Source organism: Phragmites australis, chromosome 11 (genome assembly GCF_958298935.1).
Source record: "Phragmites australis chromosome 11, lpPhrAust1.1, whole genome shotgun sequence".
Classification (NCBI taxonomy): Eukaryota; Viridiplantae; Streptophyta; class Magnoliopsida; order Poales; family Poaceae; genus Phragmites; species Phragmites australis.
In genome coordinates, this window is record NC_084931.1 from 32,853,460 (window position 1) to 32,923,775 (window position 70,316).

Here is a 70,316-nt window from a genome sequence, read left to right on the forward strand (position 1 = left end):
AAGCAGACCCAAGTATGTCACTAGTAGCCATATGAGGATTTGACCGGATCCGAGCTAAGATTTCTGTATTGGAGCATCGATGGATGTGGTCATGTGGATGCTATTGCTGCGGCTTGTGTATGGGGAAGCCATCGACGAGCTCCACCGGGTATCGGTCAATGCAGTCCTCCCATGGGCTGTTGGGCGACGGCTTGACGTTGCGCAGAGCCTGCCAGACCGCGCTGTTGCACTTGAACCCGCTGCCGAACGCGATCTGCCAGATGCGGTGGCCGCGGCGGACGCGGCCCTTGGCCTCCATGTAGGCGAGCTCGTACCAAATGGAGCTGCTCGACGTGTTGCCGAACCGGTGGAGCGCCATCCGGGATGCCTCGACGTGCACCGGGCTCAGCTGCAGGTTCTTCTCGAGCTCGTCGATCACGGCGCGCCCGCCGGCGTGGATGCAGAAGTGCTCGAATGCGAGCTTGAAGTCCGGGATGTAAGGCTTGATCTTGGCGTTGAACAGCTTCTTGGCGACGAGCGTGGCGAAGAAGAGGAGCTGCTCGCTGACGGGCAGGACGAGCGGGCCCAGCGTGGTGATGTTCGTCTTGAGCGCGCCGCCGGCGATGGCCATGAGGTCCTTGGACAGCGACACGCCGGTCTTGCCCTCGTCGTCCTGCTCCTGGTACACGCAGTTGAACGCTTTGTCGTCCGCGCCCTTGTGCGTGCGCACCACGTGCTTGAGGCGGTACTTGGCGCGGCGGCGGTCGGCGTCGCGATTGGAGAGCAGCACCGCCGCGCCACCGACGCGGAAGAGGCAGTTGGGGATCAGCATCGCCTTGCGGTTCCCGAAGTACCAGTTCTGGGTGATGTTCTCCGTGCTGACGACCACGGCGTAGGTGTTGCGGTGCACCTGCAGCATGTCGCGCGCGAGGTCGACGGCGATGACCCCAGCGCTGCATCCCATCCCTCCGAGATTGAAACTCCGGATGTTCCCCCGGAGCTTGTACTTGTTCACGATCATGGCTGACAGGGACGGCGTGGGGTTGAAGAGGCTGCAGTTGACGACGAGGATGCCGACGTCTTTGGGCTTTATGCCGGTGGACTTGAATAGGTTGTCGAGCGCGCCGAACATAACGGCCTCGGCCTCGGCGCGGGCGTTGGCCATGGTGGGCTGGGGCGGGAGGGCGTGCATGGCCTCGGGGACGTAGGTCTCCTCGCTGAGGCCGGAGCGCTCGAGGATTTTGCGCTGGAACTCGAGCGCGTCGTCGGAGAAGCCGCAGAGCTTGGAGTGGTGCATGAACTCCTCGAAGTGGACCTGGAGGTGGGCGGGCGGCTTGTAGCAGGCGAAGTCAACAAGGTAGATGGGGCGGGGACGGGTGAGCACGTAGACGGTGGAGCCGAAGACGAGGACGGCGGAGAGGACGAGCACGGAGACGAGGTTGTACTGAAGGTGGAGCCAGAGCTGGCGCAGGTCGTTGGGATCGGTGCGCCCGGCCTCGAGGAGGATCACGGCCATGAGCGGGAGCAGCATCAGCGTGAGCAGATGGGTGATGAGGTAGTGGTACCCCAGCTTCACGTACTTGAGGTTCACGCTCTGGAGGAAGTCCGGAAGGCGCCGGTGGGGCGGCGTCGCGGCCGCCGCTGCAGCCGCCGGTGGAGCGGCGCCTCCGTTCATCGTCCCTCGGTCCGCTCGCCTAGATCTGGACGCGCAGTCCAAGTCAAAGATGGGGGTGCCCTGCCCCCGATGCGTGGAGCCGTGGACTGGTCGAAATGGATTCTTCCCGTTGGGGAGAGGCGTTACTGGTGTTGCGGTTGCTGCAATCGTGGTGCGGGAATGGAGGCGGCCGCCGGTAGCGGAAGCGAATCCGGCGGCGGCGGCGGCGTAGGAGGAGGCGGAGACGGTTGTTGTGGAGAGCGCGAGGGGATAAATAATGGCGAGGGTGTGTGCGGGGGGGGGGGGGGTGGCTCATGTTCTCCGTTTCTTTCCTGCCATTTTGCAGTGGAACCCTCCTCGAATCCGAGATTTCACTTGTGGGATTAATGAACTTCAAATATCTGGACCTTCGTTATAAAAAATTTTAGGGCGAAATCACAAGAGTTGCATGAAAGCAATAGGATTGCAGCTGACGACTCCGTTAATAACGAGACATTTATTATTGTATCTGTTGGTGTAATAAGATATCTTATACAAATAAGTACGGTAAGAGCTTATTTATAGGAGTAACTTAAGTTTGAAAAAGAAATAGAGAGAGAAAACGCTAAATATATTGATGATAAAAAAGATCGGTCAATTGGCCTGATAGCTATAGATATGTATTTATAGGGTCATTCAGGTACAAATGTACATGTATGTTCTTACAACGATATAAATAACGTAATACGTCAGGAGTCCAGAGCCGGTTGAATCACACAGTATAGGTCTATATGGGATATCTTTACCCCTAATTTAGAAGATATTATCTACTATGACGATACAGTTATGCAAACGACACTAAAGAAGTGGTATTCTGCCAGTCATCTATTGTGGCGCCGTACTACTAGGATGTCAGGACAACCTTTACTTGCGTCAGGGATGTCAGGATGACATCCATTTATATCGCATTAAATGTAGGTCACTTACTTGCAGGTGCATGACGGCTAATGGGGCCTCTCTAGTTGATCTTTCTCTAAAGTTTGATGACATCTCCCTTCGGGCTCTGAAGACAGGGGTTTCAGAGACTAGGGCTTCAGGAGGTTGTGGCTATGAAAGATTGGGGTTTCGGAAGGCCAGTAAGATCAGGAGCATAGGAGGTTTTTAGAGACGACACCCAACTTGCCTCGAAGGATGGTTTTTTTCTCGTATCTTGGGGCATAGTAGCTGGAGGAGCCTACGGCTTCCGAAAGCCGGACTTCTTGCTTTGGATTCGAAACCTCAGGACTTTAGAGAAGTTTTTGGTGATGACCTTTGTAACAGTATCAAGCCACTTGTTTAAAGCTTGACAGAGAGTATGACCCCTAGCATTAACATATGGAGTTATGATTTTGTGGTTTTATTTATCATTTTATGTAGGTAACTCGAGGAGTAACATCGTGATATCATGTACTCTATTGCCGAATGAATATCATTGTAGAACACCTCACCCCCTGACACAGCTAGCCCATTTACACCAAATTAATCAAGAAAATGCATTTAACTCTGGATCCTACGTATTAGCAGAATTTGCACATTTCGACCAATATATATGTTTTTTTACCAGGATGACCATTTCTGACAATATAGCCGTAACAAACTAAAAAAAGGTACAGGTAGGCGGTTGCACTCAGGTGAAGTTACTAGCAGCACAAGCTAAAAAAAAGTGGTAGAGAGGGACAGGTTGCAGAGCAGAAATCTATGTTCTCGTCAGGGCGTGACTGAAAAAGAACGTCACGAAAGTGAGAAAGATTCTCGAGTCAGAGGAAGGAACGCCCCTGGCATCCGGTTCCGCGCCCAGCCCAGCCTGGCCCTCGTGCTCGACGGCCAGCACACCCACCACCGCTCCAGCCGGAGGGGGAGCTCGCAGTTTCACACATCAGCACCGCGGAGAGCCCGACCCAACGCCGCACGGGTGGACCTCGCGGACGCCGCCGGGTCCAGCTCGTGCGCGGACCTGGAGGATGACAGGTGGGACCTGGCGTCCCTTCGCTAGCCTGTTTTTTTTACATTTTGCAATTAATCTGTCTACCGATACTGATCTATCGAATTTCATACTGTAAGGATTAAATTGGAGATTTATGTGATTATCTCCTTCGGTGAGCTCCTCCAATGAAGTCTTTTCTCTGGCCAAAGTGAGGTTAAGATTAGATTTCAAACTAGGTTTAGGTTTTTGAGATTTTTAGGGCTATCGATTTAGAGGGAGATACGGGGAGGTTGTTGGGCCAGCATTGGTGGCAGTGATGGGCGAGATGGCGAGACGGTGGTGGTGATTGTCAGTTGAACCAGCGATGGTGATGGGGGCGTCGAGGTTGGAGTAGTTAGTGATTGTGGCGGTCAAGGATAGTGGCTCTAACAATAGTGACGCCACAAGAGTTAGAAGGGGTAATGACGGAGGCAGAGGCGAGCGGCAACTGACTCCATGTAAGAAAGAGTGATGGATGACAGAGGAGGGTGGGCCGCTCTGGTACGGAAGATGGCGCCGACGAGGCGACGCGGAGGTGGCGGTAGGGTGAAAGCTCAGATCCAATTCGAAGGGAGAGGGCCGAATGGAGGCTGTGATGCGGAGAAGAAGCTGATAAAGAGATAAAGTAGAGGGTGAATTGATTCTCACCGTTCATTATTAAGCTAATGGTAAAAATATAATGGATTTTCTTCATCAAATTTGTCATCAGATAACTAGATGATTTTTTTTTTCGTTGAGGAACGGGATTCGACGGTACCGGCTGGTCGCGGGCGATCCAGCCAACGGAGGGGGCGGCCAAAGTGACCGCGCGACGATGACAACGGACGCGAGGAGGACGGGCAGCGCGATGTGGCGAACTGGCGAAAAGGAAAAGATCCTTTCTTACAGGCCATGTTTTTTCATGGCAAGAGAAAAAGAGAAAATTGCCACTTGTCACGGTCACCCTCACCAGGTCGTCTCGTTCGAGGGAGATAGGACAGGCGCGTCCGCTTCGGGGGCGTCTGCGATTTGGAAGTTTCCAAGAGATTATTCCTATAAAAGATATCATTTTTTTATACATGTTTATTTTCTATCTTTTCTTTTCAGATCAACCGTTAGATCAGAGGATGTGTGACTAGATCAGAATCTCACGAAGATCTTTTGTAGAAAGTTTCAATAAAATTTGCTTACGTCTTGTGGTTGACATGGTGGAATTTCTCCCAGGTGAGGCAAACTTCGGAGGAAACCATGGCCACTGCACGGAAAAACTCAGGGCCGATGCTAAGGGGTCGAGTGGGCGGCCGTCCTCAGCCCCCAAAACCGAGGGACTCTCCTCGTGTACCTATATATAATATTTATGTCTAACAGTCCGTACGATAATATATAGAATTGGGTTTAAAGTAGCAGTTATGACTAACAGTCCGCACGGTAGGATATAAGTGGTCTGGTTCCTTCGGTTCATAAAAAATCAAGTAACCAGACTGCCTAGCCTATTTTGTAGTTTACCTGTTTCGTATTTTCTTCCATCCAAACAGTCTAATTTTCTATGTTCTATGGGACCACAACTCCAATTTATCCCGCACGCTCGCATCTTCGATCGAGGACATACATCAGCCATTGTAATATAAGTTTTCATCGCTGATTTTTCTTTTTTATAGTTTTTATTTCACCTCAAATGGATTCGACCCTTGCTGAGCTCGCACGTTTAAAATATGAAAAGGTCCCGCTCGCTTCGATGATCATTGGGTCCAGCATTTGTACTGCGGTACTGACGTCTACGAGCAGATAGCTCTAAAGCTATTACAACTATAAGCCACCTGCTACATGTATCGATGAGTAACTAGAGCTGCACGTAACAAGTTGTACATTGGCACGCGAGTTTCTCTATTTAGCTAGCATGCATTAACGCAAGCATATGTATCTGTACTTCGATCTCTCACCATTTTATTCCCTCGAACATTTACAATAATTTTATTCTAGCTTACCGTAATAAACGTATTCCAAGTTATTCGAGTTTATCATAAATACTTGTAGACTCTACCTATAATATTATTTTTATAATTAATATATAAATATTTTAATATTTATATTTAATGAGGTATTTTTTTTAGTTCAGCTCCAGAGCACTAAAATCTCAGGGCCGTCGTAGAAAAACCTCCGCCCGGTTCCACTCCGCGGTTTCGTGGTCACGTTCTTTGGTTCGTTCCTTCCATCACGCTCTAGACGCACAAGTGGCAAATCGCATGAGAAGAACAGAGATGTCATCCATGGATCACCCGCGGTGATCTGCTGGCTCTTTCACAGAGAAATTCCCAGCCACGCCATGAACAAGACGATCGAGGGCCCCAAAACAGAAGTCCTTTTCGGCGAGAGTAGCTGTGGATTGTTGTAACTTATCTGGACCGACTCACGAGTCACGAGCTGCGCAAGAAAAATATTTCAAATTTCCACTGGTGGCTCGTGACAGTTTGCCAGCCGCAGGTTGAACAGATGACGAATTAACCAACTACTTTAACATAAACCAACAATCCGCCAAGCTAAATATTCTGTCATAGATGACGCAAGTCACGCAACTGGCTAGCGTTGGCAGCAGAAATCAATGGCGTCTTCCAAGCAACTGGCTGGAGTTGGCAGTAGAAATCAATGGCGTCTTCTTTCCGCTTCCTTCTTCTCCGGACAGCCGCCCGTGCGGTGAACAGTCGACAGGTACGGAGATGGCCGTACAGCACACGGCCCAGCCCTCACTCCAGCTGCTGTACAGCAAATCGTTCTGCTGATAAACAAGATAAGCAAAACAGTGGCCCGGATCTGCGTTGCATTGTTTGCAAGTTTTATGGTGAAAAGTTCGTCGGTTAGAGTATGTGATCTTGGAACTGCCCGGATAGCTACCGGCATCCATGCATGTGCGGAAAGATTGATGCCTTGTTCTTGGAGACAATGCTTCATCGATCTCGCAATGGCACCTCGCCCTGAAATAAAGTTACTTTCGGTCAGACGCAGCGTGTAGCATCAGCTGTTCCTCTCAAACTAAAAAAGAAAAAGAGAAAGCCCTGATCTGAAAGAGAGAAGCCCGTGCAATGTTCAATAAAATACTTCACCTCCATGTGGAGCCTTGAACAAGAGGATTACTTGCATGATTAGCCTCACCCTGACAATCTTGGCTCAAAAACAACTAGAGGCGTCTTTTGTAGCAGTAAAGTCGCTGTACTGCCTATACACTAGCACAAGCTTCAGATACAAGACTTACATTAGAGAATTGCTCACAGGTCATCTAGAATTTGTGCGCACAGTTGCACTGCATCATATCGTTAATCATTAGAGAATTGGGCTCATTCTGCAATCTTTTTCCTTGGGATGACAGGATCCCATTATTAGTTAATACGGAGTTGCTTGGGAATAGATGCCGAAATGGACGTCTCACCAAAACATTTACAAGTGACGGCAAACCAACGTGTGAGAGAACAATTAGTTAACCATGCAGGTACGGGAATTTGTCTACCGGAACGATGGTTTGGCTGACCAGATATCAGAAAGATTTGCATTTGACATCAGCTGAATGTGTTATCATATCCGATTTGACAATTTTGCAAGAGGATAGGTTTAGCTTCGAATCACGTAAATCAAAGCCAGATTCAGGTCAGCAATCCATTGTTTCCCGAACAGGTTGGGTGTCCAACTGACAACGTGTAATTAGTTTATATCAGTGACTAGAATTATTTAAATAATGATCAAATTCTTCAGTGAGCCTGAATGTCAATACAACACATCACCGATGTACGTGTCACTAGCTTGCTGACTATTCATTTTGACCAAATGAGAAGGTTTTTCCCTAGTACTGTCTCGAGGAGAATTATCTGCAGAAGACTTGTGGTTGGGTTTCTGAAAGGCCAACTTGGCCCCTTTTTTCTTGTCACTGTAGGTACGTCCCAAGCTCGTTATCGCTGTGTTTTGAGATCAAGTTTCTGACGATCTCCATTTCTTCTTTCAACAGTTCACAAGATCAACAACCCAACCCAACCACCAAAAATTCCCTTCGTTTTCCTCCGAGGATAGCTAAAGGACAGCAGCACTTAAGTTGATGTCAACATTTGAACGAAACCTGATGAGAAAGCAACCACACGGTGGTTGCTTCTAAGCACTATGCTGAAATTCATTACTTGCTTCCAATCAACCATGAACTTGGCCCAGGATTTATTTTGCTCACAGAACTTCGATGATGTTCTGTACTCGTGTGCGAGCTGTGCTTGTATCTTTAACTAGGCTGCCATGGTCCCAATGAGTGATTTGAAGCACACTTGAGTTCTCACGAGAAACACACCTGACGATTGCAAGTGCTGTGTATCTCTTCTTGCAGATCGTGCCTAGGAATCGAGTTCTGGAGAAAAAGAGGCCGGGACGAAATTTCATGAAGGATTCGGCTTCGATATGGAGGGCAGCGAACATGGATCGAGAAAGGAAACAGAGCCATCAGAAATTGGACCGGCTGTTTCTTTTCTTCTCGCCAGCTATCACTAGATTCCTCAGGTACAAGATGCGACACACCCTGTTTGGGGCTACACTCTGTAAGTGGTCGACTGAGAACTGTATTAGTGGGTGATGATAAGATTTAATATCTATTGTAGTTATTATAATGATGATCGGTTTAATATAATATTGTTAGAATTGATCGAATATGTAGGAGGTGACCTTCGAGTCAGTGACCACCGATCAATGCTCACCGACTAGCACCGACTAGTGACCATGACCAGCGACCACAATCGGAGACCACCGACCACGGTGATCTCCGAACATGGAATTTCGGCAGTTGGTCTCCAGACAGGTGAAAAAACTACATGGATTCAAGCACATGGGTACATCGAGCAATTAGTCTCTAGGCAGGTAGTCAAACTGAGAATGTAGTACGTGAGCAGATATTTGGATTAAGCATGTAGACAAATACAAGAAGGTTGAACTACAATAAAAGATACTCGGACAAATACATGAAAATTTACGTGGTTGACTAGAAAAGATATGTTAGTTATAAAAAGTTTAGAGATTAGAAGGTATGACCGAATCATATAAGTAAATCTTGTTCGGTTTGAATTATGAGTCTTGATCTTATATGGCTAAAACCTGTCACCCTTTAAATATGAAAGGATCATGATCGATTGAGAATAATCATCAAATAGATCAAGCACAAATTACTTTACCAATCACATCGTTTTTTTACCTAGCTCCTATACTCATGTCCTTTACTCTGCCTCTTGCTACTCTTTCTTGATCTCGACGATTAAGAACAAGCAATCGGCCATCTACACTATGACGGGGTCTCTCCCGAATATAGGTGACGATGAAGGTCTAATAGCATGACGCCGCGACTAGGGTTTCCTAGACGCTGCCCGGAGGATAGTTATCGTCGGAACTTCCGATTCACATCGAAGTTTCTGATTATCCTAGTCAGAGCTTCCGATACAAGATTGCACACGAGGTGCTCAATTTTTGACACGCGAGATCTTTCCACATCAACATTACCACATTGATCTTTTTTTTTTTCTCGAGAGAGGAGCATAATGCTCAACATTTTTGTTTGTGTGTTTTCAGACGAAGCATAGTGATCATTGTGAATAATCTTCGCTTCAAAATTAAACAAGCTAAATGCATGTGGGTTACAATGAAAATATAAATATTAGATACGGTAATATTAAGTGTAAACTTAAGGTATGAAAAGATGTATATGCGTTATAGGAGCGCCGCCGAATAAATATGTTGAGAGCGATACTGTAGTTTAATTTCACATGAGATCCGAAAAAGGAGTAGAATATTATCCACTAATTTCCCTCCTAATTTCTTTATTTATTTGCATCAGTAAAGTATGTCTCATATACATAGTCGATAACGAGGTGGGGAGACTGGAGGACGAGGGTTGATAACAAAAGTAGATAGATTATTCGAATTTTAGGGTTTATCAATTAAATGTGACCAGAGCGGAGGAATAGGAGACGCGGGAACCAACTCGTGTTTTATATACTCTTTTCGTTCAAAAATAGTATGCGTATTTCTTTTTTAAAAAGTCAAACTTTATATACTTTGACTAACATTTAGTCAAATTATAACAATATCTAGTATATAAAAATTATACAACTAGGTTCGCAATTCAAAATGATTTCACATTATATATGTTTTGTAGCTATAGATGATATATTTTGTGAGAAAACATTAGTCAAATTTAACTTCGAAGACTGAGATAAAAAGAAATACACATACTATTTCTGAACGAAGGAGTAGTAGAGAAGAGATTGCGGCTGTAAAATGAATATCACCCTTCAAATTACGACCCAGAATAGAATAGCATCTGGGCCCAAATCGAGCCCCATCAAATAGTTTTTTTATTTTTTTACATTATAACATTAATATCTAAATAAATAGGTCTCTGATAAAAAGATTTGCAAGAATAGACTCTTATCATCATCTCATGAGCGGTTAGACCTTTACCATCTTTTGAGAGAGCGGTAAACACCTATAGTACTGTGGTAGCACCTAACCGACCCTTGCCGCCTCACCAGAGGGTGGTAAGCTCTGTGTGAACAGTACTATGATAAAAGTACTATTTATATCTCTATTTCCTCCTCATATCTTCTTTGTACAAAACAGTAGTCTCCTGTTGCTCCAAAAATTATAGATTTTTTTATGTGTTTCATAATCTATGTGTAACTAATTTTAATTGGATTTTTTCAAAATGTCTATGTAGAATTTAAAATAATATTCTCAAAAGGGCTACTTTTATAACTTTTAACAATTGTTAGGGCTTGAAATAAATTTTCAAAAATCTGAGAAATTCACTAATATTTTTCTTATGTGATGGACTAATTTCTAAAATTATTTTCAGCCTAAGGTTATATGGTAAAAAAGTGAGTTCCTTTGTAATACTCTATTTATATGCATTACAAAGAAACTCATTTTTTCACCATATAGCTGAGGGCTGAAAATAATTTTAGAAATACTCCATCACATAAGAAGAATATTAGTGATTTTTCTAGATTTTTGAAAATTTATTTGAGGCCCTAAAAATTGTTAAAATTAATATAAAGTAGTCTTTTTTTTAATAATTTTAGTTTAAATTTAAAAAGGTTTTTTTAATGTGAATCCAATTATAATGGATTACACATGAATTATAAAACACATAAAAAAATTCTATAATTTTTAGAGTAATAAAAAACCACTATTTTATACATAAAAGATAGACAAGAAAAAATTAGCTATAAACATTACCTCTGATATAGTAATATTCGTATAAGCCTTATCGCCCTCTGATGAGACGGCAAGTGCATAACTGCCCCATCAAGAAATGGTAAGACACTGTCACGATATTAGAAGGGCTTACTATCCTTTCAAAGAGTGGTAGGATCTAACCATATCTTGAGAGTGGTAAGGTCTAACCATACCGTGAGAGTATGATAGATGTTTATTGTTACATCAGAAGTTTATTTATTTAATTATTAATATTAAAAAATATAAAAATAAAAAACTACGTGGCAAAAGCCCATCTAAGAAGGCCGAGGCGCCTCACGCTCTGCAGTCTCCACGTATCAACCAGCTCGCACCTAGCCCACCCATCACGGTCCGCCACGTACCCACCACCTCACTCACGCGTTGCCTCTAGAGTCCATATCCCTCGCCTCCGTGGGCCCCACGTGCCACCCCCTGGTATAAATGCCAGGCCCAACCATTGCACATTCGCACGCCTCTCTCTCTCTCTTCCTCCTTTGCGTCCGTGACACGAAGGAGCCCAACGCCCGACGGAACAGAGAGGGCGAGAGGGGAATCCTGAGACGCCTCATCCGAGCTCCAACCTTATCGGAGATGATGCTGCGCGCGGCGGGCAAGCGGCTCCTCGGCGCGGCGGCCGGCCGCCAGGCGTCGCCCGCGGGGGCGGCGAGGAGGGGGTACCACGAGCGGGTGGTGGACCACTACAACAACCCGCGCAACGTGGGGGCCTTCGACAAGGACGACCCGGATGTGGGCACGGGGCTCGTCGGTGCGCCGGCGTGCGGGGACGTCATGAAGCTGCAGATCCGCGTCGACGAAGGGTCCGGGAGGATCGTCGACGCACGCTTCAAGACCTTCGGCTGTGGCTCCGCCATCGCGTCCTCCTCCGTCGGTGAGCAAACACAGCTCCCCGTTCCCTCTATTATGAGCAGATTGCTCTATCCCTTTAGGATCAGGTTTTGAGGTTTCCCCTCGTGTGAATTTGATGAATGGGTGGTCTATAATCTGGTCGATGGATAACTGATAACTGAATTAGCAAATTATGGTGGGTTACTGTTGATTTTGATGGTGTGATGCGGCCCTGAGGTTATCGGTAACATGCTGTTGCTGGAAAAATATTATGCTAGCCAGTAGTTACCAGTTCAATCTCGATTAGATGTATATATCTGCATAGTTTCCCCTAGATGAGCGGATTTATGTATACCTTCAAAAGTACAGTAGTTGTGTTTATGGGGATTATGAGCTATCCAGAAATGAGTTCCGGAATCAAGCTTTAGTGGTTAACAGGTGATCGCTGATGTGGTTTCAGTCTCTGAATCATAAAACTGACTAACTGAGTCCATGCTATTCCCGCTGAACTGATTGCCTATCTTACTTAAGCATGCAGACCGCCTTGTTCATGTAGTGTGAACAATGAGAATAGGTACCAGGAATCGCCTAGCTTTGTTTAAAGGAGAGCGGGGATTTGAACCCAATGCCAACCTTGTTCCTATGGTTGATCAGGTTGAGGGTGCTGGACTGCTGGGCGGTTGGATCCATTTTGAGGCAAAACAGTAGGGAATTATATATATATCTTCCTGCTACTGTAAACAAGACTTAAAAAAGAAAATAATGGCGCTATAGGGAGGGCTTGAAAAAAAAAGAAAATAATGGCGCTAGAGGGAGGGCTTGAACCTCCGACCTTGTGGTTAACAGCCACACGCTCTAACCAACTGAGCTACTCCAGCTAAGCATACTGCCTGTGGTGATATTTTTTATTTGACAGTTATACCGTTCTATTCCCTGCCACTCTTTGAGCAGATCGGTTTGCAGTTTGCAGGTGTAATCTATCTGATATTCAAACAGAGCTGCTTTTGTTACCATGGAACTCAAGACTTTTGGTGATTTGCCTTAGAATATGGCAGTTTTACAATAAACGATGTTGTTAGCATAGACCAAAGGAGGTCACATGGATACGGCTTTTAGAAAAAGCAAATATGTTGAAAAAACTACAGGTTCTGAAGTCAGATATAGTTTTAGCTTAAAGTATTGTGTGATATTTGTTTACTTGCCAAGTTTGTCTGGTATATATATGTATCAAATTCTTCATGTATGGAGGAGCAATTTTGTTGCCCATGTTTATGCTCTAACAATGTGTTTTGAGTTAGGCCGTTTAAAATTAGTTTGTGTTCAGGGCATATCGAGCATCTGAAACCTCTATGTTAGTACGGAATATTCAGGGGGTAGAGTGCCATTAGTTAAACAATCTCGAGATACAAGCATTTTTGTGTTTGAAAGAGGCCAGGAGCGAAAGGTTTCATTAAAATATGATATATGAGTTTGTATTAGTAACAGATCTAATCAGCTGACCACAGTGCGCTTCTGGGCTGGCTGCTTTGGTTTTGTAGATTATTAGTGTATTTCTGCTTAGTGTTTTGTGTAGCTGACTAATCATTTGTAACTAATGGTATTGATGCTTAGTTGCCATACCGTTTATTAATCACTTAGTTTGATTTACTGACATGTTGCCATCACTGGGTTTATGTATTGCCTCCTAAAATGTTTGCCTGATATCAGGGGCATATAAATTTTGCAATTTAAGTTGAGATGGTTTGTTTCATCGAATAATATGCTTAGAGTTGGTTCCTGATACATCTCTGCACTTGCAGCCACTGAATGGGTGAAGGGGAAGCAAATGGAGGAAGTAGTAGCAATCAAGAACACGTAAGTTACTAAGTTATGACTCTGCTTGGATATCATTGTTCCATATTGATTGCTCTTATTTGGCTAGACTCATCTTTCTTTTCTTTATCATTCACTTTAACATTATATGGCTAGACTTATATTGATCGCTTGTGTTGATATCAACCTCTAACCTGCTGGGTCCATAACTCCATATCATTTAGATGCATTGGTATGTGTTTTATAATGATTAGCACTAAACATATTTTCTAGCTCTGCATATGTATGTCTGCTTGTTGCCCATCCTGTGCATCACCTTTACTGTTAATTGTTGGAATCTAACAGATAATCTGCTCTCCCTTGTTATCCCATCAGCTTAGCCTGTAGTCATTCGTAATGGTACGGTTCATTTTGACCTATTCTGTCTTTCTAGCATGAAAATTTTCGTTAGGAGTTTGTGTGTAACTTCCGTATTGTCAGTAAGCTGGTCAGGCAGATTTTTTCAGAATCGTTTTGTTTTACAATTCTGTTGTCACATTATGGGCAAAAGGTTCTCCTTTTTGACCTTGAGATCTCCACTGCATCTTCAATTCGTTAAGTTCTCATGACTTCTTTGTCCTGTAATTTTTTCAGTGAAATTGCGAAGCACCTATCTCTTCCACCAGTAAAGCTCCACTGCAGCATGCTTGCCGAGGATGCGATCAAAGCTGCTGTTGAGGATTATGAAGCAAAGAAGGCGAAGCTGGAAAAGGCAGATGAGGATGGGACGCCCGCAGGGGCAATTCGTACCACCTGAAGTTGGCAACGTGCAGCATACTAGATGGAGGACTCCTACAGTCAGACTCAGACCTAGTGTCTAGTGTTCTCCAGTTCTAGTAACACATCATGTACTATAAATAAGATGATGTCGTTTCATCAAATAACCACACGGGTATAGTGTGCAACTGCTGTTGATAGCAGCAGTGTGGTGCTATGCGCTGCATCTACTGATGAGCTTCTTGTATGTTGCAATTATTTTTCCATGCTTCTTAATGATCAGGTGTCTAAGAAACGAGATCGATATCTCAGGTAATGAAGAACTTTGACCGTTGATGGGTAGGGGAGGGGTTGATTGGGGAGGGGGTTTTCCTTGGTCGCTAGATTTAGAAAAGATCATGTGGACCCGACGGAGGAGATAGACGTAGGGGCGGAGCAACAAGGCGGGAGGGGGAGGGGCCCCACTGGCCGCGGGTGGTGGAGGACTGACGGATGGTCCAGTGCTGGGGCAGGGAGCTTCAAAATTAAGAGGTTAGCGCAGCGACAGGGCTGTAGGTGCGGATCTATCAGAGATGGCGAGAGGAGGGGCGGGGGTGCGACGACAGCGACGGCAGGGGTGAACGCGGTCGTGGAGAAGCCGAGGCGCTCCTGCAGGTGGTCCACCAGGCCACGCGCCTCCTCGAGGGTGAGCCTCGTGATGGCGTCCCCGAGCTCGAGGACCTTCAGGGAGGCAGTCGAGGTGCATGCGACGGTGAAATGTCCGTGGGCATGGGTGGGGAAGGGGAGCGCTTTGGGTAGGGTGAAGGCGGTGGGGGACGGAGAGGAGGGACAAGGCGGAGGGCAAGGCGGTGGAAGCCATGGCGCGTGGGTTCTTGGATTCCACCCTATTGTGGTGTGGAAGGAGAAAAGAGGCGAGAGCTAGGGCGGCGATAAGACAAAGAAGAAGATGATGCGAGGATGGGTTTTTTGTACTATGTGCTGTGGGGAAAATGGATTTGCCATGTCACTTGCGCATTTGCCTTTGTTAGATCTTCAATGGATGACCGAGTAGCTAACAGGGATGGTCATAGGAGCGGAACGAGATCCTCTTATTGGAAAAAAGTCATAGGGCAACAGTACTGTGACTTTGAGCCATTCTCAGTGGTGCGATCTGTGCGATCTGAAACAGTAGGTCGGGGCAACAGTACTATGACTTTGAGCCATTCTTAGTGGTGTGATCTGAAACAGTAGGTCCCGATCAACTCGACAGTTGCTACAACACTTTGCTACAGTATTTTACTGCAAGCTTTTCAGCTACAAATCTCTGTTCAAGTAGACACAAGTCAATGTTCCTCTCCGGCTTTGCCCTTGCAAAGTTAGATAGAAGAAATGTTGTTAACTCTAAAATTCCTATGGTCAGTAGCTAAACATGCATAGTTGCCATCTGGCGCATTCTATGCGCATTAGCCCCCCTTGCGATGACAAGGCATATGCCTCTCTCCACTGCTCAAGATTCATTAAAAAAAATCACCAACTATTGGGGAATAGTCTCGCATGCCCCCTTCGAATGGTGAGTCAAAGACCTCTGGTAAATACTATTTACTGACAGAATATAGTTGTGTTATTTCAGGAAATGTTTGATGATAAATGGACCCTCGGGCAAGCGACTCGGGCCTTCGAAGGTCGACCGAAGGCCTCTCCGCGTCACCCTGAGGAAATCCCCCAACAAGAGCGCCGATTATCATCACATGCGAAGCCTTTGGTAGTCCTTCAGAGGTCAACCGAAGGCCAATTCGTGATGCCACGATGAAGCTAGCTGAAGGTACTCCGAAGGGGCGACGTTTGCTGGAATCCGAGGATGGTGAGGGTACAATTGTAAATACGCTAATGTACTTAGGATAGTACCAGAATACCCTCGAATATGTCGGGAATGTTGCAGTTAGGGGTGTAAAGTTGTAAATTATAATCGAGAGTGGTTGAGTACGGACTATAAATAGGCTGGTACTGTAATTGAAAAGATGAATGACATTAATGATACTACATAGTTTCCCATAAGCGTGTGTCACATTAAAAAGCCTTCGGTTCTCTCTAAGAAGCCGAAGGCCCCTCCCTGTGTTCGGTAACCCAAGTTCCCAATGGTTGGTGCCGTCGGTGGGGATTTAACATTCCGAAGTCATGCCACCCAAAAAGAAGCCGAAGCCACTTGGTACATCAACAACATTGCCGGATCAACTGATTCCAGTGGGGGCTTCGGTCGAAGCACACCCTTTAGCGGTGTCGGAGCCGATCAACACTTTGATCGGTGGAGCTGATGGCGACCAGTAGGGACAGGATGGGGTGAATGTGGTGGTCACAGGTGATGGCGAAGCTCATCACAAAGAAGCTATCCACGAAGATGCAAATGCAGCAACACGGAGGGTAGAAGCTAACCCACGCACACGCTTCGAGGCTTCGGTAGAGGAAAGGGGAAAAGCACATCTTGTTGAAGAGCTTGATGACTTCGATAGCTTTGGAGAGTACAAAGTCGAAGAAGAAAGGGCCGCCATGCCAGAAGTCGAAGAATTGGAGAGGCAAATTGTGCAGAAAAAGCATACACTAAATGGCTTGGCAATGAGTCAGAAGGCCGCTGAGTATCGACGTCGATCTGATGAAGCCAGAAGAACTCTGGACATAATACAAGAAGAAATCAACAGGTTGCAGCCAGGGGGGGGGGGGCGAGCAGACCCACGTGATCACTCCTTCGTCAGCATTTACAGTATGACCAGTGCAGGACCTTCGGCATAGGTCAGGCGCTGGCGATCCAAAATCACCACTCTCTATCGGCTTACAAAACCAGCCATGGTCTTCAGGCTTCAAGATGCCAATGGTGGTGATGTTTGACGGGGAATCAAATCCAAAGAAATTTGTTATGGGTTTTGAGGCAGCAGTTGAATCCACTGGGGAGACAACACAATGCTGGCGAAGGACTTTGTGTTGGTGGTCAAGGGGATAGCAAGGTCGTGGTACTCCGCTTTGACTCCAGGATCTGTTTACTCATGAGAGCAGTTACGTAATGCCCTTTATAGTAATTTCTAAGGCAATCAGGCAGAGAAGGTCACCGCTGGCGACCTCTTCACAGTCAAGCAACAATCAACAGAGACACTGCAGAACTATATGCATTGATTTGTGCATGTTTGCTGCCAGGCGAAGGGTTTGAGCGAAGATACTATCATCGATGCCGCTATCTAGGGTATCAGAGGAGGACTTTTGGCATGAAAGCTTACACTCAAGAGGCCAGAGAGTGTCCAAGAGCTCTTCAACAAGATGGAGGAGTATGTGAGGTCTGAAATGGACCATCTTCAGAGGAAAAGTGAGCTTGCAATGTTGAAGACAATTAAATCCAAATTCATCAAGCTGGGACATAAACGCTGGCAAATCGAGAGACAGATCGAAGCACACAAAAAAAATGAAGCATTCAAGTACACATCAATGCAAAAAGAAATCAATCAGATAGACTCTAGACAGGTCGAGGTCGTGCAAGAGGTCATCGAAACACAAGGTGGGGGTGCTCGAGGCGGCCGAAGTGATAGAGACTATGGAGGTCGAGGCGGTTGAGGAGGACGGGCTTCGTGGGATCTAGCCATATTATACTATGAGTTGCATGGCAAAAGTGCTGGTCATAAGACTAAGCAGTGCCCGCAAGTCATAGCCATGAAAGAAAGCTTAGGGAAGCAATCCTTTGATCCTGCAAGAGTTGTGCATCATGCCGCACATTTCAGGTAGGGCGACGCATGGGAATCCAATCAGACTCGTGACCCAAATCCCTCAGCATTCGCTAATCAGTGACGACCAATGACTATGGTTGTGCCGCAGCCATATGTTCCTGCACCTTCGGCTCCACCAGACCAGACCTTTGGTTAGTTGACAACTTTTCAAACAGCACTCCCACCCCTCCACTAAGACCAGCAATTGAAGCCCCCCTCCCCCCGTAGAAAATAGTAGATCGGTGAACATAGTAAACCGTCGATTCAATGTTGTGTTGGAAATCACTGGAGGATCCAATAAGGAAACTGAATCAAAAAGATAACGAAAAGAATATGTGTGAAGGGTTAACCATGTTGGGTAGGCCCTCTTTATGTCCATTCAAAGTGGTCTTATGTACCCATTACCTTTTCATAGGAGGACATGAGGGTCCTAGATTATTCGCATACAGATGCCTTCATCATGATGGCAAACATTTCAGGGAACGAAATGTACAAAATCCTCATAGATGGTGAAAGTTCGGCAGACATTATCTTTGTCGACACTTTTGATAAGATGGTCATGCAACGAAATGACCTTTGGAAGGCTGGATCCCCATTGCTAGGCTTCGGGGGAAAAGAAATTAATGCTTTGGGAAAAATATAGATCCTAGTTTCATTTGGTAAAGGGTCAAACTTTCGGGCGGAGGATATTATCTTTGATGTGGTTGATATCACCTATCCTTACAGTGCAATTTTTGGACGGGGAGTCTTGAATAAATTCGGAGCAATACCCCAAGATGGGTATTTGTGCATGATAGCCGGTCTCGGAGGTGTCATAGTGGTGTTGGGAGATCAACAAGTGGCCCGTAGAATTTAAGTGGGAAATACTCTGGGCAGGTGAAATGTTCATGTAGTAGCAGAACCTCCGATGAAACCTGAGGAATATGAAGAACATCCACGGACATAGCAGGTGATGCAGGCTAGACACAAAGCCAGACCAAGAAGGTGTTGCCATGTCAAGACAGGCCAGACAAAGCAGTTGTCATTGGAGCCGAGACCACAGAGGAAACTGAGCGAAGGATGATACAGTTCCTTCGTAACAACAAAGATGCCTTTGCTTGGTCGCCGAAGGATTTGCAAGGAGTCAATAGAGAAATCATTCAACATACTCTAAATGTTGACCCGAATGTAAAGCCAAAGAAGCAAAAGCTTCAAAAGGCTTCAAAAGAGAGAGAAGATGCAGCGAAGGCTGAGGTGCAGAAGCTGCTGGATGCTAGAGTAGCACACAAAGCGTTGCATTCTGAGTGGCTGTCCAACCCAGTGCTAGCCAAGAAAAGTATTGACAAATGGAGGATACGTGTAGATTTCACAGACCTTAATAGAGCATGTCCGAAGAATGACTTTCCTTTGCCACACATTGATCAATTAGTTGCTGGCTGTGAGATGTTAAGCTTTCTGGATGCATATTCTATGTACCATCAGGTTTAGATGGCGAAGGAGTATGAGGAAAAAACAAGTTTCAGAACCTCTTTCGGTATATATGGTTTTGTAAGGATGGCCTTCGGCCTTCGAAATGCTTGAGCCACCTTCGCTCTATTGGTCCAAATAGTGCTGAAGTCACAGTTGGGGCAAAATATCTCCACATATGTTGACGACATATTGGTCAAAAGCATCACAAAGGACAAACACCTCGATGACCTTTGAGAAACTTTCAAAATTTTGCGAATTGCATGACTAGAGCTAAATCCAGAAAAATGTGCATTTGGTATACGATTTGGAAGAATGTTGGCCTTCTTGGTCTCAAAAAGGGGTATCGAAGTAGGTCCTCGAAAAATACAAGCAATATTTAACATGAGACCTCTCCAGAGTAGGAAACAAACACAACGTCTAACAGGAAGATTGGCAGCTCTAAGCCGATTCATTGCCAGATCCGCCGAGCAAAGCCTTCCTTTCTTCAAAACCCTTAAAGGCTCTGACCCTTTCAAATGAGGCGTGGAGCAACAGAATGTATTTGATGAATTAAAGAAATGTCTGACGAAGCTCACGGCTCTGACTATCCTAGATCTGAAGGCTGAGTTGTTGCTGTACATAGCGCATATCCTTCGGCAATAAGTGTTGTACTTGTGCAAGAGATGCAAGTAAATGATAAGTTGCAGCAGTTTCCGATATACTATGTTTCGAAAGCTTTGGCAGGGCCGAAGAAGGTTCTATTCTGAGATGGAGAAGATGGCTTACACGCTGGTGATGGTATCACGAAAGCTTCGCCATTATTTCACAGCACACAAGATAACAGTGCCCACTTCCTTACTCCTTCGCGACATGTTTGAAAATTGTGAAGCCATAGGAAGGATTGAAAAATGGCCGCAGAGATTGCAACATTCACGTTGGCCTTAGTCGTAAGGACGATGATAAAATCTCAAGCTTTGGTAGAGTTTTTGGCAGACTGGACGCCGCAGGCCGAAGCACCAGAGGAAATCTCATTAGACCCAGTTCGGATCGTGTATTGTGACAAAGCCTGGGGAGCTTTAGTGCTGGCAGGGCGGCAGTGGTATCTTCGCCCTTGGGTGTGAAGTTGAGATATGCCGCCAAGCTTGATTTTCGGTCAACAAATAATGTCACAGAGTACAAAGCAGTTCTCCTTGGGCTTCGTAAGGAGTGAGCACTGGGAGCCCGAAGGGTCCTGGCCAAGATAGTCTCTAGGGTGGTCTCAAGCCGAATTGACAAGACATTTGAGGCGAAGGAGCTAGAACTAGTTAAGTATATGGCAACAATGCGAAGCATGGAAACACATTTCTTGGGGTTTACAGTCAAAAGCATATCAAGAAATGATAACTTTGAGGCCAATGACCTCGCAAAGGCCGCGGCGCAACATCTGCCAATTCCGCTAGATGTTTTTTTTATTAGAAGTTGAAGGTGCCAGCTGTCGAGGCCCCTTTGCAGGTGACACGTACTGTCACTGTCATTGAGAGCGAAGATTGGTGCTACCCTATAATAGCCTACCTTTGAGGCTACTACGAGCCCAAAGATCATGTGGAGGCAAAACGTATGGTGCGAAGAGCCAGAAACTATAAAATTGTGGGAGATGACTTGTACAAGATGGGAGTTTGTGCACCGATGCTTTGGTGCATATCCCAGGAAGAGGGGCAAAATTTGCTAAAAGAAATACACAATAGACAGTGTTGCTCGCATATCAGCACCGAAGGCCATCTCTGATGCAGAGTCCATAGTCCGAAGCTGCGTGAAGTGCCAATACTTGGCCGAGGGCTCAAACAGGCCTTCGGCAAAGACACAGCTCATTCCACCGGTCTGGCCATTGATGCGGTGGGGGAATTGACATCATTGGACAGTTACCAGCGGCCCTAGAAAATTTGTTCTATGCTATCGTCACAGTTGAGTACTTCTCCAAATGGGTGGAAGTAATACTGCTGGTGACCATAACATCAAAAAATGTCCAAAAATTCTTATGGTAAAACATCATCTGCGCTTCGGCGTCCCTCACGAAGTGATGGTTGACAATGGCATGCAAATTGACAGCGAAGGGTTCGAGTAATTCTACGAAGACCTGGGAATTAAAGTCCACTTCACGTAAGTATATCACCCACAATCAAATGGAGCTGTGGAGAGGGTGAATGGCATCGTCCTAACTGGTGTCGCAAGGTGTCTACAAGGTCTGCCAAAAGAAAAATGGATTGAAGAATTACCGAAGGTCTTGTGGTCAGTAAGGACAATGATAACAAGACTAACATGATTCAAGCCATTTCGTTTGATCTTCGGCGAAGAGGCGATGACTCCGAAGGAATGTAAAGATAAATCATTTCAGGTCACGATTGAATCAACTCAAAGCGAAGAATTGATATCCAAGGATGCACTGGAGGAAATTAGAATGCATGCCGTCGAAAACTTGACAAAATACCAGGAGGAAACTAAGAGATGGAGAGACAAGAAAATTTCACCGAAGGAGTTCATTCCTAGAGACCTGGTACTATGAAGCCTCACCAATACTTCAACTGTGGGAAAATTGCAGAGCAGGTGGATGGACCTTTCTTGGTAAAGAGTTCAGTGAGGCCTGGGTCTTATCACCTGGCTACTATAGAATGGAAAGAACTTCCACATACTTGAAATGCTGACAACCTTCGCAAGTTTTATGTGTAGTGAAGATCAAAAAAGGTGTCTTCATATTAATGGGTGAAGTACCCATAGTAGTTTTACACTTATGCAATTTTAAATTCTGTATTTCAATCAAAGCAATGTACATATGTTGTACTCTTTTCCTCACAGAGGGACCCTTCGTCAGTGTGTCCAGTTTTTAACAAGACAAGAACCTTTGTAAACTCTCTTTAATATTTATGAAATTACCCCCAAGAAAGTGTTTAGATGTATGGAAATTATGTATAATTCATCGTCGAAGTGGTGCAAGCCTTCGATAGAAGGAAGCACACCGATCGATGAAAGGAGGTGAGATGAAGAGACGCCATAAAAGTTGAGGTATGGAATGTCTAAATGGAAGACATCATACCTTTCGACTTGACGGGTGCAAACCCACAGCAAAAATCCAAAGCATGTAAGTTACTTCGTAGTTGTCCTTATTTTAAAATATTTTTCCTTTGGCAACAATTTTGCCATTATGGCAAGTTAATTGTTATTCAATTGCACCCATGCATATCTGTTTGACGCACGAAAAAGCTGAAGTGTTGTCTGACTTGAAAAAATGTGGCGCACCTCTCGACTTGAAAGGTAGGGGCTAAGACTGCCTGCCCCTGCACCGAAGGCAAAAGAGACCTTCGGAAACAAAAGCCATAGTGGTGTCCGACCTCAAATAAGGTGGTGCACCTCTATACTTGAAAAACAGGGGCTAAGAGTGTCTGCTTCCACACCGAAAGCAAAAGAGACCTTAAAAAAAGCTGAAGTGTTGCCCGACCTCAAAGAAGGTGGCACACATCTTGACTTGAAAAACAGGGGCTAAGAGTGCATGCCCCCGCACCGAAGGCAAAAGAGACCTTCAGAAGCAAAAGCCAAAGTGCTACCTGACCTCAAAGAGCTACAGATAGAAGGCTGCTGCTAGTATCATTGATCCATCTGAGGAGACCACCTAGCCAAACATCCTTAAGCATTGGAGGCATGGTTGAAGCACTATTTTTTTCAAAGGTCTTGCTGATAGCCTCACTAGCCACAACAGCCTTCGGCTCCAGGATCTCTAACCGCTCTTTAACAACGTTGCTAGACAGTTGCTTCGTCTGCTCTAATTCGTCGCACAGCCGTTGGGCTTTAGCTTTTTCAGCATCATAGAGGGTTTGAAGCTCTGACACGTTAGCTTCGGACACCGTTAGGTTTTTGTGAAGAACAATTACCTCTTCCTCTAGGCCTAGTTTATCTGACCGAAGGGAACCCACTTCTTTTTCGAGCGTTTGCGACTATGGAAAGGCCTCCTTCATCTGCCGCACATAATACCTCTTCTGGGCTTCGGCTTTCTCCATCCGTGCTTCATACATGGCTCTTAGTGCTTCAACATTTTTCGCGCGAGCCTCTAAGTGCTCCGCGTGTCTACATTGAGTGCGTGAAAGAAGCATAACATGTGGTACTACAACACTATGAGCATGGGTATGCGAAGGAGAGCAAAATAACAATACAAAATACCTTTCCAATTGCAACATCCAAAGCATCCAAAAGTTCAGTAAAAGACTTCCACACGAGTTGAAGCTCGAGCTCGGGAAGGACGAAGCTGCTGAACATCTTCTTTACATCTTTCACCTTCCCAGAGCTTGGCGTAAACGAAGCAAGCTTCAATTCTTCGATGTCGGTTACCTTATCATTGCGCACCTTGCTAAAAGAAATAGGACCTTTGCTCGCATGGGGGAGAGGAGTTGGCGAAGCGCTATGCTCCTCTTCGGTTTTAGTGGCCCTGTGGCCCATAGAGGAGCTAGACGAAGAGTTGGAGGAGGAGCGGGAGGATGACCCGACTCCTGTTCCTTCGGCGTCTCTTGCTTCTTTGGATCCCTCGCCACCTTCATCCGTTGTTTTCGTAGCAACGTGCATATCCAGCGGTTCATCATCTTTATCACTAAGAATGAGGGTGACGAGGTCAACTTGCATAGTAGCAGCAGGCTTCGGTGAGGCGACGGAAGTTTCTTGCGTGTCCTTTGGAGGTGCCTGTTGAAGAGGCACCACATGAATGGCTTCAGGGCCTGCGAGACCCTCAACATCCACCAAGTCATTGGAGGCCAGTTGGCGAGGCCATTTCCTCAGGGCTAGAGCTTTCTTTTTCCTGGCTCCTCGCGATGGAGGGTCTTCGTTTTTCTTCTTTTTTTGGTGTTTAGCAGAGGCCTCGCCAGTCTTGGCATGAGGGGAGCGTCCACCTTCGTCTTGACCTATGGAAGATAGGGACAACTTCGGTTTAACCTTGTAAACGAGACCCTGCATATCAAAACTCCGATTAAGCCGACGACCAACGGCTTGGTCGGCGCAAAGTTGAGCCTCACCTTGGGTGAATTTTCCCATGAGAAGTGTGGCTCTAGTTTCCACTTCAACCACTTTTGTATCTGTTCAAAAGCACAAAATGTAAGATAATAGTAGGAAAATGGAGCACATTTAACATAAATGGATAACGAACAAACCTGTGAAATCTCTAAAATCAGGCTCGCGACGACATAGTCCCTCCGGCCCTTTAGCATTGAAGGTTGGGATGGACTAGCCTTCGCTCAGGGGCCACACCCATGATACCACGAACTCTTTTATGAGGTCGTGCGTGCTCAAGTGCTTTGCACACCGAGTAAAGGCTTAGAAGGCTGCCTTCTGGGAGTCTTTCAGGCGTACATCTGGGACACAGTTCCCTTTGTATTCTTCGCACTTTGACACAAGGTACTCTTTTTGGTCTACCTTATGGCAGAACCACCATTGAGTCCATTCCTTCTGCCACTTATTTTTATAAGCTATGACAGGCGTCCCCAGCCTGGCATGGTAAGTAAAGTTCACATAGCCATAGTGAGCCTCGTTTTGCATGTTGGACGTAAAAATCGGCTTCGACTGGTGGTGAAGTTTGTGAGCTGCAATGAAACCCTTGGTGAGGCCTTTGCTCCTTCTAACTGCCAAAAGGCTGAGCCGAACGATGGCATTCAGTGTCAGCTGGTGGAGGAAGACTTCGACCATTTTTAGAACCTTCGGCACCATCTCATTGCAAGGAAGGTGAAACCCTGCTCGAAAATAGTCCACAAAAATGATGGTTTCGTCTTCTCCGAGGGCCGGAGTCTCCTGGTCCTTCGGGAGTTTGACCTTTGAAATGTCATTGATCATGCCTTCTTTGATTAGTCCGACTAGTACATCTTCGTCAACCTTTGATCACCCGCTCTAGTATGTCTTCGGGTGACCAGATTTGCTTTTCGGGGCCATAGGGTCTCGCAGGGTTCAGAATGAGATGTGGAAGTTTTCGTATGAGAGCAAGTGCTTCAGTGAGGGCGCACGGTAAAAAGTGAGTCGTTGGGTAGAGTGTACACACACACACACACACATAATTGTAAAAGCAATGGCAAACGGTAGTGGAAATGGTGCGTATTGGAAATTGGGTCATGGCCTAAATGACGTTAAGTACGAACTGACGGTAGCTGGCGTTTATGAATCCTAAACATCGCGTGGGGACAAAATCACCAACCCAGTAAAATCAGAGGGGACTATTTGCTAAAAGGTAATACAGGTCACTAGATGTCTTCGGCAGGCCGAAGGGAACAACATTCGGTCACACCATTTGATCCACAGGTTCGGCCCATCGAAGAAGAACCTTACCTGTGGGGGCTGGTATTGGGGAATGCTCTCGCAAGCCCTCTTCGGATGGTGAGTCGAAGACCTTTGGTGAACACTATTTACTAATAGAATACAGTTGTGTTATTTCAGAAAATATTTGATGACAAATGTACCCTTGGGACAAGCGACTCAGGCCTTCGGAGGCCGACCGAAGGCCTCCCCACGTCGCCCTGAGGAAATCCCCTGAAGAGAGCGCCGAAGCTATCATAGCAGGCGAAGCCTTTGGTGGGCTTTCAGAGGTCAACTGTAGGCCAATTCGTGACGTTACGACGAAGCCAGCCGAAGGTACGCCAAAGGTCCCATCTGCGATAGACCTTCGGGAGCTCGGGAGAAGCGGCGACATTCGCTGGAATCCGAGGATGGTGGAGGGTACAATTGTAAATATGCTAATGTACTTAGGATAGTACTAGAATACCCTCGAATATACCAAAAATGTTGCAGTTAGAGGGGTAAAGTTGTAAATAATAACTAGGAGTGGTTAGGTACGAGCTATAAATAGGCTGTTACTATAACTGAAAAGATGAATGCCATTAATGATACCGTATAATTTTCCGTAAGTGTGTATCACATTAAAAAGCCTTCGATCTCCTTTGAGAAGCCGAAGGTCCCTTGTGTTCGGTAACCCAAGTTCCCAACACCAACAATAAAAAAGAACTTTGTATTTGTACTGCTAAACTGAACCATACCTATTCTATGTGAAAACAATAACACAAGTTCCCGTTTAACACGATTCTAGCTTCTAGCTCCATATCAGGTTTTGAAATTGTTAATTAAGATCAAATAATTTAAGTCTTTATTTTATATTGAAATAGAAATATAATGATTTACTCAAACACCCTCGATGTATCATGAATTTTTAAAGTTAGAAACAACAAACTAAAAAAATCTTAGAACTATAACTTTACTAAACACACCCTGCCTCGTGGGGCAGGTCTGCACCAAGAAGCACCTGCGGCCCCGACCACGCAGGGATCGCGTCGCCTACTACGACGACGACATGGAGGGCGGGTTCGGCGCGCACGGGCCTCCTCATCGTTACGGTGGCCACGGCATTGCCAAGATGGAGGCGCCGGCCGCGCCGGTGGAGACGCCGGCGGCGGGTGACGGCGCGGCTGCGGTGCACCAGACTGCGTCGTGATGGATTAGGTTGTCATGTAACATGCCTCTGTACGTATGTAATTGTAATTGCTTCTTCTTAAGTTGCCTGGTAGTTCTCTCTTGTGCATTGTTTTGGTGCGAACAGAATTTGTTCTCGGCAACTGTAAAGATGGAATCGTGACTGTGAAAATGCCCTAATAATGAGGATCAGGCAACCGACTTCATGTTAAATTGTGTGCAGTTGTGCCCGTTACATTTTTGAAATTGCGCATAGGTGTACAGAGGATTCCGAGGCTTAAAAAGTTGTTATATGGAGAGGGTATCGAGTCTACTTTCTAACGAATCAAACAGTACGTATGGGATTTTGAGCTTCCTACTAAGAGATTTGGCTATTTCATTAGAAGATGCATGCGCAAACATAGCTGGACTTGGAGAGTTTGTGGTTTACAAGAACTTCCAGATGATATCTAACTATATCATAGCTTTCCACATGTTTAAAATACCCATATATGGAGATTGACCGTAAGAAAGTTTGAAGTTGATTCGGAATTTGCCACGTCATAGCTACACAGACCCGGGTTAAAAAAACCTATAACTCTCGCATACAAAATCTGATTTGGGCATATTTGTACTCTATAGGAAGCTAATTTGATGGTCCACACCAAGGATCTATCCCAGACTCTGTTTCCTTTTCGTTGCACCGTAATATTAAAAATAAACCAACGGTAGAAAGTTTAGTCTTACTTTTCTTTGAGTCTAAGTTGAATAATAAGTTTGTTTCCTATTTTTAATGTCTTAGTCTATATCAGTTATAGGAGTGTGTACATATAACTCATACTCCATATTATAAATATATTTTAGCTACTCCACCGTGCCGGTCATGCAGACTGAACATTGAGCATCTAGTATGACTGACAGATGAGGTAGTAGTACAGACCATTATTTTTACTAGTACGCATTTTTTGTTTGTGAAAGTACTAGTACGCATATTTAAGCAGCAATGCACATGAACTCAGACACAGCACCAATTTGACAGCGTCAAACGTGCAGCCCTGGATCTGGATCTGACTTCTGGTATGCAGTGTACACGGCAAGCCCTTGTTCGTACTTCAAATAATGTTTGATTACTTGTACTAGCTACGTGTATTAGTATCTGCTGTTCAAAATTATATAGAAGATAAGAAGTTACAGTTAGCAGATGCCAGCTTAAGTATATCTCTCTGGCCTCAACCAACTTTGCCTTCAAGATACAGAAGGCGCAAAACGGCTTCTCTCTCTCTAGTCAGGCATATATCTGCAATTCTGTTGCGCTTTCAAATGGTGTTTCCGCTTTCGACGGAGCTGGAGCAGTTGCAGCTGAGGAAGGCGTTTCGCCCCGCTCTTTGACGGCGCCGGCGGCAACGTGGATGGATCAAGAAACTGCAGTCGAAGCGGCTCCCCAGTGCAGGTACTTACATCGAACTCGTCCTCTCCGTTCTGCTCCGATCTTGCTTTGTTTGCCATTATTGTCTTCTTCATCCACGAGAGCAATGTGAGGCCCGGGGCGGTGGTGAACGACGCTGGCGAACGCTGGAGCTCGCCGGAGAAGATGAACAACGCACGCGAACACTTGAACACAGGAGACACCAGAACACACGAGTTTTGTGCCGCTAAGAACAGACGGCGTTTTCTGTTGTCTTTCACTTGATTAAATACCGAAATTACAAGGCAAAGCGCTCGGCCATTTTCCGCACGTCGCGTGGTTAGCGCGTCCATCCCCACGCCCACGACGTTGCTCACGGCTGAGAGCCCAGGTTCGTGGCGAGCTATTCTCGGCCACGGCCTCTACCGCGCGCACGGCGAACCACACACCTGGTGCTCATGCGCGCATGCAAAGAGAGAACATGCAAACTAAATATAGCAAGGCTTAATCGAACAAATCTCCTCCTAAGCCTTGCGTACCTTATTGAGATCGACGAGGCCGAGCTTGTCGCGCAGCTCACTGAAGCGCTCACGCGGCAGTGCCTTCGTCAAGATGTCCGCCAGTTGCTCAGCAGTGCCAATGGAGGCGACGTTCACCCTTCCTTCTTCGACGCATTCACGAATGAAATGGAACCTTGTGTCTATGTGTTTACTGCGATCGTGGAAGACCGGGTTCTTACTGAGTTGGATGGCGGATTGGTTGTCGATGTGGATCTTCACCGCGCCTTCCTTCTCGCCCTTGAGCTCTGCAAGGAGGCGCTCCAGCCATACTCCCTGACAAGCAGCAGTAGTCCCAGCAATGTATTCTGCTTCACATGATGACAGAGCGACGACCTTCTGCTTCTGACTTTGCCAGGTGATGGCGTTGTTGCTGAGGAAGAAGATGACGCCGGTGGTACTCTTGCGGGTGTCGACGTCCCCGGCATGGTCACTATCACTGTAACCGACTAGCTGTGCTTCCTTCTTCTTCCTGGTATAGCGGCAGCCAAAGTCCAGGGTCCCAGAGATGTACCTAAGTACCCTCTTCACTGCCATGAGATGCTCGGTGGTGGGCTTTTCCATGAATCGACTGACATACCCCACCGAGTATGCCAGGTCCGGTCTGGTGTTCACCAAATACCGGAGTGAGCCGACGATGCTTCGGTACTTGGTCGCATCGACTGCAGGGGCTGTGCTCTCCTTGCTCAGCTTGAGACGTGGCTCCATTGGAATGTGGCTGGCGTTGCAACCCTCCATCCCGGCTTTCCTCAGGATTTTGAGCGCGTATGCGCTCTGCCCAAGGGTGATCCCGTCTGCTGACTGTGTGACCTCCAGTCCGAGGTAGTAGTGCAGCAAACCGAGGTCACTCATCTTGAATGTGGCCTTCATCTCCTTCTTGAACTCCTCAATGTCACCGGTGTTCCCACCAGTGATCACCAGATCATCGACATACACCCCTACGACAAGGTGCCGCGCGCCCTCGCCGCGGAGGTAAACTGCATGCTCGGAGCTGCTGCGCTTGAAGCCAAGCTTGAGCAGGGAACCATCAAGTTTCTCATACCAGGCGCGTGGAGCTTGACGGAGGCCGTAGAGTGCCTTGACGAGGCGCAGCACCTTCCTTTCTTGTCCCTTCAACACGAAGCCTGGTGGCTGCTCGACGTAGACCTCTTCGCGCAGTTCACCGTTGAGGAAGGCTGATTTGACATCCATGTGATGTACGGTCCAGCCTTCGCTCGCGGCGTGCGCTAGCAGGAGCCGCACCGACTCCAGTCGCGCAACCGGCGCGAACACCTCGTCGAAATCCACCCCTTGCCGCTGTACGTAGCCCTTCGCGACTAGCCGGGCTTTGTACTTGGAGATGAACCCGGCTGCGTCTTTCTTCGCCTTGTACACCCATTTGAGGCCAATGGGTCGAGATCGCGGCGGTGGTTCAACGAGCTCCCAAGTGTTGTTAGCCTCGATCGCTGTCATCTCATCAAGCATGGCGTGGCGCCAACACTCGTGCTCCTGCGCCTCGGCGAAGCTAGATGGCTCGACGTCGTTCGCCAGGAGCAGGTGCTCCTCCAGCTCCCGCTGTGCTAGGCCAGGTGCTGATGAAGGGCCCAGCACGTTGTCCAGCCGGCGAAACCGGAGCGGCGCATCATCATCATGATCAGCGTCCAATTCCGCCTCGTCATCTTCAGGTGGTGACGCAAATTCCACCACTCCTCCTGCAGCTTGTACTGGAGTGGTGGCCGACTGCCACCCGGCACCGTGCGATGTTGGTGAAGACGTTGGCGCGGGTGATGTCGAGGTGGAACCCGGAGTAGTCACCGTCGTGGTGGTCGTGGAGGTCACGGTGCCCGGGTAGACCTGCTCACCCGTCCCGAGCTCGACTCTGAAGTCTGGCTCAGCGCCGTCGAACTCCCCGCTCCAGTTCCAGTGCGCCGCTTCATCGAACACGACGTCGCGGCTGACGTGCACTCGGCGCGTCTCTGGATCGAAGACGCGGTACGCCTTGGACCCAGCCTCGTACCCGACGAAGATGGTACGTCGACTCCGGTCATCGAGCTTCTTCTGATTTGGCGCCGTGATCTTCATGTGGGCGATGCAGCCGAAGGTGCGAAGATGGTGGACACCGGGAGCGCTGCCGGTCCAGAGCTGGTAGGGGATCTTGCCGCCGATGCTCTTGGATGACGAGCGGTTGAGCAGATAGACAGCCGTGGTGACTGCCTCTCCCCAGAACACGCCGGGAAGTTCCTTCGCCTTCAGCATACTCCGGGCGGTGCTCACCACGGTCTGATTACGTCGCTCGACGACGCCATTCTGTTGAGGAGAATGTGGCGCCGTGAGCTCGCGGCGCAGACCCAGTTCGGCGCAGTACTCTTCGAAGTCCCGCGCCAGGAACTCTCCTCCTCGGTCCGTGCGGAGTGCACGAACCAGCTTCCCGGTCTTGCGCTCCGCCGCCGCCTGAATGCGCTTGATCGCCGCGGCTGCGGCGTCTTTGGAGGGCAGCAGCGCGATCCACATGTACCGCGAGTAGTCATCGACTAGAAGGAGGAAGTAGCGGTTACCGCTGGGCGTAGGTGGCGAGATAGGCCCACAAAGGTCCCCGTGCAGCAGCTGCAGCACCTCGGTTGAACGCGAGAGCGCGCGCTGCGGGAACGGCGTCCGCCGGTGCTTGCCGGCGAGGCACGCGTCGCAGACTTGGTCGACGTGGTCCAGCAGAGGCATGCCGCGGACGAGCTCCTCGCGCCCCATCTTCCTGAGTGCGCCGAAGTTGACATGCCCGAATCGAGCATGCCAAAGCCACACGTCCTCCTTGGCGTGAGCAGCCAAGCACACCGGCCGTGCAATGTCGACGTCGAGCACGTAGAGCCGGCTTGGGCTCTGGTGGATCTTGGCGAGTAGGCGACGCTCCTCGTCGCGGATTCGCATCACTCCTCCCTCCACGAGCACCTGGAACCCCACCTCGTCGAGCTGGCCGACGCTGATGATGTTCGTGGTCAGGCGGGGAATGAAGTACGCGTTGGCGAGGGTGCGGTGCTCCCCGTTCTTGCAGGCGAACAGGATGGTGCCGCGGCCTTCGATCTTGACGACGGAGCCGTCGCCGAAACGAACCGTGCCCACGATGCCGGTGTCGAGGTCGGAGAACGCGATGCGGGATCCCGTCATGTGATTCGTAGCGCCGGTGTCCAGGACCCAGCGCTTCGAGTCCCGGTCCTCCGCCGCGTCGAAAGCGGCGTACACCTTCGCCTCCACGAGCTCGAGTTGGCGTGGCGTGGTGACATCGGCGGCGGCATCGGAGGTGGAGATCGGAGGCGGCGCCTGAGGGGAAGGAGACAGAGTGTGCGACGCACCCTCCTCCACGGCCCCGTGGGCAAACATGAGTGTGGGCTCGTCGTCTTGGGCCACATGGGCCTGCTCCTCCACCTTGAGTTTTCCACGACAATGCTGAGCCCAGTGGCCTTTCTTGCCGCAGCGTTTGCACACATCATCTGGGCCGGCCCGACCCGAGCTCGAGCCGCCGCGCCCGTCGGAGTTGTTGCTGCCGCCGCGACCGCGTGGCTTCCCGCGGCGTTTGCCCCGGCCACCGGAGCTCGAACCTCCGCGGCCGGAGTCCGTCCCCTTCTGCTTGTACCTCTCCAGCCACTGCTCCTCCGTAAGGAGCAGCTTGCCACCAGCAGGTTGAGGCGGCGCGGGTTCAACGTCGTCTGCCGCCTTCAATCTCCCAGTGACCTCCTCGATCGAGAGCTGGGATATGTCAAGAAGAGTCTCGATGGATATGACCAGTTGCTTGTACCTCGGACGCACGACGCGCAGGTACTTCGCGACGACCTTCGTGTCCTGCTCCGGATCGCCGAGGGTTGCCAACCGCTGGACGATGCCGGTCAGGCGGAGCGCGAAATCCTCGATCGCCTCTCCGTCACGGAGCGCGATCGCCTCGTACTCGGCGCGGAGGTTCTGCGCCGTCGCCTTCCGCACGCGGTCGTCGCCGATGCGGAGTGTCTTGATGGCCTCCCAAGCCTCCATTGCCGAGTCCTTGACGGCGAGGGGGGCGACCATCTCCTGGGGCACCGCACTGCATATGGCCTCCAAGGCGGTGCGGTCGTCGTGGAACTCGCCATCACCGTGCGCGACGACGTCCCACAGATGGCGAGCTTGAAGCTTCAGCTTCATCAGCAGCGACCACTCGTTGTAATTTGTCTTCGTCAGCTGCGGCCAGTTGCCGGAGCCGCCAGTCTCCCGGATGATGCGCTCAACGATGACTTCCCGCGGACGTCTTGCGTCCCGGGTGCGCGAACGGCGAGACGGCGAGCGACGCGGACGGCGCGACGGCGAGCGCGATGACGAGCGCGATGGCGACGTGTTGCCTCCGCCGTGGGCAGATGGCCCCGTCCTGTCGCCGCCCGGCGGGGTACGGCCACGAGGTCTCATCGGCGACACCATGGCGGCCGCGGGATCCTCACGCAGGCTCTGATACCAATTGTGAGGCCCGGGGCGGTGGTGAACGACGCTGGCGAACGCTGGAGCTCGCCGGAGAAGATGAACAACGCACGCGAACACTTGAACACAGGAGACACCAGAACACACGAGTTTTGTGCCGCTAAGAACAGACGGCGTTTTCTGTTGTCTTTCACTTGATTAAATACCGAAATTACAAGGCAAAGCGCTCGGCCATTTTCCGCACGTCGCGTGGTTAGCGCGTCCATCCCCACGCCCACGACGTTGCTCACAGCTGAGAGCCCAGGTTCGTGGCGAGCTATTCTCGGCCACGGCCTCTACCGCGCGCACGGCGAACCACAAACCTGGTGCTCATGCGCGCATGCAAAGAGAGAACATGCAAACTAAATATAGCAAGGCTTAATCGAACAAGCAATGCGATGGCAAATCCTGAAACAATTGAGCTTACAAGCGGAGGAGCTGCTCTTGGAGCTCGCAGCTTCCTTTCCTTTCCCAACCAAGGACTAGCTGACGTTTGTGATCGCTGGAGATAGTCCCTTCGTAAGACATTGGCCTTTGCTTCCGTGCTCCCACTATCTAACAGATACACTGATGCATCGTTTAGTTTAGGTTTATACATGTACTCTAGATTGATCTATTAATTTGAAGGTTAGTTGTGATTCCCAATTGCCGTCTTTATAAAAATCACAGTTCCTCATTGATCTCTTACGGGAAACTTTAATAGCTTTTGGTCAGATCAAATGTTTCTCATGTCTCGTAACTATTCCTGATTTATTTTTCTTGACCAGTAGTCACTGTATGTATATGGATCGTCAACGAGTTGAGAACACGCAGTCGGCATGGACTGTACTGCTACTGCTGCTGATGTATACTACAGTAAAATAGATACTTGCTCACGCCAATTGGATCACGTATAGCATAGCTCCTGCATTGCTCTGCTTGTGTTCGTAACTTGAAGTGTTGTGCGCCTTTTTCCATCGAAGGGTTGGGTGAGCATTTGGTGCCTTTGGTGGACTGCTTAGCTATGATTTATCAGCTAGCTTGACTTACTAAGGTCATCTTCACATTTTCTGTCACTCCAGCTCCCTGCACCTACGTTTCTTCAGAACTCAGATAATCAGACAAATAGATCAGTTTGACAGCTCTTGCGAACTAGATACTAGTCAAAATTCAAGCTAGTGTGGCTAATCTGTTGCAGGAAGAACAGTACAATGCACTACCAAGTACCAGACAGCTCGTAGCATCGATCATTATCATGAGATTCCGACATGTTCTACACATGCATTGATGCATCTTTCTCCCTCTGCAGCCACTTTTCTAGTCAGCCATCCTGCATGCTATTGCTTCAGTAATGACATACTGCATGGTCATCAGCTGCACTTGTCGTCATCTGATCAATGTGCTTGTCCCAAAGCCCTCTCTGAAATCTGCCACTCTCCCTCAAGATGCCGTGCAGGCCCCCCATACTCCCAACAGCACAGTACAGTAGCAGTAGCACTCGGTCACTGTCACACCTCTCTCTGTCTCTCTTTCCTACAAGCCTCACCCACATTGATTTCATACGGCCGTGCATGCATGCATGTGAGTTTACACTGCAAACCACTCCCAAAGAATCAGACACGAGATCGAGATGCGTTGGCCGCTACAGTTTCCATTTGTACCTCCATGGCTGAACCGCTGACGTGTCCGCACAGGAGCTAGATTAAAATGCCCGGACACTTGGCGCCCTGCCCGGCCTTCCCCCACACCCAAGTTGCGTGAGAGCGAAAGCACCAGAGCTTGCAGTTTTCGAGCACTGTAGCTAGCTGTCCTTGCATCGCCAAAGTGACCACCGTTCCGTGTATGGTCTATAGAGTGATCGCACTGAAGCTACCTTACCTTACCTTACCTTACCTTACCCTCTGGCTACGAGAGGAAAATGGTAAATTCAGTCTTGTTTTTTGGTTTTTTTGCTTGTTTTCTTGCAGCGAAATGTGACGCCGTGACGGCCAGAAACGAGAGGCGTCTCACTCGGCATTCATAAGCTGTTGTTTGTAAGGACAGTGATGCTACTATGCATGTCGAGTCCTTTACTGAGTCAGTAACAAAGTTTAACCTGCCCCGGCCTGCAGCTGCGGGGCGCAGTGCACGCGCTCCGGCTGCTCTTAACCCGAAACCTACCTACAAAACGCTTGCCGTGTCATGTCACGAACGCACGATCATTCGCCGGAGACCCACCGCCGGCCGGTTCGGTTCCCAAGCTCACACTGCGCGCCCTGCGCGCCTTTTTGTTGTTGTATGATGAGCAGGGGGAGGGAGCAGCAGCGTGAGGCGGCGGTGGCCGGGCGGTGCCGCGGCGGTGGTGCAATGGCGGTGCCGCGGCGCGGGCGCTGGTTCGACGACGAGCCGCCCACGACGACGGCAGCAGCAGGAGCAGCAGCGGGGCGCGCGGGGTGGAGGTGCCGGTCGTGCGCGGCGGTGGCGATCGCGGACTGCGTCGCGCTGGGGTGCTGCCCGTGCGCGGTCGTCAGCATGCTGGGCCTGGCGCTCGTCAAGGCGCCGCTCGTCGTGGGCCGGCGCTGCGTCGGTCGGCTCAGGAGGCGGAGGCGGTTGCTGCTGCACAAGAAGCGGGTGCGCGACGTCGCGGCCTCCGCGGCGTCGGCGACGACCGCGACGTGCAACCGCGAGAAGGGCGTGAAGGTGGGGACGCCGGACGCCGCCGGCGCGGTGGCCGTGGAGGCGAGCGCGCCGGGTGCTGAGGCGGAGCTGGCGTGGCTGGAAGAGATGTACCGGGTGGGGCACTGGGGCTTCGGCCGCGTGTCTTTCTCGGGGAAAAGCCCGTGAAAGCTAGACGCCAGCCGCACGCGTGCGTGCCGGCGGCAGCGGCCGCGCGCGCCGCGCGGCGATGGGGAACAGTTCGTCGTCGGATTCGTCAAACGTGCAGTGCTGCTGCATGATTGGTGCGCCGATGGGACGTGGCTGTGGCCGGCGCTGCTTGATTTGATGTTTTTGTCGGGTGCACGGCACGTTTGGCGCCTAGTTTGGGTGCTGTAGTTTTCATGTCGAGGAGGTCTGTGGAGATTAGTGGCTGGGAATTGGATGAGCAGCTTTTTAGCTTGCACGAATCTAGATGTAAAGTGTCATTGTTTCCTGCGGAAGGGAATTGGCTTCTGTGGATGAGACGGCTCTTTGTCCAGTGACACGTTCAGAAGAACGGAATTGTCTCCCTACTCAGTACCTGTAGGAATGGAAATGTGTCCGGATGGAGCAAAAACATTCTCGACTCGGAACCGACAGCCTCACTTGAGCTTAAAATAGCAAACGAGTGAAAACCGTCATCTAAACTCGGCACCTGTCTGGTTTCGGTGCATGTCAGGTTTAGATCAACAGTAACAGGATATGGAGAGGATGGATCAGCCGACAGATATCATATTAGTGACGACTACTCAACACGCATCACTAATGTATTATTAGTGACAGATCCAATAAAAACGTGTCACTAATATGCCTTCTGACCGGGATTATTAATTACGGTTTCTACTTTCGATGCCCACCTTATAGCACAACACAGGGGAGAGGAAAGAAGGAGATTGGGAGGGAGGTCACCGCTCGCCGGTGGAGCCAAGGGCAAGTGGCAACTGGGGACGACAACGCATGTGCGCTAGGGGTGTGAAGATACGGGGGAATGGTTTATGGACCGTGGAGATTTAGGGCTCGGCCGCTCGAGGCAACTTGGCGTGGTGTGATGTTTCTCACTTTTAGCATGGGTTGTGTGACCAACTAGGTGAATATTCCTCTTGAGCAATTGAGTTTAACAACCTGTAATTCACTGATCCATGAGTAATAAAATTAATCTCAATACTGATCTGATCCATTTTGAATACTCAACCTAACATATCCGTGAAAACAAAATAAAATCCGAATATGGACCCATCAAACTAGAACAGCAGGTATCCGAACCTACAGGTTCAAATGTTCAATTGCCACCCCTGCACTTGCATGCATGATTGGTCTGCGTATCTTTTTTCTTTAAATTTTGATGTAGCGCTGTGTGATGTCGGGTCCCCACAAACTAATCTTTAGCTATTAGGATCCCTTATTCTCTACTAAACTACTGCGCCAAAGAAACATAACCTTACTAGTGTAATGGAGTACTGTGAGAGAAGGCTATGGCGCGCTGTGTGCAGAGATCAAACGCACTGTTCCAGAGCTCAGATGAAGAATACACGGGGAAAAAATCGAAAAAATACAACAGAGAGGAGCATCGGCCCAAGCAGCACGGACACACTGCAATTTTTTGGCTCATGAACATGATTACGACGGCCATCTTCTTGTTTCATTCAGGTGCAACATCTTACGGAGCAAGCAACCTGTACTATTTTACTAATTCTTATGTAATGTTAATCCAAGCGACGCGCAAATGTTAGAATGTTTATCCAGCATTGTACGTGCAAGAGGTTACCATGCCACCACCATGCAACATTAGTAAAATAAATCATATTCCGTACTACTTTACTTGGAATGAAGTATATTGCTGGGGTAATACGGAGTCGAGTATACGCCATACAGCTCGGCATCGTAAGCATGTATAGCCTCCATCTTCAACCTCCCATCTTCAACGCTGACTCCCAACGCCCATTTTGAAGATGGTCAAAAGGTCATCTTCAACCTCCTATTGCTCCCTCGACGCTGGCTTGCTCTTAAGCCTCACGTCCGTCTCCACTTGTATCTATCGGCGTACTAACCCATCTCTTTCGATCTGACTCCACTTATCACCACTTGTCACTTTGTCTGACCCGTCCGATCTCTCTACTCATGAGCTCTTCTAAGTCAGAAAACCACCACCAAATTAACTTTGATTGGGAAACCACCATTACTAAACGGTCACACGATCGCAGATACCTAAATACCAGGCATATGGAATTTATGAAGTATGAGAAAAAAAAAATTCAATTACAAAGCAAAGCCAGTTCTCCAACAAACTGAGGCAAGCTCCTTGATCGCAATGGTAGCCGGTATGTAAACGATTTGCAAGTTGCAACAGCTAGAAGCGTGTACAAAAAAAGCCTACGAGGAACAGAGCAAAAGGATAAGAAAAGCACGTGGGTCGGATCGCATCCAACCCGCTCCTCTCCACTGGGATCCTTTGCTGCTGTCCAGCTTGCGTTCTATTCCGTCGCCAGCCTTCACCTCCTCGAACCACCACCCCAGCTTGCCCACTCCCAACGCCTGCCACGTGTCATCCGGGCCCGACTTGGCCCACCTGGCCCCCTCACCAACCGACCGTAGCAGCTCTCTCCTCTCACTGACAAGTGGACCGGGTTCTAGGACCGGCCCCGCATGTCGGTCAGACAAGGGACGCACCTGCCCTCGCTCGCGCGCGACGCGCAAACCGCCTGTGGCCCGCCTCCCGCTCGCGCGCGACGCGCACGTCCTTAATTTCCGCGCGCCGGCCAGCTCGCGCCCGAATAATTTCACCACCAAATGGCCATGGCGGACAGCTACCACCACCGAGGCGTCGCCGCCGTTGCCCAGAACCCTCTGGAACCTCCCGCTGCAACGGCCACCACCAGTGCTGCCTGCTTTCATGACGTCGTCATCGACGACGACGAAGACGGAGGCTTCACCTTCGCCGCCGTCCCGCGTCTGGCTTCTGGTGTCAGGAGAGGTTTCCCCCAGTGAGCCGACAAATGTTGGACATCACGTCGTGTGTATATAGCGCGAGCAGTCGAGTGAGCATATATATGCATGTGACCCTTCTGGTTCTTGTCATGCCACTTGACGATCGACCAACGTTCTATCCCGCAGTGTGCTGTTGCCAACAACATCGATCGCGTTAGCCCGGAACGCAACTGAGGTTCGTTGCCTGTTGATACGAGACCACTTGTTGTCTAACAACCCGGGCCACGTGTGCATCTCACTTCGAATAAGACTCTTGTGTGGTTGTATCATATGGATGTAACGATGAGTGTTAATAAAGATTCTCATGTTAAAAAAACAAAACGTGTAATCACATCCATCTAAGTTGCCTGATGTTGCTATCAGTGGTCGAGATTAAATCCGTAGATAAAAAGATTAGTGGCTTGCTGCATGAGACAAGTGCCGCGTGTATAAGTAAGCCCATGGAGCAGAGGAGGCAGCCAGCCACTGCACCTTAACATGGGACGTGGCAGAGGCCGGAGTCTGAGTACGCAGACCAAACGCGGGCACTAGCAGGGAGTGCAAGATCATGGACGATGATGACTTCACCTTCGCCGTCGTCCCGCCGCCTCTAGCTCTCGTCTTCCCCGGCGGCCGCATGGGCCCGCTGTACCCAGTCTTCGGCCGGCCGAGATCCCCGCCGCGGCTTCCGGAGCCGGAGACAGCCACCGTGCGGGTGCCGCTGGGGCGGCTTCTGATGGTGGACAAGGAGCCGTCGCCGTTGAAGCTGCCGGCCGACGACCTCGCCTCGGTCCCGGCGGACATGTACAGCCCGTGGTCCCCAGGGAGGTCGGCGGCGTCTCCGGCGATGTGCCGGAAGAGCGGCTCCACGGGGTCGGTCCTCCGGTGGAGGCAGCGGTACGTCGGCCGGAGCCAGAGCGACGGCAAGGAGAAGTTCGTGTTCTTGAACACCAGTGCCTCCGAGTCCGGGCGTAAGGGGAGAAGCGGCGAGGGTGCCGGCGGCGGCCACGCCTGGAGCTACTACGCAAAGGGAGGCGGATGCGTCAACGGTGCGCGCCGGAGGTCGTTCCTGCCGTACAAGCAGGACCTCGTCGGGCTGTTCGCCAACGCCGCCGTGTTCCGGCGGAGCTATCATCCGTTCTAACGTAGCGTACGTATTCACGGCGTGGTTCTATCTTATCTGCATACGTTTACAAATTCGGAGAGCAAGTTGGCATGCCATAGTGCTAGTATGTTACCATGTGATTGGTAATCTTGGCTGCTTTGTTTGTTGGCAATCACCAGAGTGTAACAGAGCTTGTAGCAGGCTAGCAGTGCAGTGTCTGCACTCCATTTCTTCTGGCTTGAAGTTTATTCAGCGCTTGTAGAGAAGTTGAGCCCAGGTATTTTGGACTATGGAGTGATCTACGAACTACTCTCGTGGTAATAGAAATTTAGTGATGAAAATTCTCTCATTTGTTTTTTTTATTTTACTTTGCTAGTGATGTTTTATCTGATGACTTGCTTTGTGTTGTGTATAGCTTTGACCATTTTTTTATTAGAATATATTTATAAAATCTATTAAATTTATGATATTATAAAAATATTTTTTAAGACAAATATATACATATGAGTTTAAGACTTTCAAACTAAATATTTTATAAACTATTATTAGTTTAAATTTTAAAATTTTGACCAACTTTTTCGAAATAATATGTATTTATGATCGGATAGAGTATTAGCTGAGAGATGTACTTAATACAGGAAATTGCACCACCAGATTCCAATTTCCTCCACATAACTGCTCCAAGATTAGATGCAGATCTTTCTCAACAATACTCCATCTTCCTTCAAATGGAAGTTTCCCTTTTTTTCCGAGGGAATGCTTCAAATTCAGTTGATGCAGCTGATAGACTAGTAGTTGATTGCCACCTGCTGTACGTCTTAGGACCGCATGCCTGCATCAGATGTCGAGCATACAAAGGAAAAGAAGTCCTTTTTTAAATAATATTATTTTATTAAAAATTTACAAAAATAATATTCAAAATAAGAAAGTCGCTGAAATAGATGCTAGCCACATATCTAGAATCAGAGTGCTAACTAGTCACTCTTTGTCGGTAATGGAAGAGTCGACATGTAATTTCCTAGAAACTTGTTGGCATACCAATTATTGATAGTTCATGTGTTCCGTAGATAATATTTAAATAAAAATTTATAACTTATTTATATTATCTCGGATGTAGATAGTCTTTATATAAAAATCATACATATCGACGGTATATACAATTTTGTAATTGAACACTTTTCCATTTGAATCCATTTAGATGCCAAAAAAATTATTATAAATTTTAGATCTGAAATTTCTAGCCACTTTTTGAGTATCTAAACGGATTTAAATAGAAAAATGTTCAATTGTAAAGTTGTAGATATTATCGATAGATATAATTCTTATATAAACATCATCTTCATCTGAGATTATATGAAAAAGTTATAAATATTTTTTTAATATCATTTGCGGGACATCGAACCTGTCAGCAGTTGTTATGCTGACAGGTTTGTATGTGTGTGTTAAATGGGATGTCAGTACTCCGATTGCCGATAGATGGCTAGTCGGTAATTGAAGTACCGACTGATATCTATTTTTATAAATTTATCATTTTGTATAATATTTTTATAATTTTTTAATAAAATAATATTATTTAAAAAATCCGTTTTTCATCGCCTTCACCAACCCTCCTTTCCAGATCTTTACCCTTTGGATTAGTGGTGCTAATCTAGTGTCTGCCTTAACTAAGTTGTACTGCCAGGACTGTGCTGTGCCATACAAGACCGGTTATCCTTTCTTCCTTTCGTACTTTATTACTATAAAATAGACCAAGCGCTTCCTCGTTGGTAGTAGAGGGTTCCGTCGAGCCCCACTAAAGATCTATTTGTTTCTGTTTTTTTTCTAAATTTCTACTTTTAAAAAATTAAAAGTCGAATCAAATAATTTAGTTATGAGTTGTTTTTTAAAAAGCTAATTTTTGATGAAATGAAATAAAAACTGAGAAGCTAGGTAAGATGAGTTTTTTTATTTTTAGTGTAAAAAAACTAAAATTTATTGTAAAAATCATAAAAAATCATCAGCAAAAAACCAGAAGAAAAAAACCAAAAGTCAAAAGCTTTTGTTCAACCAAACAGACCATAATGCTCGTTTGGACTCGAATATATAGTTCTCTACTTTTTCTTCTTATGATCTGTTTGGTTAAATGGAAGAACCTATTTGGAAAATAGCTATTTAGTTTTTTATATTTGTTTCATTGGATGGGTTGAATAGGACGGCCAAGATGGGGTAATATTCCGTCAGATCCCGATAAGCCTAGCCATCCAGCTCCCTGCTCGATGTAGCGTGAGTTGTGATTTTTTTTAACTCTTAATTTTATTTAAAAGTATAAAAGTAATATAAAAATTCTAAATATTTTTACGAGTAAACTAGAGCTCACTAGCAACCCGTTTTAATTGGTTTGATAAAAAACTTGAGCCAATATTTAGTTAAAATTCTTCAAAGAAGTATATTTTTTAACTTCTAGAAATTTTTAATGCCTCAAATAAATTCTCAAAAATTTGGAAAAAAATTACTAATATTCTTCTCATGTGATGTAATAATTTATAAAAATATTTCTAACCCTATGTTATTTGGTAAAAAATAAGTTCCTTTATAATACTTTATTTATATGTATTTTTATCATTTCAGGTAACATTCTCTTTTTAATTCAGTTTAAATTTAAACAAATTCAAACATGTATAAATTTATCCAAATGCTTATAGAATGCATATAAATATGAATAGTCCATCCTATCCACTCTAATCTCACAAACTAAACAAAAAATTATCTCATCCTATTCACTCTAATCCTACCAACCAAATATATATAAAACACTTATGATATCCACCCAATCAAACATAAAATTAGATTATCTCATAAAAAAATATAAATAGTTTAATCCCATTCAACCTCATCCTCCAAACAAATACGCCCTTAGTGAATGCTAGAGCTCCTGGAGTTTTTTTTTCTTTCTAAAAAGATATGTGACATTGTTAGCTGCGCAGGTTTGATGTTTCGTAGTAGAAGTACCAGTACAGAGATTTCAATTTTATTTTATAATATTTTTCATTCGTCAGTAAAAAAATCAAAATTCGTGAAATTTCATTGAAATTTTGGTCTTTTTTCTTCCTTTGCTTTGCGTGGCCAAAATTCTAAAATTAGATATTTCGTCTCTCTTTAAAATTCTCAAAGTTCATAAATTTCACCGAAATTTTAATCCCTGACCCTTACTACTTCGGTTTATATATACTTACCTTTCATTAACCGCAGCCATTAGCTCTAGGATGTTGCTTAGCTATTGGAAGTGATTAGCTCGTCCATGTTTCTTATAGCTTACGACGCGTTCTGCCTCAGACATATCTCGACCATCAACTTATGGATATTTGTTTAGGAAGCTTGGTTAGTGAGGTCGTCATCATGGCTAGGCGGAGTTTAATGCGAAACAGACCCAACACGCTATGAAAGAAGATGACATGCCATTTTATAGAATTTTATCTAAAAAGATTTTTATAAGATCTCATCAATACTATTTATCTCATAATCTAATAACTGAACTGAAAAATAGAAAGAATAGATACATATCATTACAGAGAAAAATATCTTTTATAAAATAAAATCCTATAAAATTTATTTTGTCAGCTTCCACTCCTCCTTAGACTTTCTGCGTCACGGACTTATTGCTCATATGCCCGGCTGTTTTCAGACAGTAACAGCTGCTGCTTCTGGTACGGCCAACAAGCGCGTTAATTACAACACTGTTGTGACAGGGGGAAGCGGGATCATAGCACAGGAAATAAGAATAAGGTGGAACTGAAATTTATTATTCTATTATACCAAAAGAGCCGAGCATTTATAGTTATACTCTAACCACCCATATTTATATTATATTAGTACTTCTGATCGTTAGGATATTCTTGAAATATTTTTGGAGTATTATATTTATTGTACCAGTACAAACAAATGATTTTACATTTATATCCTTGTGACTATCTACTATCGATGAGACATTCGGCACGTCGGGTCTTGTCACCATGATCGTAGCTACCATCGGACCTTCGGCAGTCGAACCTTTAAATCTTCTTCAAACTTCGTTTCTTCGAGCTTTGATGCGGGTTTCATTCCTTTAGGCTCCTCGCTTTACATCAACTTAATCTTTAGACCTTATTGACTCCTTCAGTGGTCTTCAATCTCCCAAAGGTTTAGTCTTGGGGCTTCACTCCTCGGTCATCTTTTGATTCTATACCTGCGACTAAAGTAGCTTAACTGAAGTGCTAACATCACCATCGTTTCGTGTCTTTGGATTGGCTGAGGCCAGCCGTAGTTAAGGGGATCAACGTGGTACTATCCCCCCACCCACCCAAAGAAATACTAACATTATTAGTAGCCCATTAAGTTGGATCTACCAGGTTTCCTAGAATGAAGATATGATCGTGCTGCTGTGATGAGATGGAAATGGAATGAGACGGTTCACCTTGCAGCGAACAAGATCGTGTGTGGCTGACTTGGAGGGGTCAAACCTGCAGCCGCGAGTGAAGAATGAATGTGTAGGGATGAAGATAAGAACTGCAAAACTTTAGCAAAGGGTAGATGATGCGGTGATGTGAATCATTGTCGTTTGAGATAGGGTAGACTGAGCAGTATGTGGCCAAAACGTTGAATCAGCTGTGATTAGTGTAGCACGCTAGCAGTATGGAGATCACTCTGTGTACTGGTTCTCACTGTTCTGTAGTTGTGGCTATACTATTATTTAGGGGGTGTTTGGATAAAGGGTGCTCTAGAAAATTTTAGAATTTTGTCATGAGGATTTAGATCTAAATCACCCCTATCCAAACAGGTCCTTACTGCGTTCCTACAGAAACGTATATTTCTTAGTTCTTTCAAACAGGCCGTTACTCTTCAGCAATCATTCAAACCTTGCCCGGTTGCCCCTAGCAAGCTCTACGACGTGCGACTTCTTGCTAGCACTCGCTGCCTAGTCTTTTCTTGGTGGCCATCGCTTTTTAAAAGCCTTTTTTTTAACTCTTTTCCTGCAACGTCTTAGCTGAAATGTGATCTTGACGCTAACTAGTTTCCCGGGCTTTTCTGATAGCTAACGATGCTGCGTGTAACGAAACATCTCCTTCAGTCCTCTCTTCTTTGCAACTGTATGGATTTCCGAATTCCCCAGCTCTAGATATGCAGGACAGTAACCCTAGCACTGTATGGCACGTCAGGGGCTCAGATCTTACCTATCACAATTCACACCGATCGCTGCTGTATTCCAGATCGCACCTCGGATTTTTTTTTTTATTTTGAGGAAAATTGGCAGGAGCGCTGCCTTACAATTAGAAGAAAGAAAGAAGGATCACACCTAGGATTGCAACGATACCAACTGATCCAGAAAAAGTCAGCACAGATTTTGGTCAAAAAGATTTAGGTGATCTGTGAGATCAGTAGATCATCAAGCTGCAGTTCCCCATGACCCACTGATTAACACCGTATAAATAAGGTAGGCCATCTGAAAACTGTAGGACGTATACATCACCTGCACTGAGGCGACCGCAGAAAACGCAAGCAAGAGACACAAGAACAGCTAGGCGAATTAGCACGTCTACATCGCACCCGTTTTTTTATAGAGCATGATAAAAAAAAAACTGAAAAAATTAGATTCGCTAATTTTAGATATCTCAATATTTATATTTAACACATTCATTTAATTATAAAAAAATAATAGTACTTTCATGCATACACATAATTTTAATATATAGATGGCAATAATACAAACCTAACAAAATTTATTTCATATTTTTTTGAGTTTTAGATATTTCTCTTTCTATTTTAGATTATTTCAGCTGATTTATCAATATAACTAATATTCATTTTGACATTTTTCTAGAATTTCCCAAAAATGAAGATTATATTATACATATATGTATATATATTTTTGTATATATACGTACACATACATGGGACCCATATAAAAAGTATCTACAGGAACTTATGGACTTTTTCTGAAAAACTACTTATGGCTTCTAAGAAAAACAATTAGCTTATAAATTTAATTTTTAGACTTTTAGCCCACTAACTTTTTAAAAAAGTTGATCTCAAACAGTTTATTAGCTTTTAGTTTATTTCACCAAAAGTCAGCTCGTAAAAAACCCATAAACCAGCAATAAGTTTAACGTTTGTTTCAACTTATCAACTTTTCTGAGAAACAGAAGCAGTTGATAAGCAGAAACAAACAGAGCCAATATATGTAATACATAAGCCAACTTGTACTCTTCTCCCCCAGAACAGAGACAGTTACAATCTACAGGCATGAATTATGTACAACGAATTCCGTGGTAGGCGAAGATGCTAACGCCTTGTACATTTGTGTCTCTGCACCTAAGTGAGCAACTGCGCATATGATACAGAAGAAGCTGGTTTACTATGATTCATCTGGCTTTGGTTCAAGGACCACAGGGATCTTCTCTCTATGATCACCACGCAAGACTTCCACGGTCACCTTTAACACCATGAAATTCAGTATCTTAGCAACTATAAAGCACAACAAATTTATTCTTTTGTAAGCATAGGTCAAAGCTTACCGTTTCCCCAACTTTACACTGATCCAATATCCGATACAAGTCGCTTCCATTGGTTACCTTTGTACCATTCACAGAGGTAATTATATCCCCCAGGATAAGCCGACCATAGGCATCTCGTTTGGTTGGTTGCAAACCCTGGCAAACAACATGGGAAGTGGATTAACAATTTAAGGTTTTCCCATGGTACGTATATGTTGTAACTAGGCATAGAGCATGAATAAGCTGAAAGTAACACCACATAGAGAACTCAAAAGTGAAACTGAAGTATAATTACGATATGCGTAATCCAAGAAATCTGTGCTTTCAAGTTAAGTTCAATTCCAGGAAAAGCAAAAAGTTTCTCACCGCTTTGCCAGCTGGTCCATTTGGTGGAGCATCCAAGACAAGCACTCCACTTAGTCCAAGCTGCTCTACAGATTGATCAGGGGCAAATTTTATTCCCAGAATAGGTCTTGTCACTTTCCCAAATTTTATGAGCTGATCTACAATGCCCCCAACCTGAAAACAGATGCTATTTCTGTTATGGTCCAAATATGTTATGTAACTGTAAGAATGAAACAGAACAAAATAAATCAAAAATTCTGAACTGAGTTGAGAGAGCAACTATTGCCAATAGATTTCTAGCAACAGGAGTAGAAAAGGTTACATACCGTATCAACTGGAATGGAAAACCCAACCCCAGATGATGCTCCTGAAGGTGAGTATATAGCAGTATTTACACCTATCAAGGTTCCAGAACTATCAAGAAGTGGGCCACCACTGTTACCAGGGTTGATAGCAGCATCAGTCTGTATCACATCCTGTATAGGACGTCCTGTTGCAGCTGAACTGATTTCTCTACGCAATCCACTGGGGGGATAAGCAGAACAGCAAAACAGAGAGTCTCAGTGCATTCCAATATGAATCAGGCAAGGATGAATCAGTTTAACAAACAATATTCCACCTGATAACACCTGTTGTAAGAGTGTGGTCAAGGCCAAACTGCAAACATAAAGATGATAAAATGTTAAGACTGCTGGTATATTGCCAATCAAATAATGCAATGCACTTGTAATCATTCACCGAAATAAATTTAAATCCAATAATTTTCCACAAAGTAAGATCACATCTTTCCATACAGGAACTTTGCTCAAATTTTGAACTACCAACAAATAAATGATACACTTTGTTTTTTTCATAGTCGTGCTATTATATTTGTTTGCAATTCTGTCTAGTATGCCAACAAATAAAATATTGACGAAAACAGCACCAACAATTGGCTTATGTGATTGTTATGGTACAGACAGAGCATTCAAAGTTAAAGTAAGAAAATAAATCAGGAATGCCGATGGCAAGAACTTAAAGACATCTGCCTTTTAAGTTCCAAGCTACAAACCAACCATCATGTATAGATAATCTCGTAACATTATAAGCTTGCACAAAAGAAATGGTATAAGAAAAGAAGCACTCACTGGGTTTCCTATGGCATATACTTTCTGACCAACCAGTAAGTCTGCTGACATGCCAACTGGTAAAGGTCTTAGTTTATCCTTTGGTGCTTTGATACGCAGAACAGCAACATCCTTGTCCTGGTCAAATCCAACAACTTGCGCTTCATACACTGACTGATCAGCAAGTGTGACCCTGTAAAACTAGCAGGTAACTTCACTTTGCCACTATAAATCTTTTTTTTAGACCTTGCCACTGTACATCTAGTGACCATCATCACAAACATTCATAAAAATAGTATCACCAATGGATGTTATAAGCCTATTCTTGTATATAAGTAAGACAAGTGACATTAACAGCGTGATGGGCATAGCTGCAAAGCATGATCAATTAACACAGAAATGTGGTTTAGCAGAATCAGAAGTTTGCGCCATTGTTAGGTTTTAAGCATGAAATTTTTTGCATGTAAACACTCAAGTGTAGTGTCAAGCACTACTTGAAAGTGGAATGCAAAGTAAAGAACTTCTATAGTAAGTAGTCTATATCATACAAATTTCTGTAAATCCGCTGTGTCATGTTGCTTCTGCTACATACAAACATATGCTCGGAAAGGGGCTAGGAAGACAAAGTGATAATGAACCAAGCTAAAGAAGTGTGGTAGCAACCACCATCCCTCTTAACCAACCTGAGGTCCGACGCGCCACGGATGACATGGAAATTGGTGACGATATGGCCGCTCTTGTCCCATACGAACCCCGACCCGGACCCCTGCGGCACCTCGAGCACGTCGAGCGTGAACGCATCCTGCCTGCACCACAGCTAAGGAAGTTAGGAAGGCTCCATTCTTCGCATCAGAAAAGTTCATGACACTGACACACCACACATAATCCACTGGGCGGGGCAGCCAAGGAACGGAGACGGAGTGGTCTACTACCTGACGGCGAGGTTGGTGATGTAGACGACGGAGGGCGTGTTCTCCTGGAAGAGGCGCACGGTGGCGAGCTCGTCGGCCTGCAGCTTCCGCGGCGTGGCCACCACGAACGCGGAGGCCGCACCGGCGTCGCCGAGGATCAGCGCCGCGGAGGCGAGTACGACGATGAGGGAGCCCGCGGCCGAGGACAGCAGCCGGCCCACCTCGGCAGGGACCAGCTCACCGAGCCGCCACGGCCACTGCTGCGAGGGCGAGGAGGGGAGGGCCAGGGAGCGGGAGGCGGCGGGCGCGGGCTTGGTGGCCGCGGCGGGCGCGGGTTGTCTGAGGAAATGACGCGGGCGGCGAGGCTGGGGGCACGGGGAGAGGAAGCAGGCGGTGGCAGAGGACGAGGCGGCGGCCATCTGGTTGTGCGGCCGCGGACTCCGGTGGAAGGGGGGTTGGGTGACGAGTGGATGCGCCGCGTTGCTGCCTCTTGGCGCTTGCTACTGCCTGGTCTTTTCCCAATTTTTTGGTCTCGCTCATTGTCAGGCCGTGTGTGTTTGTTTGGTTTCGGCGTCGGGTCTTCTTTTCAGTTCGTGATGCTTCGGGTCGGAGACTCGGAGCTTCTTTTTAACCCAGTATAATACAAGTATATATTCATATTAATATATATAATAAAATTTTATTATACAAAATACCATCTTAATATAATAAAATTTTATTTTAATAGTGGATATAGATTACATCCACCTCCACTAACCACTTAAACCTTGCCCAGGCTTGTTCTCGGGTCGCTGGACTTGGTCTGTGGTCCATGATGGTGGATGCTTCTCGACGACTCAAGTTTGCTTTAGGACGAAATTACGAAGACCACGTGACAATGCACCGGAGGAGTGATTTGATAGAGTTTCAGGCTAATCACCAGTTCGTATAACAACAGATTGTTCTCATATTGTAAAGCATGCCAAACTACCAATGCACTTTATCGGTCGTAAGGTTAACCGGTAGATAGATACTTTATGCATTTCCCCCTTGTGTCGCAAGGCTACCAATGCAGCACAATGCCCCTGAAAAATTGGTCATGTTGCCGTTCAGATTTTCGTGATGAATGTAGTAGCAAGCAAGGTCACTGCTCGTGATACCCTGCCATTTGTTCGAGTAGAATGTTGAAGAGGCGGTTTGGGTTTAGATTAAGTCGTTGCTTTTCACACAAAATAGGTCTGCTTAGAAGACAGTTATGCCTGGTTGCAAAACTCTGCAGGGATTAATTCATCGTCGTCACTCGTCAAGTTTGAACACCAGACCGCCCGCCAAGGTCATTCCTTCTGCTGGGGTGCTGCACCCTCAGCGGCCAGCGCGTCCGCCTCCCGCCCCACGGCCCACGCGACTTCGGCTCTTTTCTCAACCCCCGCCGTTCGGCCAGGCAACCGGCCCCAGAAACCATCTGGGCTGCCGACAAAGACGACCTCATCCGCGCGGCCAGGCTTGCAGGCTCGCCTCCGCACCGGATTCCGACTGCATTGCCGCCGCAGTGGGGCTCGTCGCAGTTCTGTAAAAACACATCAGCTAGCTGCCTAGGCTAAAGATATTTATTGGACCGATCCGAGATATGATACTATAGACATAGCACAAGCATGATACGACCTAAGTCAAAACGGGCTAGATCAGCATGGCACGAGGCCACGGACCGTGTCTAGACCGAGCGTGCGGCACGTCGTGCCGGCTGAGTCGGGTCAGTACGGACGCAACCCAGCCCAGCTCAGACCGACACGAGCACAGCACGGCCAGGTATGATCCGACCCGACGCATATGGTCTCGGCTATTTTCTATTTTTATATATTTTTAATTTTGTAGCTATTTTAATCTATTTTCTATATGTTTTTTTAATTTTGTAGCTATTTTTATTTTATCAGGTTGGCATAGCCGACAGGCCACCCGTGTGCAGTTGGGTTGTCCGTGGTGTCGTGCCTGTCATACTCGCCAGGCCGGTCGTGCCGCCAGGCCACACAATCATGTCCGGGTCAGCCTGACAGGCACGGTGGCTGACGAGTCGTGTCATGAGCCGGCACAACATGATCCGTTACAGTAGTCGGGCCGTTCAAGCCGTGTCGTAGTCAGGCTATACCGAACCGGACCCGTGTCAGACCGACCCAAGTAGCCTATTTGACCATCTCTGTGCCTAGCAAAGACAGGTCGCTTCAGAATTCAGCACTCAAGGATCAAGGGAGCAGAAGCCGGACGTAAGGCTCAAAACCCAATCAATCACGTAGGGGCAGCAACGCCTTAACCAAGCGGTCCGACAAGGCGATGCCCCTACACGGGCATGCACTCCATAGTCCATGCAGCTGACAACTGAAGCTCAACAGCCTTTTATATTATTGTGATCGAAAAATAGAAGATTCCATGCATATACAAGCCTAAAGATCAATGATCTTATCATAGTGTAAATATGTTTTAATGTTTAATGTTAATATAGTCAATAAGACTAATTTAGTTTGCACTCAAGATTTAGTCTTATGAATGCTACGTGATGAATTTGGGGTATCAAGCAACTTAAAAAGTTATAATTCAAAGTCAAAGAAGAGCTTCATAAGAATATAAGGATACAATGTTTAGATAAGCGATCATGGTGTCAAAAGTATCACTTATATAAATATGTTTGTTTCTCTTTGACCGTACTATAAAGAAATGTTTAATTTTAATAGCTTGATCTAATGTCTTTATGTTAATTATCTAGTAGTAATGCACATTAGACTTGGCTAGTCCTAATAGACTAGAGGAATACTCAAGACACTAAGAAAGAAAAGCCATTAAAATTGGAATAAAGTTTGGACTGAATTGGACAAGTCCCTATCGAAATGTGCGTACCAAATAATCCGAAACATCGGATGATTTATACAAAGGGTATTTTTAGAGAAGGTCCTAAATATTCTACTCATTAAATGTTCCAGTGACAGCATCGAAAGGAATAAACGGAGGAAACAACGGAAGTTCCAGTTATCAACGGTGGATCACACCAGAGCATTTATACAAAAAGGTTCTTTTGGCTTGAAGGTGGCGAGATACAGGGGCAGATTCAATGGTGCAGAAGGGGGGGCTCGAGCCCCCATATAGACCACTGCACCATGGAGCCCCCCCCCCCCCCCTTATTTTTTTGCAAGAGAAGAAGGAGAAGATGAGGGAGATGATGTGGAGAAAGAAGAAGAAGAGGGGGCTGGAGGAGGAAGGAGATGAGCCCCCCTTGGGTTGCTTGCTGACTCTGCTACTAGCGAGACACTCACAAGATGTTCCAGCGTGTGCACTAGAAGATTGAGCAATCATCCGGTGACGTGGTAGTGGGTTCCAATGACTAGTTGAGTTGCTCTCACGAGATGTTCCGATGCTTGGAAGAGTTATGCCCATCATGTGTTCAAAGTTTTCTGGATCCAAGAGGCACCAACTAGTTTTACAGATTAGGGCTATAAATAGACCCCCCCCCCCCCTTCACTCGACCATTTGAGGGGGCTAGAGATATGAAGCATGATGAGTTATTACCACCAAAGTTGAGCACACTGAAAATCAAAGCAATTAACATAAGATTAAAGATTTGATTAGTGTTAGTTTAGACCTAGTGTGCATCTAACTGATGATTAGCTTAAAGTTAAATCAAGTGAGTTATCCACACTTATTACTCATAGTGTTTGCTAACACTAGACACCTCGGCAACATTTATGTCTTGTGAGACACTCCAAAGAGATTGTGGAGCCGTCGCAAGCTTTATGACCAGTTGAAATGCACCATGCTAGAGTGGAAAAGTACTACTATAGTGAAGACAGTAATAGACATCCAAAAAAGCCAAAGTAGAAAGCTCATTTACGAATAGAGAGCTCTAACAGCTATCTAAAAAGTTATTCAATAGAGCTCAGAGGCCCTTGCGACAAGCTCCAACATACAATCCACCGATATCATAAAAAAAATCATTTTGCCTAATATTTACAATCCCTCTACCCTTTATATCCCACACTTACTTTTCCTAAGACGCAAAACTTTGTTACAATAGAATATAAATAAATCTAAAACACATTTAGATAGAAATTAAAATTGATTTATTTTGTGAATTTATATCTTAATTTTAAGTGATCCTATTTCAACCCCTCCATACATCCTTATGTCAAGGCAATCAGCACCTAGCAGTACAATAATCATGAAGTGAACATGAAGTCAAGAAAGGAGTTTCCATACGGGCATTACACAGCTGATTACATTTGGTAGCATTGCAGGATTGCTAGTTTCAACTGACAACACTAACGACTACCATCAGAACTACACTGAAAAGACTCTGTACAAGAGGCTCAGCTCTTCAACCTCAAATTGCATCTGCTACATTCCATTTGACTGAGATCCAACTATTCCGATTGAAATTGCAGGTAAAAATGAAATTTCTCTGATGAAACTCTGAACCAAGGTTAAGAAATTGCCGTGGTCCGGTTACCAACCAGCAGTAGGGCTCTAGCAACTCGGCAGTCATTCAAACTTTACTAGGGTTCTGGTATCTGGCTCTGGGAAGTGGGGACCTGCCAGGACTGTCATCCTGTATCTTGAACCCTCCTCAGAACTCAGCAGTAGGGCGGAGTAGCAGATCATCTAACAGCTTTTTTTATCCCACTTTTACTTCGATAACTCCAGTCCTTCTGGGCAATTACTCGTCATCATCGTCATCGTCAATTATCAATCTGTGCCTTCTTTTTAAACCAGCCCTTTGATCAGCATCAAAGTTTGCCTTGTCCCCATCATCCATGATCGTTTGGTCAGTATTTTCATGATTATCAAGCTCAAGATCAATAAAGTCATCCAAAAGTTCAGCTTCACCAGCATTGCCACTGTTATTGACCAAATTCGACCCATGATGGCTAGGAGCATCCCTGGAAAGTTAAAAAAAAAACTCTTGTAACTGATAATTCTATACGGTAGCAAGGTTCTCTTACCGATATGTGATGCATTAGCTATTTAGATTTCACTAGGCATAAATGCATTATATGACATGAGAATAAAAAATAGGGCAAATAATCCTAAAATACTAAGCTATACTAAATATTGGAATAAAAATATATACTTCCCTACAGTAATCAACATTTAAGAATGTTGATGCACAGATACTGTGCAAACGATATTACTTTCCGTTATATAAAAAAAGATACTATGCCAACTGATACCTACATGTATTTTGAGATAAATAAGCTCTGCAGATTGGCGCAGCAAAACTACATATCTAGTAAAGAAGCAATGTTCAACGACCAGGAGTTTTCCAACGTAGTACTTCAAAAACATATCCACAGCCTACAGCTTTAGAAGCTACCACCACCTATCTAGCATCTTGCAGAACAAACTAGTGCACACATACTAGTATTTGGTGAACAAGTCAAAATAAGGAAGCTATCTGTTTGCAGTAGTTCATGTCTATATTTTTTCTGACAGTTCACAGCCTAAGCCTCCAAACGACCAAAAACCAACTTAGATTTTTATGAAGTCCGTAATAACAATATACAAGACACCAACTTGTGCTAACAAGCCTGGAAGGCAACTTGTCAAATTGAAGGACTTCTAGTGTGAAGTTGAATGCACTTACGTGATATTAGAAGCAATAGTCTCATCATTTGGTCCAATGTTTCTCAAAGATTCTTGGTCTTGTATATTCAATGAGAAACTTGACATCACTAACCTCTTCTTTTTTCCACTTCTGTTAAAATGAAAAGGAAATGATTCATTCAAATATGTGCAAGTGAGGGAAAATGGGGACAGATAGAGTTAATGAGGTTTTAACAAATCAAATCCTGGAGGTTCAAATGAGTAAAGTTGTGTGACCACACCTAAGCATGGATCCTATGTCCTCATCATCAGGATACGTGTCTTGCAAAGTTTCTTGATGTTGTGATATACTTGGTGAGCAATCCTTGATGTTTGTGTTGTCTGGAGATTCTTGATGGTTTTGTACACTTGCTTCAAAATCTGACGTTGATAGCCTCTTCTTTTTTCCATTTCTGTCAACAGAAAAGGAATTTGTTTAGTCAAATGTGTCCAAGGGATGAACAATGAAAACATATAAAATTAATGAGGTTTAACAAATGGTATCATGAAGATTTGAACTGTCATGTATTCATGTATATACAGCTGAATGACTTCACCTAATCATGGATCCTATTGTCGCATCATTAGAGTCTGAGTCTTGCTGAGCTTCCTGATTCTGTGACGCACTCAGTGAACTATCCACCCAGGGAAGCTTCTTATTCTTGGTTCTGCAGTAAATAAAGGGGACTCAGCATATCAAAAAAGGAAAAGAAAGGGAAAGAAAAGACAACAGTACAATAACTTCATCTATCTGTGACATGTCAGTTCTTATGCACGGAGAATTTAATCTAAAATAGTTGCATCTGCCCTAAGCATCATACTTTTTGACACAACCCTAAGCATCATACTTGCCCATAACTCCAAAAAAAGGCTTGAAATGAGAGGCTACAGTCAGAAAAATAAAGCCCTACAGGACTAAATGTGACAACAACATTGATCTGCAGAACATGATCAAGATAATTTAATTCTGCTTTGCAGAAAAAAAATGGCTAGTTGAAACATCCCATGGTCTTTCTGGTGCAAACTACTGACAGCTTCGAGTATAGTAAAACAGAAAATAGCTCAATTTCATGATTTAGATATGGGGTGACAATTTTTCAGAGCACTTGCAGGCTTTATAATTTCTGAGATTCAGGCCAGTAGTAAGATAAACATAAAGAACCATTTATCTTTTTTTTCAAATGGAATAAAGAATCAGTTATCATGTTATATAATTAGCTGTGAAAGCATGTGGTTATCTTACCTGCTTTTAATCACTTGTAGTGTTTCTTCATCAGATGATCTTCCATGACTTGTGTCATCATGACCGCTGCTTAACCCATGTAATCTTTTCCTTCTAGCCCTGGAAAATGGAGGCTAGGTTTAACAAGAAGTAACTGTCCATGTTTGGATAGTTAAACCAAGGAAATCACATTGATCTTTCCAGAAATGTTAACCCAGTAAAAGAAAAATATAAATATGGTTTCCAATAATGCTGACACTTGATGTGCTTATTCTGAAATTATCAGTATGCCAAGTTATTGGCTCTACAGGTAAACTGCATGTAGCTTATTGTTGAGCGTCTGAATATAGATCAAATACCATTATGAATGGGCAGCACAGCTGACCATTTATAATACTCACCGGGAGCTTCCTGGCATGGGACCATGGTTATGTTTGCCTAACATGTGGTTCGGATCATCAAGTGAGTCATTTTGTGGTTCTGTAGCCAGATCTCCAGGTGAAGGAGATTCATCTGCAACATTTTTTCTCTTCATGACATTCCGGAGACCTAGCTGTGTAAGCTTACGAGAAACTTGAGCAGACAATATCTTTCCAGTGGGGTCTAAAGCATCAGCTATTAGATGACTGCATTTACGGTCATCCTTATATCTGTAAACACGAAAGGAATAGGCAAATATTCAGGCATCAGCATACGATTCACATCCAAACAACTAAAAGATTGGGTAATCATGCATAAATGATAAAAGAGATCCAGCGGTTTCTGCATAACGCCAATTTTAAAAAGTTACACTGCCATATTGATCTATGACTGCTATTTCTTGGAGAAATTGAACCCTTACTTTTCATAAAGATCTCTGATAAGCTTCTCTTGCTCTTCGGTAAAGATAAAACGACCTCGTCTTTTTGGGACTCCTGAATTCTGCGAACCTCTTGACATATTTTTCCTGATATTAGGTCCATTAAAATCGAAGTGAGGATTGAAGGTTCAGCTAATTAGCTATGCGTTCAAATGCAGAGTTGCATACGAAAGGAACCTGTCATTGTCCTCAGCCTCACTGTCTGAAAGCGACATTAATCTGCTCTTTTTATATGTAGTACTCATACTCTTCCGAAAATCATCCCCATGCTCACCAGCTGATGAATCTCCATCCCTGTTTGCATGCCAATGTAAATTAGTAACATGTGATCGAGTTCACTATATCAATGCGCATTTCCATACTTATAGTAAGACAAAACAGCATCTTTAACTAGTGATACACAGAACAAACTTACTTATCAGCATCATATGGTTCCTGCGGTATAACCAAGTCAACTTCATCATCACCAAGAGAATCTGCTATATTTATTGGACCTCTCCATCCCTTACTCGAACCAATTTCACCATCCTTGTTTCCAACATCTTTCTTAAGCTCACTCAGTAGTGCATCAGCATCAATGCAATGGCACTCCTTGCGCGTCTTCCAGAATAGTATGTCAACAAATAGCAATGGTTGTTTTTTCATTACCCTCAGCATCTTCCTTACAACTTTAGAAAGAAAATTTACAATGTTTATGTACTCCTTTGAGCTAGACAACTTCTGTTCCGCTAAAATATCATAGAAAGTAGTTAAAAGCGATAGCTGCAAAAGATAGTACAATGTAAGCTCCCAGGGCAGAAACAACTGTGAGGAAACATATGTAGGTATTTCTTTTACCTGATAGAGCATTGGTGACAGCTCCAGATCTTCGCAGAATCTTCGTAGCATGCATATTATGTAATGATTTGTACGAATGGAGTTACTTTTGTAATGCTTCAACAACCAGCAAATATTTTGTACTACAGAATTGTTTGCAAGGCTAGATATCAATCGGGATACATTAAAATCAACTTCACTTGTAGCAGGGAGGTGATCAATTGAAGAATCTGAAGACTCTTCTTCTTCATCGATGAGATCTCTTTTCATTTCACCACTGCCCGCACAAGTTGGATCACCTTCAGCATGTGCAGTACTCTCCATATTAATTGCAGTGTCCACAAGTGTATCTGGTACATCTGCACCATTGGGACCTACTTTTCCTTGCTCTGAGGGAGAAGGTTCTACTGCAGAATCCTCAGTTCTCAAATCTGGAAGTGATTCAGGCGGGCAGTTGGTCCCTTCTGTTGGCTCAACTGGTTCCACATTCTCCACTTTGGGTTCTGAATTCTCATTTTTACCATTTGATATCTTCTTTTTTCTGCCCTTTCTTGTCCTTTTTGCAACCTAAACTCAGGTAGTGAATAACAATCAGTTCAAAAAGGAAAAATAGAGCAATAATTATTTCAGCGTAATGTTACCCATCTTCACTTAAAAAATTTGAAAACTGATAGAAGCAAAAGTTGCTACAGAGATGAAGATGCATATAGGACATAACTGCATAGCAAGAGAAATGTTACAGTTAGGAACAAGAAGAACATACCCTTAATGCACCACGTGCTTGAAGCTTCTCCATGAGTTGTAGCATAATATGAATTGTTTCCAATAAATCCGCTAGATAACTGATAAGAACATCAGACCAGTGAAGTTAAACAACAGCACATACACGTAGGGTATGCATTTAGTTGATTAAATAGGGGGTTAACGTCAGAACTGAAATGCAAACAGTTCAAGGAATGCAACGTCTTGCAGAAGATTCTAAGATTATATTTTGGTTACAAGTTTAGAAGGGAAATTTTCATATAGTTCTCAAAAAATGTTTATCTATGGCACTTGAGAAACACCATGACCAAATACCACTCAATCTTTGAGAACGTGAACATCCAAACTGGAAAGGTTTGTGGAAACGATGTTTCTGAGTGCTAAGGATGACAGTTTTACAGTTTAAAATGTGCATCTACTTGCTGCATGCATTGAAGCCATACATCGAGCTTTTGCAAAGCAGGGACACAAGTAGCACCTATCACCATAATGCAGATAATGGCTTGAATTAAACACGGCAAGAAGAAGAAGAAAAATCCAGATTAGAATTGCACCTACTTGCTTCAATTTTAGTAGTAATGCAAATTACAGATATTTATGTTCCCAGGGAATCTTTTGTACAAACCTTTTTGGTTGCTTGTGACTATCAAAAGATCTGAACAAGTTCAGCAGAAATTGAGTGAGACCTTGTTCTGTCTGATCATAGAATAGTTTATACAGTAAAACACGAGCTGTTTGAGATTCCCTTGAATCTTCAGGAAGTACTTTTAGCACCAAATATATCATGTCAATCTGCAATGTAAGGCAATGCAGTATGAGGGTCCGGAAGACGCATAAAGTAATAACTGAATAATCCACAAAGATGTACTGATGGAAAATCACAATTAATTGACAAAACTAAGCAAGTTCACAAGGATCTGTGAATTGATAAATTTCTCCTTTTTGAAGTTGGTAAAACATTGTAATTCTCATGCAGACAAAGTTTTGCAGAATAACTTGATATGAAGTATACATGCCGTTTATGATGTTCAAACTAGTATCTAGTTAGTTACTTGCCAATGCATCAACATCTCAGGAAGCACTTACTTTGATATAAACTTTACTCTTGCTGATAGTAAGAGTGTAAGACAGGTTGAATTTTGCAATGGTTTAAAACTAAGACAATCCAAACGCAACCTAGTTTTAGACTCTATTTTGCTTAAGTCAAGCTCAATGTAACAAGCTCGATTTTGTTAGGCACATTATGTATGCCCCTTCAGACCTAATACTGTCTCTACTAGAGCTATCAGCCTTTCCAAGAACTAGGCAGTGAGTTAAGCTTAAAATGCAAACGCTCATCAAATTTCCAGACCTACGCCTGGGGATTTTGCTCAAACTTGACCTATTTTAACATGTGCTTCTCGCTGTGGCAGTTTTGCAAACTGTTTTCAAGTTTATTGGTTCAGTTGTTTCAAAGAAAAATAAGAGGCAAGTTTGATATGCATGTAACTATGGATTATTAGGGCGGGGGGGATTTAGCATTGCTGCCTTTGTAATATATATGAAATACATATTCTCCTACCATGTTCTTCATTACAGACCCAGCTGCTGAAAGAGTTTTGTAGTCGTTAGTTTCCTTCAGGCCATCATGTGCTTCACGCCACCTGGAAATGACTAAATTGAACATATCTTCATTCAATGTGGCTGCAACAGGTCCACATATGTCACCATGGAACGGCAGATTATCATCAAGTCCATTGCTAGGAGAAACCTCAGACGGCTGGATCCCTTTATTAGATTTCTGATCAAAAGAATGTTTACATTGTCATGAATCATGGTAAAAGTGATAATAAGATATCTGCATGAATAGTCATAGTTTTGATATTCAAGGCAAATAAGCCAAGACATCACTAACTACAACTTAAGTTTCATGTATTCCAGTAGCAAATAAAAATATGTTATGTAAGTGTGGCTCTTGGCGATTTAACTCATCATTGTTGCACAAAGAGTGAAGTGAGAAAAGATATTCCATAATAGCATGAAAAACCATATATAAGTAAATGCAGCATAAACAATCCATGAGTTCAGTTCCAAACCTGATCATTCGAAGCCTTCTCGTGTTGAAAAGCTAAGACAAAACGAGCAACTTTGAAGAATGTAGTTACATCGGATTTCTGGACAGAATGATGCTCATTCATGATGTCATCACAAACTGACTGCATCAGGACTGATAAGCACCGTGTTATCCCAAGCTTCCATGAATAGAACACGGTAGTTCTGTTAAATGGAAATAAAAAAAACTAACTTACCATTGTATCCTCCAGATAAAAATTGATCCAGGGAGCTTCTTAACATTTCTATAATACCCTCTTTAGGTATGTACAGAAGCTCATTATCCCAGGCTATCCTTTTCTGAGGACCTCTTTGGACGTTACGTATTTTCCGGAGGCTATTTGCAGATGTGGAGCCAGGGTTACCTTTGCACAATGATTTAGATCCATCCTGTCAGTTCAAATGCAAGCAAATAAGGAATGTGTGATTATCTGATTAAGATGCAGGATCCAATTGGTAGCATAGGATATTAATATAGTACCACTGAAAAGCATGTAAAAGTCCCACTAAGTGAGTTGTGCTCTGAGTTTTGTTGCCTGAACATTCTTTTCTTCCTTTCTTCCTCCTCCATCATCAACCTCAATGAATCTACTGACATATCAATATCTCCGTTAACCTGCTCCTGTGGAATATCAATGGAGTAAATAAACCTTAATTTTTTCGTTGATAGTTGATGGGAAAAGGGGCATCTAAAATACCGAACGGGACTTGCAAAAATGAAAAACTAAAAAAAAAGGGATACCTTTGAACCTTTACAAGAAGCTCGGGCAATTAACTCTGGATCTCGGCCTAAGAAGAGATAATGAAATATCTCCATTAAAAGAAGGTTTTCCTGCTTAAGATAACCAGAGGGCTCATCAATATGCTGACTCAGCACTAAAATTAGGTCCATCACATTCTCTTGAAACATGAGCTCCAAAAAGCTGTTAGCCAGGGAGAGTAAGTGGGTAGCTTCTCCAGATGCCTTCTGAGGCAATGTGATTTCTTGAATAGCCAAGACATTGCGGAACAAAGTAAGGACCAACTGAACTAACTTCCAGTCATCTTCTGTGAATAAAGTTCTGATTGGCATTGAAAAGTAAATCATGTAAATTCAAGTCACTATAATGAAGAAGATATACTGCATGGAACTAGTAAATAGCAGACGTAAGTGCGGAACAGAGTGGAATAAGAATGATAGCTCAGTACAGATTAGTTAACTTTTTTTGGAGCATAGTGGCAGATGAAGATAGTGCAAGCATCAAGTTGACAAACTAACCTAACAGCATGGGCAGAACAGCACATACAGTCTTTAAAAAAAAACAGCACATAGGCCAGGCATAGCCATGCCAACATGGTAATAATTTCTTATCCCGTCTGATTGCCAAACGGAATCCACGAAAAAAAGTGAAGAGAATATACCTTTCCAAACGATCCAATGGGTCTTCAAGAAGAGACACAATGACTGCCACCGCAACATTGCGTGCCAGGGCAGCCTTCAAATCCCAAAGATACTCTATCTGCTGCGCAACATCCTCCGACGAGGGTTCCACAGGCATTGTAAGGAACACCAGTACTTTCACTTCAATACAAAAAATGCTACATCAGATAATCAACTGAAATAAAAGAGTTCAATATGTAGCTTTAATGCTGTATAGCAGGAAACAAGATATAGACTCCATTAACTGCAGTGATTACGAGATACATCAGCACTTTGAGAGTTCAAGGAAGCAGAATGGAGGAACAATTACCTGCAGTGATTACGAGATTGCGATCGGCCTGGTAGTTCTCAATGATGGGCACCAGATCTCTCGACGCGATCTTCCACTTGCAGACCTGCTTGAAAACCTCCCGCCGCTGCGGGTCGTCACGCCGCAGGAATCTCTGCAGATCCTTCAGATTATCTACAGAAAAAGCAAATACGCGTGCACGGCGAAAATTAGCCAGCAAACACTCCTCCGCGGATCAGACATGGAGTCGAACCGAAGCCGTTGCAGAAGAAGCGCAGAAAGCGGGGGGAGCGGCGATACCTAGGCAGTGCTTGCTCTTGGAGTAGCCGATGACGGCGCCGCCGTCATCCTCCTCGGGGGCGCCGAGACCAGCGCAGGTGAGCGAGAGCACCGCCGAGTCCATGGCGGAGCGCGGCGCGGGCCACACCCGCTAGGGTTTGGCCGCCTGGCCGGTGCGCGGTTGGATGGATGCGGAGGCGAGGGATGGGTGGTGAACTGGGCGACGGAGGGGAAGGTGAATCGAAGTGGGACTGCGGAGAGGCGGCGAGATCGGTCTCGGGAAGCCGGTAAGAGATTGGGGTTTTTTCCCGCCGCCGCGCGCCATTTCGGTGCGGATTTTCCCGCGCTTTGCTTCAGCTTCGTGGGCCGCGCATCCACTGTCCGTGAAATGTTGAAGTCGCTCGTGGGCTCCTGCTCACAAGGCTGAACACCATTTATTTCAGCCCGGATAAACATACGGCCCAACAAAGAGATAACGTCAAGGGAATTTTTTATTTATATATATATTTATAATTTTTGGATTTAAAAAATATCACCTCCTCCCTACTCCCTCGCATCTAATAAAAACTCTTAAAATTTGAATAATTTATCCACTTTTATCATCCATTCTCATCTTTAAACCCCTTTGCTTCTTTACCGGCTACGTATATGAGACCAGTTTTACTAATGAAAATAAAAAAAATTAAGAGAGAAATTAGTGGATAATTTTCTCTTCTTTTTCGGATACTAACTGAAATCAAACTATGGCATCACTTACAACATATTTGTTTGGCAACGGCAACGCTCTCACAGAGTATCCACATCACTATATTTGGGTTTTGTTGTAGCATATGGGTACTTAGGCTAATATAAAAATAAAATATGACACGTAAAAGGTAGGAAGACCGGAAGGAACAGCAGAAAAGGCCAGATTAGAATCCAAACTGAGGCTATGTTTGGAAGCAAAGTTGAGGAAGTCCTTGGGAAGAAGATCTCCAAGGGAGATTTTGAAGACAATTTGTTTCATTGGAAGATATTCCCGTCCGGGTTTTTTTTCTCTACTACTGTTTGAGAATTAAAGGGATAAAAATCCAGAGGAACAAAAATGATCCCAAAAAATTAAAAAAAAAATTCAAGGAAATTCAGTAAAAACTTAATACCTTCATTCATTACAACAAGACAACAGAAGGGAAACTAATAACTTCTTCATGCTCTAAGGTATGTGCAAGGGGTTGTTGGTAGAGCACTCTGTGCTCAAATAGAATAAGGCTATACAATATATTGAACTGAACAGAGTCTTAAATGTAAATATAACGAGCAGCTGCATAGTTATATGATGTTCTATACATACATACGACATGGTTCACAATACATGGTCATAGGTAGAATAATGATACGATTATTACAACGCAAGTCTAAAGCTTCATGGTACATATTAACAAAAGGTTGAGAACTGCCTTGCTGCATGGTTGAGGTTGAGCGCTGCAGCATTTGCTTAAAAGAGTCATGATAACTTGAGGTTATTTTGTCTTGAACTTGTTAAGATTAAACTACATATAAATAGAAGGAGAAAAAAGTAGAGTGATATAACCACGGATGCGCAATTTGCATTGAATTTGTCAATAGCTTTTGCATGTACATAAACGAAACTGATGTAAATTTGGCTTGTTCAGAGTGAATAAAGCAAAAATTGTTTGGAGCGGCCTTTTCCTAAGTAGTGCTAATCTTAGGATGTCTCACTCTATTTGGAAAAAGGCTACACTATTAAGCAGTTATGCAATCTACAAGATTGTGTATCAAAATGCAGCATGAATGCAATGGATAGACCATCTTACTCTTTTTTTTTACTTATAGTTTTCTAGACTATCTTACCCTGACTTGTTATCATTAGCATAAGACTACAGATTATTGTTACATTGTAAGAACATTCATAGTTCCATTCCTATTTCAAAATCATGATCTTTCTAGTCAACTACATTAGAACAAGCCCACTGGCAGCGTGTAGGTCAATAAGGGAACCTGCAAAAGAGACAGTTCTGATGGCCTTGACAATAGTGAAATGTTCAACTTCTGTGTGTGTAAACACGAGAAGAACTTGAGGTGCATCAGAGGCAAAAGGAACCAGAAAAAAAGAACACTTGCTTCCTGGTAATTGAGCAAAAAGGACAATGAAATTGCCTTTAATGTTAGGAAAACTTTGACAATGGGGACCAGTGAGGTCAATCTGCAAGTAATTGAAATTGTCAATGTTATCGTGACTTGAGAGACAGAGGTGTTTGCAATGCTAGCTTGGTCACAAATGAAGTCAAGTAGCAAGGGCTAGATTTGCCACAGATATATAGACTTTAGCAATCGACCTATATCTCTTTAAACCCTAAACCGAAGCTTACCCCTAATCCAAATGAATCTAATCGTTAAAAGAGCATAATAGGATTCCAATTGATAATTAGAACTATTTATGAACTCAAAATCGAAAGTTGATGGCCATTCTTTTAGAAGAAAGGATCTGGAATAATACTTATTTTGCATGAGCTTATGCCGCATTGAATACTTGCAACTGGCCCACCATCTCGTCCGCGTTCACCACCTCGCCATTGGCATTCACCACCCTAATGACGTAGCATCAAGCGCATCATCAGGATGTGATGGCGTAGCTCCAGCAGTAGCAGAAAAGCACCAGGGGGATGCGAGTTGGTTACCAAAAGCATGACATAGACCGGGACGTAGGGCGCGCGGCAGCGGGATGGGGAAGGGGAGGGATGACAGCGGGGTTGGGGTGGGGTAAGGGAAAAGAGGGGCCCGTGCGAGTAGGCAGCGGAGGTGAGGGACAGCGACGCGAACACGGAGGAGGCCGTGAAAGAGGGAGTGACAGCCATCGGAGAGGTTCACAGGGGTAGCAGATGGAGATGGAGAGCAAATTCACATTGTCGCCGGAGAGGGAGATGCGGAGGTGGAGGCATCGTAGTGGCTCGGAGGTGATGACAGAGGTGGAGGCGATGGCCGTAGAGGTGGAGATGGCAGCGGCAGCGGTGGTCTTGCTCGCGAGCATCGGAGACGACGGGACGACTCGAGCGAGTGAGACGGGAGCGCTGCCCCGAGACCTGTCTAGTTGGGGCACGCTTACCCATGAAAAACGAGTGGGTCGGACAAAAGACCCGATGAAGCGGGCTTGTAAATGAGCTGGTTTGTTGGCCCGTGAAAATTCTCCGCGCGGGCTTCTTCCTCAGGGAAAAGGCCGGGAACACGGCGGGGTCGTGGGCTTCCAAACATAGCCTGAAAGAGGAAAAGAACACATAGCCCAGCGTGTAGCGACCAAGTCCATGGCCCTCTCGAGCTCGCTCCATGCCCTGGTCCTAGTCTCCCCTCCCTTCCCCTCCGCTCGCCCAAGTAGAGTCGCGGCCCCGGCATCCCGCGCGCTGGGTCGGCGTCGGAGGGGGCGAGGGTCGTGGCGCTGCCGTCGGACGCGTAGTGGCTGGAGGAGCTGCCGGAGAAGAAGAAGTCGCTATACACGCACAGCCTACCGTGCATCGAGGCGTGGCTGCGCAGCATCGGGTTCACGCAGTCCCGCGAGGACCCTGCCGTCTGGGTGGCCGAGATGCCGCTCTAACATGCGCGCCTCTGCCTCGACGTCACCGACCTCCACATCAGGTGCGAATACTGTTACTGTATGAATGTGTGCTAGCTTGGGATTCAATTCATGCTCACGATATCGCCAAAATGTTCCTGCAATTTAGCTTGCTCAATCGGCCTATGTGGGTGTGTGGAATGAACTTGCAATTTGGATGCTTCATTGTTCCGTATAAAGCACACAACAAATTGCTCAACTAGGATTTGTCTTGTTAAGAAGAATTGGTTCATCCAGTTTTGAATATTCTTCATTGTATCAGTGTCTCACTAAGAAAGTATGAATCATGTGCTCATTTACTCAATTGTTCATCAATCGAGGACGAAATAGCTAACCTTATAGCAAGAATCTTCTCCCTCAGAAGCTCTGACCTCTCTAGCGACTGCTACAGTGCTCGCGGGCGCTTTAGAAGGCGACTGAGGTTTTCCTGCCCTTGTGGCTTCAATCTTCCAACTAGGGGCAACTCTGTTTGTTCCCTAGGGTTGGATTAGTCCTTATAGCTCTGAGTTTCCTTCGAAACGCAAAGCTATTCTCCTGATCCTTGCCTCAAACCTCAAGAACTCTGATCTTTCTTTGGGGAAAAAAATATCACCTCTGGAGTTTCTTGAAGTTTCCGCTTGGATTTCTCTGTGGTTGGAACTAGGTTTGTGTGTGTATTGAGTCACGCAGCATCCCTTGCTGTTCGCCCTTCATCGCGGTGCCTGCTATGGCTTCGTCCAAGGGAGGTGCTTTTTCTTCCGCCAAAGAAAAGTCTGGCCAACATGAAGATACTAGGAGCTGTACTGCTAATGTCGCTGAACTTTTTGGCCATCTGAATTTGACATCAGAAGAAACAGAGGTTGTCGATTTTAGTGATGACGAAGAATTGGGAAACACTTCGGTAACAACATGGCCTCTGATTGGTAAAGTCCTCTCACCATCTACCTTGCATATTTCCACGATCATGAGAGCTATGAGACCCGCTTGGGGTAATCCATATGGTCTCAAGGCACGTTCTGTGGGGACGAAAGACGAAAATCTATTCATTGCTGAGTTTACTTGTGCTGCTGATAAAGAAAAGGCATTACAAGGAACACCGTGGATGGTTGGTAAACATGCAGTACTCCTTCAGGAGTATAATGAAGAGTTAAGGCCTTCAGATATCCGTTTTGAGAAGATGCCTATTTGGGTACGAATCCAAAATCTCCCTTTTGGCTGGATGAATGATACTAAAGGTTACAGGGTAGCAAGTCTTGTTGGAGAAACTACCAAATTGGACGTGGATGAAGATGGAAAAGCCAGCGGCCCTTTCTTGCGTGCTCGAATTGCAATTGATATCAACAAACCGCTTCGTCGGGGTATACTCTTGAAAATTAAAAAGCACTGCCCACTGCAATGGTACGAGCTTCAGTATGAGAAACTTCCGCTCTTTTGCTTTTCCTGTGGGTTAATAGGTCACACGGAAATAGAGTGCTCTAGTCCGGCCCCGAGGAATGATTTTGGCAAATTACCATATGACATCAAGCTGCGAGCTCCGGAAGAAAAAAAGAAGAAGATCCAAAGCTTTAGCCAGTCGGCTGAAAATTTTGTTGACAGTAAAGATTCCTCAAGGTCTTGGGGATCCTGGACAAAAACTCAAGGGACTGGTGCAGTCCATTCTTCAGATACAAGACAATCAAATAGTGAGCAACCGGCTACTAATAAAGAACGGGGTGCTGACGATATGAAAAACACATCTGCTAGCCCTCCAAAGCAGAGTGTTCAATCGTTTAAGAGCAAAAGGAGGCTACCACTAGAGGCTGAGGATGTCTTGCCAAAACAGCACAACACTCTGATGATCACAGAGAGGGACCATATGGATGAAGGCAATGTGATGTTTACAGATGACACAAATGAAAAACCTCTTGGGATGCCGGAAACAGAGGCTAGTAATGCAATGACCCGTGACAATAAACGTCAGAAGAAGGTAAAGGGAGGAAACAACACTTCAAATGTTTTGGTTTTTTCGGCGGGCTCCTTCGAGGAGCGCCGCCGGGCCTAATGGATCTCTTAAGCTGGAACTGCCGGGGCCTGGGGCAGCCCCGGACAGTTCAGGAGCTCGTCACCCTGACGAGAATGCACAGCCCTAAACTCATTTTCCTGTCGGAGACAAGGCAGAATAGCGAGTATGTTCGAAGGCTGAGATGGAGATTGGGTTTGAAAGAATGTTTTGCGGTTAAAGGTGAAGGTAAAGGAGGTGGTTTGGCCTTGTTTTGGGAAGAATGCATGCACGTGGAACTGCTGTCTTTTAGCAATCACCACATTGATGTTCGCATTCGGGACGATCAGGATGGCCAAAGTTGGAGGGGTACCTTTGTGTACGGTGAACCTAAACCTCAGCATAGACACAACATGTGGACTTTATTGCGAAGAATCAAAGACCGGTCGACGGAACCGTGGTTAATGATTGGGGACTTTAACGAAGTTATGTGGCAAGGGGAACACTTCTCCCGCACACGACGTTCGGAGAGACAAATGATGGACTTCCGAGAGGTACTATCACATTGTGACTTGCAAGACGTTGGTTTCGTAGGGCTGCCTTGGACCTACAACAATAAGCAAGAGGGGGACCGGAATATTCGTGTACGGTTAGACAGGGGGGTTGCTACACCGACTTGGATGGATCTTTTCCCGGAAGCGAGGCTACGGCATCTAGTCTCATCCCGATCTGACCATTGCCCGATCCTTTTGTCTCTAGTTTCACCTCCTGAAAATCACAGGGGACCGAGGCCGAAGAGATATGAGACCTTTTGGGAGCGTGAGGAGGAACTATCAGAGGAGATAAAGACTGCATGGCTACACACGCAACCTGTCCAGCATCTGGGTGACGTGGTTACTAAGCTCTCTGCTACCATGTCAGCACTGCATACTTGGAGCAGAGAGAAAATTGGTTCTATATCCAGAAAACTGGAAGACCATCGAAAACGGATTGAGCAGCTTCAACGGACTGCAAGCGATGGAAATAGCGGGGAAATTAAAAAGCTACAATGGGAGATGGATGAGCTTCTCTATAAAGAGGAAATGATGTGGCTACAACGGTCTCGGATTTCATGGCTGCGCGAAGGAGATCGAAATACTAGTTTTTTTCATCGCAAGGCTGTCTACAGATCAAAGAAAAATAAAATTCAAAAGCTGAAGAACTCAGTTGGCAGGTGGATCGACAAGGATGTGGAACTGGAGGCTTTGGCCACGGGTTTTTTTCAAAAGTTGTATTCAAGGGATGTAAATGTCGAACCGGTTCAGGTCATAGAATTGTTTGACAGAGTTATAACGCCTGATATGAATGAAGCTCTTTGTAGGAACTTCTCTGAGCAGGAGATTGGGGATGCCCTTTTCCAAATCGGACCACTTAAAGCGCCTGGACCGGATGGGTTCCCGGCGAGGTTTTTCCAACGGAATTGGGAAGTTTTGAAGCAGGATGTTATCTGTGCAGTTCGGAAATTCTTTGATGATGGCATCATGCCGGAGGGTGTAAATGATACCTTTATAGTCCTTATCCCAAAGAAGAATGATCCAGAGGAGCTAAAGGACTTTAGGCCTAGAAGTTTGTGTAATGTGATATATAAAGTCATCTCCAAGTGCATGGTAAACCGGATGAGGCCTCTTATGCAAGACTTCATATGCCCGACACAGAGCGCCTTCATTCCGGGAAGGATGATAACTGACAATGCACTTATTGCATTCGAGTGTATCCATACCTTGCAGAAAAATAAAGGGGCACAAGGGGAATTCTGTGCATACAAGTTGGATTTGGCGAAAGCTTATGATCGTGTTGATTGGAGCTTCCTGGAGGAGATTCTTTTGAGGCTGGGCTTTCATCGACAATGGGTTCAGTGGATTTTAACATGTGTAACCACTGTTCGCTATTCGGTTTGTCTCAATGGGCACCTTTTGGCGCCTTTCTCTCCTTCCAGGGGGCTCCGGCAGGGAGATCCTTTATCGCCGTATCTATTTCTGTTCGTGGCAGATGGCTTATCGAGGATATTGCAGCATGAAACTCTCTCGGGACATTTACAGGAGCTTCGGATCTGTCAAGGAGCACCAGGTGTATCACATCTTTTGTTTGCCGACGGCAGTCTATTGTTTTTTAAGGCTAACCAGGAACAAGCTTTGGTAGTTAAGAATGCTATTCTTAAGTTCGAAAGAAGTACAGGCCAGCTACTTAGTAATGCAAAGTGCTCTATCATGTTCGGCAATGCTTGTACTGATGTGGTCCAGAAAGAAGTAAAAGAAGTGTTGACAGTTCAACAGGGAGGTTTCGAGGAGAAATACCTTGGCTTGCCCACACCACAGGGACGGATGAAGAATGATAGATTCCAATCAATCAGAGACAAGTTTAACAAAAGGCTTACTAATTGGGCAGAAAAGTATTTGTCTAGCGGAGGTAAAGAGGTCCTTATAAAATCTGTCATGCAAGCTCTTCCAACTTACATAATGGGAGTTTTTAAACTCTCCTCAACACTGTGTGAGAATTTGATGCAGCTGGTGAGAAATTTCTGGTGGGGTGACGAAC

General features: G+C 45.4%; 6 protein-coding genes, 1 long non-coding RNA gene and 1 other non-coding gene across 8 annotated transcripts in view; 4 read left to right on the forward strand and 4 right to left on the reverse strand.

Moving 5' to 3' along the window:
* Window positions 1-1,920, reverse strand: part of LOC133884874 (3-ketoacyl-CoA synthase 4-like) — a 2,348-nt gene extending 428 nt beyond the window's left edge. The window contains exon 1 of the mRNA XM_062324452.1: window positions 1-1,920. This exon is cut by the window's left edge and continues 428 nt beyond it. Within this exon, the coding sequence (XP_062180436.1) occupies window positions 101-1,654 (1,554 nt within the window). The 5' untranslated portion in view covers window positions 1,655-1,920 and the 3' untranslated portion in view covers window positions 1-100.
* A 9,385-nt stretch (window positions 1,921-11,305) lies between these two features.
* LOC133885512 (iron-sulfur cluster assembly protein 1-like) lies at window positions 11,306-14,531 on the forward strand. Its single transcript, XM_062325235.1, has 3 exons — window positions 11,306-11,730; window positions 13,487-13,541; window positions 14,133-14,531. Exons 1-3 carry the CDS (start codon window positions 11,433-11,435, stop codon window positions 14,293-14,295), a joined length of 516 nt encoding a protein of 171 aa, XP_062181219.1. The 5' UTR covers window positions 11,306-11,432; the 3' UTR covers window positions 14,296-14,531.
* On the reverse strand, window positions 12,492-12,565 carry TRNAN-GUU (transfer RNA asparagine (anticodon GUU)). The gene has a single exon. It is a non-coding gene; the product is annotated as a tRNA-Asn (tRNA).
* A 20,973-nt stretch (window positions 14,532-35,504) lies between the features above and the next one.
* Window positions 35,505-36,936, forward strand: LOC133885753 (uncharacterized). Its single transcript, XM_062325495.1, has one exon. The coding sequence runs from the start codon at window positions 35,507-35,509 to the stop codon at window positions 36,050-36,052; it is 546 nt and encodes a 181-aa protein (XP_062181479.1). The 5' UTR covers window positions 35,505-35,506; the 3' UTR covers window positions 36,053-36,936.
* A 2,381-nt stretch (window positions 36,937-39,317) lies between these two features.
* Window positions 39,318-40,315, forward strand: LOC133883928 (uncharacterized). The gene has a single exon (XM_062323335.1). The coding sequence runs from the start codon at window positions 39,438-39,440 to the stop codon at window positions 40,011-40,013; it is 576 nt and encodes a 191-aa protein (XP_062179319.1). The 5' UTR covers window positions 39,318-39,437; the 3' UTR covers window positions 40,014-40,315.
* Window positions 40,316-46,139: 5,824 nt separating this feature from the next.
* LOC133885624 (protease Do-like 1, chloroplastic) lies at window positions 46,140-49,407 on the reverse strand. The gene is made up of 8 exons (XM_062325358.1): window positions 48,864-49,407; window positions 48,615-48,737; window positions 47,953-48,124; window positions 47,445-47,482; window positions 47,152-47,350; window positions 46,847-46,999; window positions 46,502-46,636; window positions 46,140-46,419 (listed from the first exon to the last, which is right to left on the reverse strand). Exons 1-8 carry the CDS (start codon window positions 49,259-49,261, stop codon window positions 46,342-46,344), a joined length of 1,296 nt encoding a protein of 431 aa, XP_062181342.1. The 5' UTR covers window positions 49,262-49,407; the 3' UTR covers window positions 46,140-46,341.
* Window positions 49,408-52,951: 3,544 nt separating this feature from the next.
* On the reverse strand, window positions 52,952-62,483 carry LOC133885912 (uncharacterized). Its single transcript, XM_062325678.1, has 20 exons — window positions 62,203-62,483; window positions 61,924-62,076; window positions 61,595-61,754; window positions 60,936-61,254; window positions 60,675-60,815; window positions 60,391-60,583; window positions 60,178-60,308; window positions 59,664-59,882; window positions 58,728-58,894; window positions 58,104-58,182; window positions 57,362-57,907; window positions 56,940-57,286; window positions 56,702-56,818; window positions 56,507-56,611; window positions 56,067-56,315; window positions 55,687-55,785; window positions 55,001-55,111; window positions 54,686-54,856; window positions 54,445-54,555; window positions 52,952-53,740 (listed from the first exon to the last, which is right to left on the reverse strand). The coding sequence occupies exons 1-20, from the start codon at window positions 62,303-62,305 to the stop codon at window positions 53,518-53,520; spliced, it is 3,744 nt and encodes a 1,247-aa protein (XP_062181662.1). The 5' UTR covers window positions 62,306-62,483; the 3' UTR covers window positions 52,952-53,517.
* A 2,946-nt stretch (window positions 62,484-65,429) lies between these two features.
* The window catches only part of LOC133885076 (uncharacterized), a 6,903-nt gene continuing 2,016 nt past the window's right edge, over window positions 65,430-70,316 (forward strand). The window contains exon 1 of the long non-coding RNA XR_009903186.1: window positions 65,430-65,808. This is a non-coding gene — a long non-coding RNA (uncharacterized LOC133885076). The remainder of the gene's footprint in view (window positions 65,809-70,316) is intronic.

Coding starts and splice junctions, on each gene's coding strand:
- LOC133885512 (XM_062325235.1), top strand. CDS start 11,433: ATGATGCTGCGCGCGGCGGGCAAGCGGCTCCTCGGCGCGGCGGCCGGC. Junction 11,731..13,486: donor CATCGCGTCCTCCTCCGTCG/GTGAGCAAACAC, acceptor CTGCACTTGCAG/CCACTGAATGGGTGAAGGGG. Junction 13,542..14,132: donor GTAGTAGCAATCAAGAACAC/GTAAGTTACTAA, acceptor TAATTTTTTCAG/TGAAATTGCGAAGCACCTAT.
- LOC133885753 (XM_062325495.1), top strand. CDS start 35,507: ATGATGAGCAGGGGGAGGGAGCAGCAGCGTGAGGCGGCGGTGGCCGGG.
- LOC133883928 (XM_062323335.1), top strand. CDS start 39,438: ATGGACGATGATGACTTCACCTTCGCCGTCGTCCCGCCGCCTCTAGCT.
- LOC133885624 (XM_062325358.1), bottom strand. CDS start 49,261: ATGGCCGCCGCCTCGTCCTCTGCCACCGCCTGCTTCCTCTCCCCGTGC. Junction 48,125..48,614: donor CGTGGCGCGTCGGACCTCAG/GTTGGTTAAGAG, acceptor CTAGTTTTACAG/GGTCACACTTGCTGATCAGT. Junction 47,000..47,151: donor TTTCCATTCCAGTTGATACG/GTATGTAACCTT, acceptor ATCTGTTTTCAG/GTTGGGGGCATTGTAGATCA.
- LOC133885912 (XM_062325678.1), bottom strand. CDS start 62,305: ATGGACTCGGCGGTGCTCTCGCTCACCTGCGCTGGTCTCGGCGCCCCC. Junction 61,255..61,594: donor CCATTGGATCGTTTGGAAAG/GTATATTCTCTT, acceptor AATGCCAATCAG/AACTTTATTCACAGAAGATG. Junction 60,309..60,390: donor TTTATCTGGAGGATACAATG/GTAAGTTAGTTT, acceptor GGTGCTTATCAG/TCCTGATGCAGTCAGTTTGT.